Source organism: Schistocerca nitens, chromosome 1, assembly GCF_023898315.1.
Source record: "Schistocerca nitens isolate TAMUIC-IGC-003100 chromosome 1, iqSchNite1.1, whole genome shotgun sequence".
NCBI lineage: Eukaryota > Metazoa > Arthropoda > Insecta > Orthoptera > Acrididae > Schistocerca > Schistocerca nitens.
Window position 1 is genome coordinate 915,562,573 of NC_064614.1, and position 72,089 is coordinate 915,634,661.

The following is a 72,089-nucleotide window of genomic DNA, read 5'->3' on the forward strand; positions in this document are numbered from 1 at the left end:
TAGAACTACTTAAACCTAACTAACCTAAAGACATCACACACAACCATGCCCGAGGCAGGACTCGAACCTGCGACCGTAGCAGTCGCGCGGTTCCGGACTGAAGCGCCTAGAACCGCTGGGCCGCAGCGGCCGGCGATACTCTTAGTGCCTCGCACTACGTCACACACAACACATCGTGGACAACTGCGAGTTCATCGAGCTAGTTTAATGGCAGAGAGACATTTTTACTTCATAATCAAACATAATATTATAAAAAAATAAAAACTTTCTATAAAGCTTTTTGTGACTTTCCACCAATTTAGTATATATCGTCTCAATCACATTTATCACTTTTTTTTTTTTTTTTTTTACGAAAGCCGGAGATCAGTTTAACCAAAATTTTTGCGAAGAACCTAACGGTGTTCAGAAAGGTAAATACAGTTGATGGTGGAGTGTTTGTTGCTGTTAGTAGAAGTGTAGACCCGATGAAGCTTGAGTTCAAAGAAATAGTATCGACAGAAATCGAGAGATTTATACGAAATAAATTAACAAACGGCGGTGCTGTTCCCCCTTGGTACACAAAACGAGTCAGAACACTGTTGCGGAAACGAAGCTGGCGATCTTTTACAGATGCTCGAAATGTAGGGCCGACTTCAGTGCGAGATGCTTATTGAAGTTTCCAAAACGAAAGTTTGTCTCGAAACCTGGCAGAAACTCCAAAGAGATTTTAGTCGTATGTTCAAATGGTTCAAATGGCTCTGAGCACTATGGGACTCAACTGCTGTGGTCATTAGTCCCCTAGAACTTAGAACTACTTAAGCCTAACTAATCTAAGGACATCACACACATCCATGCCCGAGGCAGGATTCGAACCTGCGACCGTAGCAGTCGCACGGTTCCGGACTGCGCGCCTAGAACCGCGAGACCACCGCGGCCGGCTAGTCGTACGTGAAGTATGTTACCAGAAAGACACAATACCTTCTCTACGCGATAACAATGGAAATACTATCGATGACAGTGCTACTAAAGCTTAGCTATAAACACAGCCTTCGTGTATTCCTTCGCCAGAGAAGATGAAGTAAATATTCCACAAATCGAATCAATAACAGCTGTTAACATGAGTAAGTTAGAAGTAGATATCCTCGAACTAGTGAAGCAACTTAAATCATTCAATAAAAGCAGCTCAGTATATCAATTAGGTCCATTCAGAGTATTCTGATGAAATAGCTCCATACTTCACAACCGTATACAACCGCTCAAGAAAGCTCTATTGACACGTAGTCAGAAAGGATCTAGAAAACATCGTTCCTCTGAAACACAACTAGAGCTCTTTACTCACTCGAAGTGTTGAGAGCTATTTACAAGGGATTTCAAACCGGTTCCGTATTTCTTTTGACACCGTACCACACGAGCGGCTTGTAGTGAAACTGCGTGGTCACAGAATATCGTCTCAGTTATAGACTGGATTCATGATTTCCTGTCAGAGAGGTCACAGTCCGTAGTAACTGGCGGAATGGCATAGAGCAAAACAGAAATTATTTCTTGTGATCCCCAAGGTGGTGTTACAGCCGCTCTGTTGTTCCTTACCTAGTAAAATCATCAGAATATAAAAACAAATAGCAAAACGATTTAGAAAAGATATCTGTATGGTGCGAAAATTAGCAATTGATCCTTAAATAATGAAAATTGTGAGGTCTTCCACACGAGAGCTAAAAGGAATCCGTTAAACTTCCGTTACACGATAATCAGTCAAATCTGAAGGCCGTAAATCCAACTAAATACCTAGAAATTACAATTACGAACAACTTAAATAGGAAAGAATACTTGTAAAATGTGGGGAAGGCATACCAAGGACTCCGTTTTATTGGCAGAATACTTAGCAAAAATAATACATCTACTAAAGAGACTGCCTAAATATGATTGTCAATTCTCTTTTGGAGTACTGCTGCGCGGTTTTGGTTCCTTACCAGATAGGACTAACGGACTACATCGAGAAAGCTCAAAGAAGAGCAGCACATTTTGTATTATCTCGAAATCGGGGAGAGAGTGTCACTGACATGATACAGGATTTGGGAAGAACATTGCGCCGGAATATTCTCACGAAATTTCAGTCATCAATTTTCTCCTCTGAATGGCGCCGACCTACATAGGAAAAAACTACCATAATTCTAAAATATGGGAAATCAGAGGTCGCACAGAAAGATATAGGTGTTCGTTTCCCCTCGTGCTGTTCGAGAGTGGAATAATAGAAAAATATTATTGTGAAGGAGGTTCGATGAACCCTCTGCCAGGTACTTAAGTGTGATTTGCAGAGTAGACATGTAGATGTAGACATAGACGTGAGGACCAGCTTCAGCAGTTCATCTCAGTCACACGTACTACTATAAATGCAACTAGCACATTCTTAATTTAAGTCTTCAGGCAACATCTGTTATATTCAGCACTTGAAACAAACAGCCAGTATAGCGTTGTAAAAATTCTATACATTCAAGCGTCTACGTAATTGTTTTCGTTACGGTAAGCAGAGGTTTGCCATGTAAGCTTCTTGACTTCAAGTACAGCTTACATGGCAAACCTCTGGTTTTCAAGTGCAGCTTACAGGGCAAATGTATGTCTGCAATCAATGACTGTAGGAAAAATAATTACGTATGCATTTGAATGTATAAAATTCTTATGACGCTATACTGGCTCTTTGTTTCAGTAGCCACCTAAGATAGCGGGACTGATTATAACAGTGTTTATCTAGAGATTTAAAATAAGAATATCATGGACGATGCAGTGGTGTTGTGCACTATATGTAATCTGCATGTAATCTGAAGATGACAATTAAACAAGTGAAACTGCTCATCATTTTGTAAACAGAAACTTTTTTTAACGGTGAACGCGATTGAGACAATATACAGATACTATTTAACACATTTTAGAAAGTTTTTAAAATTTTAATAATTTTATATTTTATTATCTGCTTACAATTGCTTTCTCCTTTTCTGAAAATGTCAGAAATAATCTGCTTTTTGCCTCAAATGAGCGTTCCTGTCATATCCCTGAATACTGACCGTTCCCCCCTCGGACCATGTATGAAATACAGTGATAATGCTGATGGCAGAGACTTTCCTTCCCTTACCAGAGATTCTGAGCAATGCAAACTTTTCTCAAACACCAAGCATTTCCGAGGACGGATTCAAAAATGGCTCTGAGTACTACGGGACTTAACTTCTGAGGTCATCAGTCCCCTAGAACTTAAACCTAACTAACAAGGCCGGTGTGTCCTAAGAGTTCTAGGCGCTACAGTCTGGAACCGCGCGACCGCTACCGTCGCAGGTTCGAATCCTACCTCGGGCATGGATGTGTGTGATGTCCTTAGGTTAGTTAGGTTTAAGTAGTTCTAAGTTCTAGGGGACTGATGGCTAAAAAATGGTTCAAATGGCTCTGAGCACTATGGGACTTAACATCTGTGGTCATCAGTCCCCTAGAACTTAGAACTACTTAAACCTAACTAACCTAAGGACATCACACACATCCATGCCCGAGGCAGGATTCGAACCTGCGACCGTAGCAGTCGCGCGGTTCCGGACTGAGCGCCTAGAACCGCTAGACCACCGCGGCCGGCAGGGGACTGATGACCTCAGAAGTTAAGTCCCATAGTGCTCAGAGCCATTTGAACCATTTGACATCACACATATCCACGCCCGAGGCAGGGTTCGAACCTGCGACCATAGTGGTCGCGCGGTTCCAGACTGTAGCGCCTAGAACCGCTCGGCCACCAAGGCCGGCCCGAGGACGGAGTTCAATAATTTTCGCGCAAGAGCGAAGGAGAACGCCGCTCTGTTATTATAGTAGCCAGTGCGTGCTCTACGCAACTTGGTAAAATTTTTACTTTGGAAAAATTTCCATGTGCCCAAATGAGGACACTAATAACCTCGCTGTCGCGCAACTTAAATCCACAGTAATGCAGACGCATACACACACGCACGCACACACATACACACACACACATACACACACACACACACACAAGCGTCCAAATAAATTTCAGTCCACTAAGAAGCAAGAGGAACGTGACTCTTGTGCCGTTCCTAGCTTCTGCATTCCTCTTTTGCAATTCCGCTCGCCGTTTTTCTGGGCCGACGGAAGGAAGGAGCGGAGACCTGTCAGGGAAGGAATATTAAATGCCGATACGGCGTCGCGGCCGACACAGGAACCGTGCCGAGTGCCGGCTGGGCTGCGCACGGGAAGGGGAGGAGAGCGGAAAGAAGTCGGCGCAGTGGCGCGCGGCGTCGTCACCCGATACCAGCCGGGCTGCGCCAGTCCGCCAAGCCCACAGGACCGGCCCTGGCCCGGCGGACGCTCGAGTTGCGGCTGGTCTCGTCCGGGAAAGAAGACACCTGCTGCTCGATCAGGCGGGCTCGCGTTACAGGAAGCCGCCACAACCTCTGTGGAGTGCCTGCACCACTGCAGGTATTCCGGCGCGCCACTACTGTTACACTCCGAAATCCGAGGTCCCGAAGCCACTCCGCCGCTACAGCTGTCACACGCGCTATCGCTCTTCGTGCGGAAGTTGAGAGACCCTTACGTCTCCGCGCCGAGCAGTGCTGCTGGGGGATTAGGAACGCCGCGATTTTTCTAAAGCTGAAAGTATCTACTTACAATCTTCCCCCTCGTCTTCCCCAGCGTAAACTTGGCCAGTCACTCGTTCTGACGAACGTGGATAAAAAAGACTAAGAGTCAGCTTTACTAGCTACGTTAGTGAACCTGCGAAAAACGATGTAAACTTGGCAAGTACTACACTACTGGCCATTAAAATTGCTACACCAAGAAGAAATGCAGATGATAAACGGCTATTCATTGGTCAAATATATTATACTAGAACTAGCATGTGATTACATTTTCACGCAATTTGGGTGCATAGATCCTGAGAAATCAGTACCCAGAACAACCACCTCTGGCCGTAATGACGGCCTTGATACGCCTGGGCATTGAGTCACACAGAGCTTGTAGAAAGCTGCCCATGCAGCTTCAACACGATACCACAGTTCATCAAAAATAGTGACTGGCGTATTGTGACGAGCCAGTTGCTCGGCCACCATTCACAAGACGTTTTCAATTGGTGAGAGATCTGGAGAATGTTCTGGCCAGGGCAGCAGTCGAACATTTTCTGTATCCAGAAACGCCCGTACCGGACCTGCAACATGCGGTCGTGCATTATCAAAAAAATGGCTCTGAGCACTATGGGACTTAACATCTACGGTCATCAGTCCCCTAGAACTTTGAACTGCTTAAACCTAACTAACCTAAGGACATCACACAACACCAGGTCGTGCATTATCCTGCTGAAATGTAGGGTTTCGCAGGGATCGAATGAAGGGTAGAGCCACGGGTCGTACCACATCTGAAATGTAACGTCCGCTGTTCAAAGTTCTCTCAATGCGAACAAGAGGTGACCGAGACGTGTAACCAAGGGTACCCCATACCATCTGTAAGTAGGCTGTTTAGATTTTTATGTTGGTAACGCCACACAGCGCTCTGTATGAAAATCACTGACTGTGCTGTGTGCAATCTGAGGCTGGTCGGCATGGTTGCGATATTTGCCACTGTAGTGTTGGGCAGTTGGCTTTTAACAGCGCGTAGCGTTGCGCAGTTGGAGGTGAGCCGCCAGCAGTGCTGGATGTAGGGAGAGAAATGGCAGAGTTTTGAGAGTGGTTGATCTGGACGTGTGTCCATCAGAGACAGTAAATTTGTAAAACTGGATGTCATGAACTGCTATATATATTATGACTTTTGAACACTATTAAGGTAAATACATTGTTTGTTCTCTATCAAAATCTTTCATTTGCTAACTATGCCTATCAGTAGCTAGAGCCTTCAGTAGTTAGAATCTTTTATTTAGCTGGCAGTAGTGGCGCTCGCTGTATGCAGTAGTTCGAGTAACGAAGATTTTTGTGAGGTAAGTGATTGATGAAAGGTATAGATTATTGTTAGTCGGGGCCATTCTTTTGTAGGGATTTTTGAAAGTCAGATTGCGTTGCGCTAAAAATATTGTGTGTCAGTTTGGTGTTGATCAGAATAGGCAAAGAGCGAAATGTCTGAGTGCGTTCAGTTCTGCTCAGCTGTTTGAAAATCAAATAATGTAAGAGGTTTTCAGCACAGTAATTCATAAATTTTTCTAAGGGGACGTATCACATCACGCCGGGAGATACGCCAAGATGGCGATGACGAATACACGCTTCCAATGTGCCGGCCGAGCAGTTCTAGGCGCTACAGTCTGGAACTGCGTGACCGCTACGGTCGCAGGTTCGAATCCTGCCTCGGACATCGATGCGTGTGATGTCCTTAGGTTAGTTAGGTTTAAATAGTTCTAAGTTCTAGGAGACTGATGAATGGTTCAAATGGCTCTGAGCACTATGGGACTTAACTGCTGTGGTCATCAGTCCCCTAGAACTTAGAACAACTTAAACCTATCTAACCTAAGGACATCACACACATCCATGCCCGAGGCAGGATTCGAACCTGCGACCGTAGCGGTCGCGCGGTTCCAGACTGAAGCACCTAGAACCGCTCGGCCACTTCGGCCGGGTGGGACTGATGACCTCAGAAGTCCCATAGTGCTCAGAGCCATTTGAACAATTTTTTGTGTTCACCGTGATGTCGCCAAACACGGATGCGACCATCATGATGCTGTAAACAGAACCTGGATTCATCCAAGAAAATGACGTTTTGCCATTCGTGCACCCAGGTTGAGTACAGCATGGCAGACGCTCCTGTCTGTGATGCAGTGTCAAGGGTAACCGCAGCCATGGTCTCCGAGCTGATAGTCCATGCTGCTGCAAACGTCGAACTGTTCGTACAGATGGTTGTTGTCTTGCAAACGTCCCCATTTGTTGACTCAGGGATCGAGACGTGGCTGCACGATCCGTTACAGCCATGCGGATCATACCTGTCATCTCGACTGCTAGTGATACGAGGCCGTTGGGATCCAGCACGGCGTTCCGTATTACCCTCCTGAACCCACCGATTCCATGTTCTGCTAACAGTCATTGGATCTCGACCAACGCGAGCAGCAATGTCGCTATACGATAAACCGCAATCGCGATGAGCTACAATCCGACCTTTATCAAAATCGGAAACGTGATGGTACGTGCCCGACCGCCCGCGAAAGTCAAAGGTCCCGAGTTCGAGTTTCGATCGGGCACACAGTTTTAATCTGCCAGCAAGTTTCATATCAGCGCACACTCCGCTGCAGAGTGAAAATCTCATTCTGTGTGATGGTACGTATTTCTCCTCCTTACACGAGGCATCACAACAACGTTTCATCAGGCAACGCCGGACAACTGTTGTTTGTGTGTGAGAAATCGGTTGCAAACTTTCCTCATCTCAGCACGTTGTAGGTGTTGCCAACGGCGCCAACCTTGTGTGAATGCTCTGAAAAGCTAATTATTTACATATCACAGCATCTTCTTCCTGTCAGTTAAATTTCGCGTCTGTAGCAAGTCATCTTAGTGGTGTAGCAATTTTAATTGACATTAGTGTACTTAACCACTATATTATTGCGCTTGGAATTTATTGTGAACACCGTTATCGGGAACACGCATTTGTGTTACAGTAAACGACTACAGTGGTGATTACGGAAAACTGATCACAATGCAACTCTTTTAAGTCACTTGTGCGCGTACTACCAACTTCGATTACGCGAGGACTCACGGTAAGCCGATCGAAGAGCTCTCACGCCCAGACACAATAATATTGTGGTCGATCAATATTACTCGTACGTCGTGTCATCGGAGTCCTTCCGAAACACATAAAACGCAGACACGTCAGATTACGAGAATTCACTACGTCGGGAAGAAGGATCGAATTACCACTATCATGATCAGTCCCTTGTAAATAATAGAAGCATTTATTGAAAATAAAGTGATCTGTGCACCATAAAAGCAGCTCTACCACTATAGTGCACCGCATGTTACAAAGTAAAAACTTAAAAAGAAATTAATCGTAAACAAATAGCTCCAATGGAGACTGTGATGTCAAGTTCCGAACGTATTTATGAAGACATAAAGGAATTACAGACGTTGGCTGCGAGCGGATATTGATTGTAACTAATGGTGAAAGTTGAAAATTTGTGTCGGACAGGGATTCGAACCCGAATCTCCTACTTACTAGGCAAATGCTATGACCACATTTTTTCCCTCGATCTCGTGTTATTCGTTGCATTTGTTCGGGGCGGTTCTTACATGACAACAGTTCAAGTTCATCGTTGATCCACTCACTCATCTTTCTTATTATTATGATTATTATTACAGTGGGCGGATAACCATCTCACTGAATACGCTGAGCTACAGTGCTGGATAATTTTTTTAACCACCAGGATTCGATTCAGCTTACGCCAACCACTCAGCCATCTGGACACAGTGGTCATTACAGCTGCACGGACTATTCTAGCACGACTCCCGTCAGACCCAAATTCTCAACGTATCCGTACGCTACTAAAGTAACCCCCCTTGCCCTTTAACCTAAATACTCGCGGCATTTTGCCTATTCCCGTAAGAGTACGACCTGGTGTGGGTCTGCACTGAAGATGTCGTTGGCTGGTTCCCTTCACTTATATCTAAAAGTGGTCTATGTTCATTCGGACATGCCGAAAATAACACACACGCACACACACATTTTGTCTGTTTGAACACGCTAATCTCCAAAATTACTTGACGAATTTTCATGGGGAGTTTACAGGTGACTTTACAGTAGCTTGGGCAACTTAAAGGCTTTATTTCATCAAAATCGGATCACGAAAACGCAGATATCGTGACTTAAAGTTCGATCCGAAACCGTCTGCTCAGCTGAGTAGTTCGGATGTTTAATCCCCACAGCTTAGTACACCAAAGAACGAGTAGATGGAGCTGTTAGTTTCGAAGTACACCAGACAACAAGTAGACAGTGCTGTTAGATTTTTGTAACTGAGTGACGAATATATTTTCGGAAGCTTACGTCACTGGCAGAATTAAGCGCCGCAATACTAACTTTAAGAATACAAAGTAACATCAAATTTAGTTAGTTAGGATTTTACTGATTTCGCCGGCCGCGGTGGTCTAGCGGTTCTAGGCGCTCAGTCCGGAGCCGCGCGACTGCTACGGTCGCAGGTTCGAATCCTGCCTCGAGCATGGATGTGTGTGATGTCCTTAGGTTAGTTAGGTTTAAGTAGTTCTAAGTTCTAGGGGACTGATGACCATAGATGTTTAGTCCCATAGTGCTCAGAGCAATTTGAACCATTTTTGTTTTTACAGATTTCGCTTTGCGGGCTGAAGACTTAACGGCATTGTTTTGCTTCTTTCAGTAGATTTTGGTTATATTCCTTTTTTAGGAAAAACCAATTTATTAAGTTTGCTTTTTAATTTGATGTCTACTAATAAAAATGCCAAGAAAACGGTCGAGTCTTTCTGAATACACCAGAATGCCTAAAAGACTGCGGACTACGCTGTCTCAAGAATCCAGTGAAGGTCGTGAAGCGAGACTTGTTACAACTCCAGAATGTCAGGCACCAACTCGCTCATTGGAAACTCTTCCAAAAGCGGGGCGCGACGTAACTTTTATAGAGGGCGTCATCCATTATCTCACTTCTCAGATACTTCACTCACGCAGGATTATAGTTACTTCTCAAGAATATAATATCATAGAAACGGAAATTTTAATGGTAAGTTAGTCGGGGGAGAGAGTTTTTATACCTCAGATCCCTCTTATTCCTAACGATCTGTCATTTCCCTTTAAATGTGTACATTTTCCCATGAACATAAATAAAGCACATGGTCAGACACTGCGGACTATAGCTTCCGTTGCTTTTTGCACATCAAGCTCTATGTAACTCTCTCTCGTGTCAGCTTTTCTTTCATGTCCACAGTCATAGTACCTCAAACATTGTCTGATGAGAAGCTTTACAAGTCAAAAGTAAATTGCACGCGTGCAAGGTCTCCTGCACAGAGAACGTTGGCTTTCACAGATAGTGTTGAGTAAATTAACAAGAACAACTTCAACTTTTTGTCGATATGAAGACGAAATGATTCTCGTAAAAAAAGGCTTTACAGCTGTAGTCGGGACCACGATAAACAGTCGAATTACAAACAAATTAAGGAAAAAAGCCCGATAAATCGACTAAGTATCATAATTCTCTTCAGAATACAACAGAGGGTATTTCAGTTCTCATATACAACAGAGACTGTAAATATATTCCTGGCGTTGAGGCAGAATGGGGACGATATGGAATGTAGTAAATTCAGAACAAAACTTCAAAACGCCAAAATCTCTAGTAAAGAATTTACTTCCATAACTGACTTCGGTTGGACTATGTTACCATCTTCGGATCTTAAGCTCTACCTGATTCACATAATCTCCTTCATCAGTGCTATGTATCGTCTTAAATCACGAATGTACACGTGGAGCTCGTGGAAATCATTGGATATCGGCAAGCCAAATTTGAACTTTTGTAACCAGTGCTCTCCTAGGAACTTAAATAATTCATCAGACTCACAAATAAACACAGAATATTGTTCGACAAACCTAAAATCTTGTCGTACTCTTCTACATACAGGGAACCTGTTGTTAAAGAAGTATGATAAATCAAAATATGTGAGAACGTTTCAACCGAGACAGTGGTTGTAATGCTAGTAGTGCGTGTCAGCTCTCTCTCTCTCTCTCTCTCTATCTATCTCTCTCTCTCTCTCTCTCTGAGGAAACACAGAGGAACGCGCTGAATTGTTTATTGTTTACGTCCCCACGAGAGCGCTGGCGTCACCACTGCAGACATGGACACAATCCTTGGCTGCATGACTTAATTGTAACTTACGGCGACCAATCGCAAGCTGTCTATGGACAATAAATGGTCACAAATGGTCGCAACAGCAGCGGTCATGACAATGAGTGGTCGCTGATGAAGACGATGGGCGATTTCGTAGAAATATTGAGAGTTTAACCAGATTTGACGCGCGTAATATACCGACAATGTTTCATTGAAGGGTGTCGTCGTGAGAAACTTCGATACCATATCTGACCGTGTCGAGTGCTTCATACGCCCAGTTAGGTTTGAGACACGACCCCTCCCGTCGGAGGTTCGAGTCCTCCCTCGTGCATGGGTGTGTGTGTTGTTCTTAGCGTAGATTAGTTTAAGTAGTATGTAAGTCTAAGGACCGGCGGCCTCAGCAGCTTGGTCCCTTAGGAATTCACAAGTACACACACACACACACACACACACACACACACACACATTTAGGTTGGTAGCAACAAGACAAGTTACGTGACTACTCTATTCTCTGGCTGCTTCATCGGTTCTTCACTGTGCATCGACACCAGAACCTCATATAAGAGATTCAATAGCCCACTTGACTTCTCATCATAATTGAATTGCTGTGCCCATTTATAAATCAAAAACATTCGCAAACTCCTTCCTTGTTTCTGCCGTCCACCCCTGAAACAAACTGACCTTCACTCTCAGCTCAGTTCAGTGCACCATTGCTTTTAAGAACAAAGTGAAGCACTGCCATCTGCTCTCGACATAACGTTTTCTATTTTCAAAAATTGACGCGTATTAGCTTCTCCCTTCCATTTTCTTCTAGTTACGCCGGCCAGTGTGGCCGTGCGGTTCTAGGCGCGTCAGTCTGGAACTGCGTGACCGCTACGGCCGCAGGTTCGAATCCTGCCTCGGGCATGGATGTGTGTGATGTCCTTCGGTTAGTTAGGTTTAAGTATTTCTAAGTTCTAGGGGACTGATGACCACAGATGTTGAGTCTCATAGTGGTCAGAGCCATTAGAACCATTTTTTTTCTTCCTTATTTCTCTTTTATTTGCCAATAAGTCATGGCGCTTCCTTCATTAATTGTCTTTTATCACTTGCCTCTTTCTGTCCCTCTTCCAGGGGATTTTCTCCGCTCAGGGACTGGGTGTTGTGCTGTCATCATCATTTCCCCAATGTGGCGTCGAATGTAATAAGACCTGTACTAAGGCGGCCGGACCTGCCCCGCAAGGGGCCTCCCAGCCAATGACACCAAACGCTCATTTCCATTTACTCATGCAGACTGCAGCTAGTGCTCACTGTTAAACCTGCATTGCCATAATTTGTGTTTATCGGTGCACTTCGCATCAATGAATATATTTTTCCGCATTGCTGTAATTTTTTTCTTAAGAAAATAATAAACGGCCAATCAGTTGCAAAATGGAAGGCTTATTTAAACTGCTTGGTCAGGTTTTCAACATTTATAAAAATGTTTTCTCCAGAAGGAAATGTTGACAACTGGTCACATTTTGTGGCAGAGGTACCTAAAATATAGCCAAAGGTTTCAGTAAAATATCAGATTTCAGCTTCATATATTTAAAACACACACAACATGATGGCTGTCATTTAGTATTACCTCACCAAAGTACAGCCAGTGCACAAACTGTACATTGGTGAGGTAATACTAGTGACAACCACTATGGTACACATGTTTTAATTATGGTTCTTTTTGCCAATATTTTAATGCACCCCTGCCACAACGTAAAAACAGTTGTCAATATTTTCTTCTGAAGAAGACCTTTTTATAAATGTTGAAACTATGATCAAGTAGTTTAGATATGCCTTCCATTTTGCAACAGTGGATGTTTGTTACTTCCTCAAGAAAAAATACATAAAAAAGTCTATGTGTTTATTTGTGCATGTCAGGTATATTCTCCCAATCTCCTGGACCAATTTCAGTGAAACCTGGCAGAGAAACACCAGCCTCATGAGTATCTGCAGTATGAGGTTTACAACCTACTAGCTCCAATAGGAGCAGAGATATGGGAGAAAACGTGATTTTTCATCCCCTTGCATATAGGTGACCCTGCATAACAGAACTGTTTTGTGGAAACAGTATCAGCCTGCCAATTCACCCTGATTAGCAGGGCAGCCTTCATTTCAGGGGAAAGAAACGATTATCCAGGCCCCAATATGTAGCCTGTCCTGTATGACAGGCATATTGTGGAAGTAAAATTGGCCTGCTTTATTGAACTATATTTCAAGGATTACAGGTGATAATGAGTGTGGCTGGAAACAGGTTAGACGGATAGAGGAGGGTAGTGAAGCAGCAGAGGAATTGTACAAAGAGAGAGGAGGAGGGGGAGATGCATGTGGCATGTGGAAGAAGTAGAGGGGTGGTGGGCAGGTTGGAAAGGAAGAGGGGGTGGTTGAGGATGAAAAGAGAGTGAGGAAGGAGGGTATGGTCAGAAGGAGAGGGTAGAGAAAATGGACAAAGAGAGGGGAGGAGGAGATGTAAATGGAGAAAGTGTGGAGGAAGAGATAAAAGTGGCAGGACAAAGTGGATAGACAGAGGGAGAAAGAGGTAAACACAGAAATATGTAGGAGGGGGAAAGCCTATACCTATAACAGATGTAATTTATAACATGACTATCGTAATGAAAGACAACTGCCTCAATTCCAAAAGTACAATCCGCAAACAGCCTCACAGAGATTGTGCGTCATCCACTGAGGCTATACTTCGAGCTGTAAGACACGGCACAATCCAAAGACACTGTGGTGTGAAACCAGCAATGTTCATAATTACAGAGAATTTGCATTCAGTATTTTGCAATGTATATTTTTGCCGCTGACAAAACTTCGTCGACGACTATTGCTGCGCTTGGTGGCAAGGAATAATGATGAATTCATACCTGTAATAGTGTTGATGATTAAATACTGAAGAACATTGTATTATTGGCAGGCATCCTGAATCCTGGTTTGGTTATTCTGGCCTACTAACATTTTTAAAAGAAAGGCGTTTAACATCCCGACGGTGATATGATTATTAGCGATGGAGCTCAGATTGGATAATAAATGGCAAGGGAAAAGGATAGGCCCTCTTCTTAGAAATCGTCCCAAGCATTTTCCTCAACGTGATTAGCGAAACTACGGGAAAACTAAATCTGGATGACTTGCTGGTGGGCTTAAAACCTGATTCTTGCAAATAAAAACCACTCCACCAAATCACTTAGAGCGACTTCTCCATATTGTACAAAACGTTAAACCTAATATAAATTTATCAACTGAATCTGCCATTAAAGTTGACTGCTATGCGCTGGATCACACTTATTTTGTTATAGAGTCAGAAAGGTTGGCTATTACAGAGATCGCTAGCATTTTGCTCGAAGGGATGAGTAGATATTTAAACTTTCTGATCTGTTAAAAAATTATTACTAATGCCAAAGTGAATCTCATTTTTACAAATGGAGATTATTCAAATATAAAAAATGTCATTTCCTATGAATGTATGTATGAATTTAGTGAACTGTATCACATGAAAAAATCCACAAAATGTAAATACCACACCTTGCAAATTTAGATATTTAAAAGATTATACTGAACATGAAAATGAATACATAAAAAAATGCTACACTGTTATAAAGGAAGAGTCAGTTATCTGGAGTGAATATTTAGCGTCGAAAAACAGTATCGTTAGGCAAGCATGAAAAACCAGGTACCCCAAAAAAAGCCATACTAGCGTTGGGATTTAGCGGAAATCATGAAATATCTCCTGGCACATGAATTTTTAATTAAATAACAAGAAAAACTTTTTTCAGTTTTTGAACATCTCTTGGTCTTCAGATTTTGGGCATATGTATCGAATGGGCAGGAATGGTCAAACCACGTAATAATCTGTACAGAAAATAACTTAACAAATATGAACAATGAAGTTAAAAACGTGATTTTAGAAGACGGAACAAGAAAAGCAGAAGCGTCACGAAAACAGATGTTTTCAAAGGACAGCCTGTCCAAGAGAATTCTTACACCGTAGTCAGAAGAACCATAAAATGAAGAGACAGCGATATCATGAGAATAGATGACCGTTGACTGCCAGAACTGGAACAGGCTTGTGATCGTTAGCTCGTCCCACAGAACGAAAGTGGAGTTACGTCTCTTTGGTGTTTAAATTATTTGTGATATACTATAAGTGAAAATGTATATAGACGGATGTATATTCCACCTTCAGCCTTAAATAGCTTGTATAATGTATGCCCCAGAAATTGTAGAAGCATCTTTAGGTACTCTGGTTACTACAGCATGTATTCACTTCCTTTGCGTCATTACTGGAGTTTTGCCTATTTACCACTAATGGATTTACCACTGTCTCCTGAATTCTGTTACGTTACTATACTGACACAACAAATCGTACAAAAGTATGCGTGCACCTTTCATAGAAACTAGAGCATCTAAATATGATTGCAGTATGTCACTGGACGTGATTTAAAATTAAGTCATTCGTGACTGAAAGCTGCATATACATTCATTCACTGTTATTACTACAGAACAGTTCTCTCAAACGTAATGAATGATATAAGCTAAACTGATGTGAAAAGCTACTGTGTTGTGGTACCACGTCATTCCTACAGAATATTATGATCTGTCGCTTCCATCTTCTTGCTGAGGGTTCCTAGCCGAGCTGGCAACGCGTTGTATTCTGTAGTTAGTTAATTATTTCCATGTTCCATGCATCGTTTGAACAATTACAGTAGAGTCCCGTTAATCCGAACTATTGGAACCGGACCGTGTTCGGGTTACCGATTTGTTCGGATTAGCCGGAATTACGGTGACGAGTTAATAGAATGAAGTATACCAAGCAGATAAGTAGGTACACCTTGGCAACAAATGGGAACAAGTGTTGGAACAATGGCTCACTCTCCCTCCCTGCCCTTGTTGTTGCGCATTGTTGAGACCTTTGCAGTGTCTGAGGTCAGTGAACTGCCAGTTGGCTCGCAAAGCGCTTGGTTACGTTAGTTATCGATCGCTGGCACGTGCAACAGCTCTATTGTATTCGTTTGGTTGTAGTGACGTGCGTGTTTTCGTCATGAGTAAACGGAAACATACAATTGAAATGATAATTAAATGAACACCCTAGCTGCAAGCAGGCGTTGATACACTTCGTTGGGGACATGTTGAAAATGTGTGCCCCGACCGGGACTCGAACCCGGGATCTCCTGCTTACATGGCAGACGCTCTATCCGTCTGAGCCACCGCGGGCTCAGAGGATAGTGTGTCTGCAGGGACTTATCCCTTGCACGCTCCCCGTGAGATCCACATTCCCAACATGTCCACAACACTACATTCGTAGTGCGCCTATTAGATGTTTGCCCATCGTACTCATTACTCGTGGCAGATTAATCTACCAAGTCCCGTACGAGTTCGGGCATAGCGTGTGCGTTCGCACACAAGAAGGTCAAAGGCCGGGAACCCATATTTATTTTAACTATATATGACCATGCAGCTTTGCTAGAATTGAAATGATAATTAAATGAACACCCTAGCTGCAAGCAGGCGTTGATACACTTCGTTGGGGACATGTTGAAAATGTGTGCCCCGACCGGGACTCGAACCCGGGATCTCCTGCTTACATGGCAGACGCTCTATCCGTCTGAGCCACCGCGGGCTCAGAGGATAGTGTGTCTGCAGGGACTTATCCCTTGCACGCTCCCCGTGAGATCCACATTCCCAACATGTCCACAACACTACATTCGTAGTGCGCCTATTAGATGTTTGCCCATCATACTCATTACTCGTGGCAGATTAATCTACCAAGTCCCGTACGAGTTCGGGCATAGCGTGTGCGTTCGCACACAAGAAGGTCAAAGGCCGGGAACCCATATTTATTTTAACTATATATGACCATGCAGCTTTGCTAGAATTGAAATGATAATTAAATGAACACCCTAGCTGCAAGCAGGCGTTGATACACTTCGTTGGGGACATGTTGAAAATGTGTGCCCCGACCGGGACTCGAACCCGGGATCTCCTGCTTACATGGCAGACGCTCTATCCGTCTGAGCCACCGCGGGCTCAGAGGATAGTGTGTCTGCAGGGACTTATCCCTTGCACGCTCCCCGTGAGATCCACATTCCCAACATGTCCACAACACTACATTCGTAGTGCGCCTATTAGATGTTTGCCCATCATACTCATTACTCGTGGCAGATTAATCTACCAAGTCCCGTACGAGTTCGGGCATAGCGTGTGCGTTCGCACACAAGAAGGTCAAAGGCCGGGAACCCATATTTATTTTAACTATATATGACCATGCAGCTTTGCTAGAATTGAAATGATAATTAAATGAACACCCTAGCTGCAAGCAGGCGTTGATACACTTCGTTGGGGACATGTTGAAAATGTGTGCCCCGACCGGGACTCGAACCCGGGATCTCCTGCTTACATGGCAGACGCTCTATCCGTCTGAGCCACCGCGGGCTCAGAGGATAGTGTGTCTGCAGGGACTTATCCCTTGCACGCTCCCCGTGAGATCCACATTCCCAACATGTCCACAACACTACATTCGTAGTGCGCCTATTAGATGTTTGCCCATCATACTCATTACTCGTGGCAGATTAATCTACCAAGTCCCGTACGAGTTCGGGCATAGCGTGTGCGTTCGCACACAAGAAGGTCAAAGGCCGGGAACCCATATTTATTTTAACTATATATGACCATGCAGCTTTGCTAGAATTGAAATGATAATTAAATGAACACCCTAGCTGCAAGCAGGCGTTGATACACTTCGTTGGGGACATGTTGAAAATGTGTGCCCCGACCGGGACTCGAACCCGGGATCTCCTGCTTACATGGCAGACGCTCTATCCGTCTGAGCCACCGCGGGCTCAGAGGATAGTGTGTCTGCAGGGACTTATCCCTTGCACGCTCCCCGTGAGATCCACATTCCCAACATGTCCACAACACTACATTCGTAGTGCGCCTATTAGATGTTTGCCCATCATACTCATTACTCGTGGCAGATTAATCTACCAAGTCCCGTACGAGTTCGGGCATAGCGTGTGCGTTCGCACACAAGAAGGTCAAAGGCCGGGAACCCATATTTATTTTAACTATATATGACCATGCAGCTTTGCTAGAATTGAAATGATAATTAAATGAACACCCTAGCTGCAAGCAGGCGTTGATACACTTCGTTGGGGACATGTTGAAAATGTGTGCCCCGACCGGGACTCGAACCCGGGATCTCCTGCTTACATGGCAGACGCTCTATCCGTCTGAGCCACCGCGGGCTCAGAGGATAGTGTGTCTGCAGGGACTTATCCCTTGCACGCTCCCCGTGAGATCCACATTCCCAACATGTCCACAACACTACATTCGTAGTGCGCCTATTAGATGTTTGCCCATCATACTCATTACTCGTGGCAGATTAATCTACCAAGTCCCGTACGAGTTCGGGCATAGCGTGTGCGTTCGCACACAAGAAGGTCAAAGGCCGGGAACCCATATTTATTTTAACTATATATGACCATGCAGCTTTGCTAGAATTGAAATGATAATTAAATGAACACCCTAGCTGCAAGCAGGCGTTGATACACTTCGTTGGGGACATGTTGAAAATGTGTGCCCCGACCGGGACTCGAACCCGGGATCTCCTGCTTACATGGCAGACGCTCTATCCGTCTGAGCCACCGCGGGCTCAGAGGATAGTGTGTCTGCAGGGACTTATCCCTTGCACGCTCCCCGTGAGATCCACATTCCCAACATGTCCACAACACTACATTCGTAGTGCGCCTATTAGATGTTTGCCCATCATACTCATTACTCGTGGCAGATTAATCTACCAAGTCCCGTACGAGTTCGGGCATAGCGTGTGCGTTCGCACACAAGAAGGTCAAAGGCCGGGAACCCATATTTATTTTAGCTATATATGACCATGCAGCTTTGCTAGAATTGAAATGATAATTAAATGAACACCCTAGCTGCAAGCAGGCGTTGATACACTTCGTTGGGGCATGTTGAAAATGTGTGCCCCGACCGGGACTCGAACCCGGGATCTCCTGCTTACATGGCAGACGCTCTATCCGTCTGAGCCACCGCGGGCTCAGAGGATAGTGTGTCTGCAGGGACTTATCCCTTGCACGCTCCCCGTGAGATCCACATTCCCAACATGTCCACAACACTACATTCGTAGTGCGCCTATTAGATGTTTGCCCATCATACTCATTACTCGTGGCAGATTAATCTACCAAGTCCCGTACGAGTTCGGGCATAGCGTGTGCGTTCGCACACAAGAAGGTCAAAGGCCGGGAACCCATATTTATTTTAACTATATATGACCATGCAGCTTTGCTAGAATTGAAATGATAATTAAATGAACACCCTAGCTGCAAGCAGGCGTTGATACACTTCGTTGGGGACATGTTGAAAATGTGTGCCCCGACCGGGACTCGAACCCGGGATCTCCTGCTTACATGGCAGACGCTCTATCCGTCTGAGCCACCGCGGGCTCAGAGGATAGTGTGTCTGCAGGGACTTATCCCTTGCACGCTCCCCGTGAGATCCACATTCCCAACATGTCCACAACACTACATTCGTAGTGCGCCTATTAGATGTTTGCCCATCATACTCATTACTCGTGGCAGATTAATCTACCAAGTCCCGTACGAGTTCGGGCATAGCGTGTGCGTTCGCACACAAGAAGGTCAAAGGCCGGGAACCCATATTTATTTTAACTATATATGACCATGCAGCTTTGCTAGAATTGAAATGATAATTAAATGAACACCCTAGCTGCAAGCAGGCGTTGATACACTTCGTTGGGGACATGTTGAAAATGTGTGCCCCGACCGGGACTCGAACCCGGGATCTCCTGCTTACATGGCAGACGCTCTATCCGTCTGAGCCACCGCGGGCTCAGAGGATAGTGTGTCTGCAGGGACTTATCCCTTGCACGCTCCCCGTGAGATCCACATTCCCAACATGTCCACAACACTACATTCGTAGTGCGCCTATTAGATGTTTGCCCATCATACTCATTACTCGTGGCAGATTAATCTACCAAGTCCCGTACGAGTTCGGGCATAGCGTGTGCGTTCGCTTGCAGCTAGGGTGTTCATTTAATTATCATTTCAATTCTAGCAAAAATGCATGGTCATATATAGTTAAAATAAATATGGGTTCCCGGCCTTTGACCTTCTTGTGTGCGAACGCACACGCTATGCCCGAACTCGTACGGGACTTGGTAGATTAATCTGCCACGAGTAATGAGTATGATGGGCAAACATCTAATAGGCGCACTACGATTGTAGTGTTGTGGACATGTTGGGAATGTGGATCTCACGGGGAGCGTGCAAGGGATAAGTCCCTGCAGACACACTATCCTCTGAGCCCGCGGTGGCTCAGACGGATAGAGCGTCTGCCATGTAAGCAGGAGATCCCGGGTTCGAGTCCCGGTCGGGGCACACATTTTCAACATGTCCCCAACGAAGTGTATCAACGCCTGCTTGCAGCTAGGGTGTTCATTTAATTATCATTTCAATTCTAGCAAAGCTGCATGGTCATATATAGTTAAAATAAATATGGGTTCCCGGCCTTTGACCTTCTTGTGTGCGAACGCACACGCTATGCCCGAACTCGTACGGGACTTGGTAGATTAATCTGCCACGAGTAATGTGTATGATGGGCAAACATCTAATAGGCGCACTACGAATGTAGTGTTGTGGACATGTTGGGAATGTGGATCTCACGGGGAGCGTGCAAGGGATAAGTCCCTGCAGACACACTATCCTCTGAGCCCGCGGTGGCTCAGACGGATAGAGCGTCTGCCATGTAAGCAGGAGATCCCGGGTTCGAGTCCCGGTCGGGGCACACATTTTCAACATGTCCCCAACGAAGTGTATCAACGCCTGCTTGCAGCTAGGGTGTTCATTTAATTATCATTTCAATTCTAGCAAAGCTGCATGGTCATATATAGTTAAAATAAATATGGGTTCCCGGCCTTTGACCTTCTTGTGTGCGAACGCACACGCTATGCCCGAACTCGTACGGGACTTGGTAGATTAATCTGCCACGAGTAATGAGTATGATGGGCAAACATCTAATAGGCGCACTACGAATGTAGTGTTGTGGACATGTTGGGAATGTGGATCTCACGGGGAGCGTGCAAGGGATAAGTCCCTGCAGACACACTATCCTCTGAGCCCGCGGTGGCTCAGACGGATAGAGCGTCTGCCATGTAAGCAGGAGATCCCGGGTTCGAGTCCCGGTCGGGGCACACATTTTCAACATGTCCCCAACGAAGTGTATCAACGCCTGCTTGCAGCTAGGGTGTTCATTTAATTATCATTTCAATTCTAGCAAAGCTGCATGGTCATATATAGTTAAAATAAATATGGGTTCCCGGCCTTTGACCTTCTTGTGTGCGAACGCACACGCTATGCCCGAACTCGTACGGGACTTGGTAGATTAATCTGCCACGAGTAATGAGTATGATGGGCAAACATCTAATAGGCGCACTACGAATGTAGTGTTGTGGACATGTTGGGAATGTGGATCTCACGGGGAGCGTGCAAGGGATAAGTCCCTGCAGACACACTATCCTCTGAGCCCGCGGTGGCTCAGACGGATAGAGCGTCTGCCATGTAAGCAGGAGATCCCGGGTTCGAGTCCCGGTCGGGGCACACATTTTCAACATGTCCCCAACGAAGTGTATCAACGCCTGCTTGCAGCTAGGGTGTTCATTTAATTATCATTTCAATTCTAGCAAAGCTGCATGGTCATATATAGTTAAAATAAATATGGGTTCCCGGCCTTTGACCTTCTTGTGTGCGAACGCACACGCTATGCCCGAACTCGTACGGGACTTGGTAGATTAATCTGCCACGAGTAATGAGTACGATGGGCAAACATCTAATAGGCGCACTACGAATGTAGTGTTGTGGACATGTTGGGAATGTGGATCTCACGGGGAGCGTGCAAGGGATAAGTCCCTGCAGACACACTATCCTCTGAGCCCGCGGTGGCTCAGACGGATAGAGCGTCTGCCATGTAAGCAGGAGATCCCGGGTTCGAGTCCCGGTCGGGGCACACATTTTCAACATGTCCCCAACGAAGTGTATCAACGCCTGCTTGCAGCTAGGGTGTTCATTTAATTATCATTTCAATTCTAGCAAAGCTGCATGGTCATATATAGTTAAAATAAATATGGGTTCCCGGCCTTTGACCTTCTTGTGTGCGAACGCACACGCTATGCCCGAACTCGTACGGGACTTGGTAGATTAATCTGCCACGAGTAATGAGTATGATGGGCAAACATCTAATAGGCGCACTACGAATGTAGTGTTGTGGACATGTTGGGAATGTGGATCTCACGGGGAGCGTGCAAGGGATAAGTCCCTGCAGACACACTATCCTCTGAGCCCGCGGTGGCTCAGACGGATAGAGCGTCTGCCATGTAAGCAGGAGATCCCGGGTTCGAGTCCCGGTCGGGGCACACATTTTCAACATGTCCCCAACGAAGTGTATCAACGCCTGCTTGCAGCTAGGGTGTTCATTTAATTATCATTTCAATTCTAGCAAAGCTGCATGGTCATATATAGTTAAAAAAAAAAAAAAAAAAAAAAAAGGAAACATACAACGTTAACTGTCAAAGAAAAACTGAATGCTTTGAAGCGGATAGACAATGATGTGAATGTATCTAAACTGCCAACAAGGAACTTGGTATTGGTAAACCAACCACTTGTGATTGGAAGAAGGCCTGAGTGAAGCTTGAACAGTCCTGTGCAACGTCTTCGGGAAAAACAGTGGAAATTCGGCAGACTTTGAAACAGTCCCAGTGCGATAAAGTGGATGAAGCTCTTTTCCTTTGGTTTACGCAGAAAGAGAAAGGGGAACTCCTTTGAGTGGAGCACTGGTTCAGGAGAAGGCTGTTTACCTGAACAAGTTAATGAATGGTGATGAGTCTTTTAGTGCGAGTACGGGTTGGATGGTGAAAGGTCTCTGTTGGATTCCTTTCATGTTAATTTCTTTAAATCTGTTGTCATTTACGGCATAAATTCCTCTTCTAAATTTACTGTGGTGTTTCTGACTATCTGGGAGGAGACTGAGCAGTGAAACGTGTTACTTTTACACATAAACAAGAACGATCTGTCACACTACTATACTTTAAAACACAGTTTATATGTAATTCATGTCACACAGTCTCATACGGCACCTACATCCGCTTTCTTTTATATACGGTATATGATAAGATACTGTCATCCCCCTTCCCATCTGTGTGAGAGGATGAATGAGCAAATGTGTTCCTAGTTGCATGCTTGAGGGTAGCAGACAAGCCTGTCTGCTAGAGAACAGTAGGACCAACGTTGGAACAGGTAGCTACGCTTTCTAAAGGCAAAGAGGTTTGTATGGTCCTGTCCGTCCCTTGTCATGTTGGTATAGGAAGCTGCCTCTCTGGTCACTTCCGTTTTGTATACGGAAGCACCCTTGGTAGGAGCCCAGGTCAGTCTGTACGCGGCGAGTGTCTGAAGTGGTAAGATCTCCGGCTAAGGGCGTGTCTGCTAAGTCCGTAGGACAATGGATTTCTTAAGTTCAGCCTAACTGAAAATTTAATCACCTTTATATCAGGTTTAGTTCTAAAATATCTAATGTTATCTTAAATTGCAACGCAGTGTAATTCGAGTGTGAAGTTCAGAATATATTTCGGTAGTTGCTTTGTCACTACTTTGTGAGTAAAGTGGAACCACGTGTTGATCAGTAACTCTAACTAAGATTATCAATCTTAAATGCGAATGTGCGTGAGATTATAACGTCTCGTCTTGACAATATTTTTCAATATAGCAACTTTTCTTTATGTTCAACCCACGTGGGGTGTACTTTGTGAGACCAGTACCACGTGCTTATACAATGGTTTGACCCATCAGGTTAATAGTAAGACGATAGTAACCAGTTCGGGTTTTTCTTTTGTAAATTGCTTTTCGATCTAATTTATTTTAATTATCAAAATTATTGTGGAGTTACACTCTTTGTGTAAACCAAGTTGACCACGTGAAGCATGTGGTGTAATCATCAAAGTAGCCCTCAGCTATTCTTTTCGGGAAGATTTCACAGAGAGTTGGTATGGTTCAAATGGCTCTGAGCACTATGGGACTCAACATCTTAGGTCTTAAGTCCCCTAGAACTTAGAACTACTTAAACCTAACTAACCTAAGGACATCACACACACCCATGCCCGAGGCAGGATTCGAACCTGCGACCGTAGCAGTCCCGCGGTTCCGGACTGCAGCGCCAGAACCGCACGGCCACCGCGGCCGGTAGAGTTGGTATGAATTTAGTATACCAGTGTGTGGTAATTACATGACGGACAGGATTGTGCTACGAACGTAACTTCTTTGGGTGAAAATCGGTTGGTTGTGGTTAATTTCCTCTTGCATATGTTTCAACGTTCTTCGTGTGTTATTTTATGAATGCAGTGTTGTATGCAGTCTCCCAATCTTGGCTCCATATTTGATGTGTTCCATAAGATTACAATCTCACATTTTCACAATCCTAAATAAGGCACCAGTTTAGTTATGAATCAAGTTTAATATGCTGAAATTTCAATGATTAATGTTAAAATAAATTTCCAAATATAAACTGAGTTATTTCTTTTTATTTAAATTCTCTTTTATATATATATATATATATATATATATATATATATATATATATATATATATATATATATATATATGAAACAATTGCGGAGTAATGCAAGGTTAACTTCCCCAGACAGCTCGCAGCTTTTAACCTGCTTTTATTGTCTCTCAGCACCGCTTTCATAGCAAATTAAAGCAACAACGTTACAATGGACAGGTTCAAAGAACGTCATGTAATCCGTCAGCTAACAATTACTGAAGAGAAGCTTTCTTCTGATCGTGATGCAGCGAAGGAATACTTGGATGAGTTTGAAAAAACGATAAGAGAGGGAAAGTATTCTCCCCAGAAAATTTCTAACGCTGACGAAACTGGCGTCAATTTTAGAGCATTGACAACAAAAAGCCTGGCATCAAAAGCTGAAGACTATGCTCCTGGTTTTAAAGTGTGCAAGAATCGTGTGATTTTATTAGCGTGCAGTAACGCTGCTGGTAATCACAAGCTGCCTTTAATGCTGATCGGAAAATGTGCTAGGCCCAGAGCTTTTAGAAACTGCAACATGAAGTCTCTGTCCGTATATTATCGCAACCAGAAAAAAGCATGGATGGATGGTAAGCTGTTCAAAGAATGGTTTCACGGCCAGTTTGTTCCCTCTGTTCGACGGTTTTCTAAGGAAAATCATTTCTCTCCTCGTGCAATCCTGATAAAGCGCCATCTCACTCCAGCACTGAGGAATTATGTCATGGAGAAATTGCGGCAAAGTTTTTGCCGCCGAGTGTTACACTACTTATACAGCCGATGGACCAGGGCGTACTGCAAACATTAAAACTGATTTACAGAAGACAGTTTTTAAGATTGCTGATGCAAGATGATAGCATTCCTTTGGTGGAGAAAATTAAAAAGACGAATGTGAAGGATGTTGTTTATTGGGCATTTCAGAATATTTCAGGAAATACTCTGAGAAAATCGTGGAGAAAACTGAGGATATCTCTTGAATTTCAGGACAACCTAGTTGAAACTGTAGAGGAAAATCTACTACAAATGATACAGACAATCCCTGGATGTGAAGAAGCTAGTGAAGGAGACGCAGATGAGTGGATGGCAGCGGGTGGGGCATGCGTGGAGAATCTTACTGACGCTGATTTAGTTGCTGCTGTGCCTCAAGACGAGGAAGAATTGGACTGCAGTGACGGAACTGACAAAGAGCCTGAAAGCGACAAAGGAGAGCTGGTGCCACACAGTGACGCAGCAGAAGCCCTTGACCTCGCGCTACATTATATTTAGCAACAGCCCTACACCTGCTGATTTGATGTTTATGAGACGATGGCGCAACTATGCGTCATATAACAGACTGTCTTCATTACGCCAAAAATCAATGACTGAGCTTTCGTCATCTAAAATGTATTTTAGTAAGTTCGACAGCTTTTCTTTCATTGTTCTGCATTGTTTAAACCTAATGTTTTCTTGCCAATTTTTCTAGTGCATGTTTACTGTACTATGTAAATTAAAACAGAGTATATGCACAGCAGTTTACCGCGCAGTTTTCCATACTTAGCCTAACATTTTTCATGTTCGGTTTAACCGAACGTTCGGATTACCGGGGTTCGGATTAGCGGGACTCTGCTGTATTGTTATCGAAATGATATAGAACCAATCAGTTTACGGGATATGGATAAATGGTTTTTTCCGTCATTAATAAACACAGGAATTACTTTTCAGCCCTACCCACGCAACTACTGTTAAAAACTATTTTTCATTGTTTTTAAATAAAAAACCGCGTATGGAAAAGGAGTAGTCCAAAAGAAACGATTATAGGTTTGATTTAAAACTTGTTTTACTACGTGTCAGGCGTGTTATGTTACTGGGCAGATGATCCAAGACGTTTGTTGATACATATTGAACATTCTTTTTTGAGCCTCTGATACCTTTAATCGTGGTTATTAACAGTCTATATCCGTCTATTGTTGTAGGTATGGACATCACTGTATTCTCATATTGTGCTGAATTATTTACGACGCGTTTCATTAGCGAATACATATATTGTGAAGGTGGAGTTAAAAATGGATATCTTCTTGAGGAGGTACCTACAAAATGCATCAATACCACGTATTACTCTTATTGCTATTTTTTATTCAATCATTAATTTCATGCCAATTGACGAGTTACCCAAGAAAACTATTCCGCAAGACGTTGCTGAATGGAAATATGCAAAATGAGATTGATTTGTTTATTTCCAAGATCAACAATTATACGAAGAGCAAAAATTTAATCTGAGAGTGGCAGCAGCTCACTAATACGCTTCTTCCAAGCGAAAAATTTGTAGCATGATACATGTTAACTGACTTCTGTTCGTGGGCTACCTCAGTTGTTGGTGCGTCTATTTGTTAGACAGAGCTGAGTAAGGTGCGTTTTCTCAAAATTTAGGGGCAGTCTATTTACAGAGACCCATTTAAAGATTCTTTGAAAAAATATCATTAACGACATCTTCTGCTGCCTTGTCTCCAATCGGATTTATTATAACACTAGAATCGTTAGCAGAAAGTACAAATTCTGCCTAATGACTTAAATGGAAGGGCGTTCATATAGATAAAAAATGGTTCAAATGGCTCTGAGCACTGTGGGACTTAACATCTGATGTCATCAGTCCGCTAGAACTTAGAACTACTTAAACCTAACTAACCTAAGGACATCACACACACCCATGCCCGAGGCAGGATTCGAACATGCGACCATAGCGGTCGCGCGGTTCCAGACTGAAGCGCCTAGAACATATAGATAAAGAAGAGGGGTGGACCCAAAATTGAAGCCTGCAGGTCTCATTTCCTGACTGCTAATTAATTGTAGTCACGCTGCTCTTCTGCACCCTGTGAGACAAAGGCTGTTGGTACGTTCGATGCTTTTACTAGATCACTCCAGGCAAATGCCGGGATGGTTCCTTTGAACTTCCTTCCCCATCCTTCCCTAATCCGAGCTTGTGCTCCGTCTCTAATGACCTCGTTGTTGACGGGACGTTAAACACCTATATCTTCCTCCTCCTCCTCCTCCTCCTCCTCCTCCTCCTCCTGGTACGTTCGATCTGTATTCATAAATGTGTATAAAACCGACGGTTTACAATTTGGGTACCGTGACATGATCACGCTGCAAATTCTCGACACTTTTATGCTCGTTGCACTTCCACACAACAACACGCGCCGGAACAGATAGGAGAGATGGCGGCTCTGCGGTGGAACAAATATAATATTTAGGACCAGCAGCAATGGATCCGATGGTCGATAGTACCCAACATCCCGCCCACCATTACGGCGGCCGTAAAAACCAAAGGGCCGTCGCAAATACGATTAGGCCGTATGAAAATTGATCGGCGAGAATAAAACTGTTACGAGTACGGCCGCTCCAGAGAGGCCGTTGCAAGTTACAGCGACATTGAAAGACAGGCTCATCGAGAAGGCCTGGGAATGGATGAGTGGGCGGAGAATGATAACCTGCGGTGAGGGCTGTGGCGAGCCAGATCTCCTGTCGTGACAGGAATGGAAGCACCGGGTCACGGACACGCCCCTTCGGAAAAGTATACTCCCGCCAGAATTACCCGTTCCTCCCAGTGTGGTGGTTTCCAATAACGAAGTCTCTTTCCCCGGAAAGGCTATCATCTCTTAGAAGCCAGCAACAAAAAATTTAATGACATTCGATAGAAATAATTTGTCGGGCGATCGTTTTAAACACTCCCCCCTTAGGGCTCTAAAGGACATTTCAGTTACTTTTAAGTCCGTTCCCGTATTTTTAGCGATGTTGAAAAGAAAATCTCTTTTGAAGACTGCTTCAGTCTGGAACCGCGCCACAGCTACGGTCTCAGGTTCGAGTCCTGCCTCGGGCATGGACGTGTGTGCTGTCCTAATATTAGTTAGGTTTAAGTAGTTCTAAGCTCTAGGGGACTGATGACCTCATATGTTAAGTCCCACAGTGCTCAGAGCCAGTCTTTTGAAGACTATGATGAAACCCAAGCCTCGCAAACAGTGCACTCATTTCTATAGTCGTCTCAGTGTACTGATTTCATTTATGCAGACGTCTGACCTTCTCCTCAAATAACTTTTGATCCAACAAAGATATTTCTAATCGCTCTTCATCCAGACGAGTAGGCCATGAAAGAAAAACCAAGGCATTTTAGCAACTTTGCCCGAACTACGGATGTCAACTTCTTTCTATTAACTGCAACAATTGCAATTTTCTTGCACCAGAATCTGACATAAATGTTTTGTAAATGTGATAAGAAATTACAGAGTAGAAACACATTAAAAACAGGGGTCTTTTTCCTGTTGTCAGAGTCTTTTGTAAGGCCTGTGGCGCAGGGGGTTGCTTTCTGACGAGAGTAGCTCCGAAGTAACAGTGATTTCAGATGTGCTGCAGGGGAATTTCGTAGCACCGTTGCTATTCACAATATGTATAAATGACCCTGAGGGTAACATCGGAAGTTCAGTGAGGCTTTTTGCGGAAGATACTGTTGTATGTCGAGAGGTGGTAACAATGGATAACTGTACTGAAATACAGGAGGATCAGCAACGAATTGACGCATGGTGGAGGGAATGGCAATTGAACCTCAATGTAGACAAGTGTAATGTGTTGCGAATACACAGAAAGAAAGATCCTTTACCATTTAGCTACAACACAGCAGGTCAGCAACTGGAAGCAGTTAATTCCATAAATTGTCTGGGAGTAGGCATTAGGAGTGATTTAAAATGGAATGACCATATAAAATTAATCGTCGTTAAAGCAGATGCCAGACTGAGATTCATTGGAGGAATCCTAAGGAAATGCAGTCCGAAAACAAAGGAAGTAGGTTACAGTACACTTGTTCGCCCACTGCTTGAATACTGCTCACCGGTGTGGGATCCGTACCAGATAGGGTTGATAGGAGAGAGAGAGAAGATCCAACGGAGAGCAGCGCGCTTCGTTACAGGATCATTTAGTAATCGCGAAAGCGTTACTGAGATGATAGATAGACTCCATTGGAAGACTGCAGGAGACACGCTCAGTAGCTCCGTACGAGCTTTTGTTGAAGTTTCGAGAACATACCTTCACCGAGAAGTCAAGCAGTATATTGCTCCCTCCAACGTATATCTCGCGAAGAGACCATGAGGACAAAATCAGAGAGATTAGAGCCCACACAGAGGCATACCGACAATCTTTTTTTCCACGAACGAGACTGGAGTAGAAGGGAGAATCGATGTACTCAAGGTACCCTCCGCCTCACACCGTCAGGTGGCTTGTGGAGTATGGATGTAGATGTAGATGTAAATGAAAATCACATATCGCTTGCCTTGCTGGCGGTATTTTCCACTAAGAGTGATGCGAATTTCCGGGCGTCGCACCACTGAAACAGCCGTAACGACAGCACAAAAATCTTTTTATCAGTGTGTTTTTACGCCGTAATATTATGTTAGATCTCCATCGGAATTACATCATTTAATATGTCTCATATTGATCTGCTAGCCGCCGCAATATAATACTATCGTTCCATTAACATAGAAAGTTAAGAGCTTTACCAGCGTGTTTAATTAAGATGGCCCACAACCTTGGTCCATAAATTCTGCATTAGTATGGCCATAGTGGCCATAGTTGCTGTATAGCTACTTGAGTCATTTAAATGCATACAAATGTAAAACATAGAGCTGCAAGGTACTGCATAAAAAAGTAAGTCCACCTAACCGTAATTCCAATAACTCTGGGAGGGTAAAGGAATTATTTTTTCACGGGACAGCTACAGCATTCAAATTGGATATGGCTGAATAGCAGTACAGATGAAGATATAAGTGCATAACGTCAACTGAAGATTGGTGAAAACTCTAAACACATTCAACACATCTTGGCATAAATAAAGTTGTTATTTATTGCTGCGTTTCTTCTTATAATTTGACCATAGCCATAGAATTCAATCTATGTTGCAATGAATAAATTAATTTTCCGGTCAGTCTTTGTAACTACTAAAGGTGCGTATTTATTATTATATGCTTTCCGTTTTATTTATCAAACACCGTCAGCGGTCGGAAATCAAACATATTTACGATGTTGGGTTTGCTTTTTTGTTCTCTAATGTGATTTTTGCTTACTGCATTTTCGTCTTATTTCTGCTTACGTCTGGAAGTCCCTCCCCTGCAGACGAAACTTGCGGACATAAGCCAGAATCATGTGCAACTGAAGTGCCTCTGTTTCACAATTCAACAACTCGAAAATGACCTGGAATAAAAACCATATAGGTCAACGTGTTTGATACCAGACGATTTATGATGTTTCTAATTAATGAACTGAAACGGATATGATAGAACTGATAAACATTTGCACTAGTTGCAAAGACGAATTTTTAAATAATTTGACCCTGATCACTATTGTTCTAGGTGGAGAAAGACTAGAAATATCTGTGACGACTCAAAAACTATTTAAGGAGGAAGAAACTGGTGCTTCATGCCGTAGACTGTATCCTTCGCTTTTTGATTGCATTCTCAGTTAGGGCTGCCTACTGCACTGTCTGTAGTTTACACCATCTCGAAAGTGTAACGGCCATCTCTTTTTGATATTATGTTAAAGCTAGAAAATGAGCTTCAAGCAAACCAAATTTTCATCTCCATACTTCGCTGGTCTCATAAGAATTTACAGAGTGAAAAATACATACGTAGTTTTGATTTTCTGTTGTCAGTGGAATAGATTTAGTGAACCACCATCCGCAAATCTCAACCCCGATGTTTTCTAGTCCTGTTTTCATTTTGATGTACAAAATTCAAACACCCCTAAGCTGAGAGTTTTTATACCAGCAGCCGTATTGGAAATAAAACCGTTACGAAGGAAGCAGCAGAGAAGGGAATCTAGCAACTGCTGCAGTAAACCGACACACCAGCTATTGTTAAAGAAATTTCTTACGAACATACATTATTAATTCTTTACAATAGTTCTCACTAACCTGATGTTCTTCTCTGTCTCTCTCTCTCTTTCCTGCTACTATCACTGCCACTACTACTACTACTACGATTACTTTTCATTGTAAATCTGCACATAAGAAACTGATTTTGAAAGAGGAACTAATTATGCAGTTGCAGACGCGTGGGAAAGGTTTAAGAAGACGAATAAAAATAAGAGTACTTCTTCATATATTAATGAACATTTATTGCGGGCACTACTGTGTTGACTGTACTCTCGACAAGCATGTAATTTCTTCCGATTGACATCGCCATCAACGACCGATAGCCATCTCCATAACTTTTCTCTTAAATTAGAGCACCTACACTTTTCAAAAGCCGATTATGATATGCAGACATCAACAGCTGAACCCCTTTGAAACAACGAAACTGATCCTGCATCTTTGTCATGTAACGTAGTATCCTAATTCCGAAACACAACGTTGAATGTGCGTTTCTCGTATTTTTACCTACAGAAGGCATTATCGCTATAACTGCGAAACATACAAAGAAAATGGCTCAAATGGCTCTGAGCACTATGGGACTCAACATCTTAGGTCATAAGTCCCCTAGAACTTAGAACTACTTAAACCTAACTAACCTAAGGACATCACACACACCCATGCCCGAGGCAGGATTCGAACCTGCGACCGTAGCAGTCCGGCGGTTCCGGACTGCAGCGCCAGAACCGCTAGACCACCGCGGCCGGCAAACATACAAAGAAATCGTTGTTAAAACTGGATCATTCTTTGTGACAATAGATATCAATTATGTAGGCAAAGGAACAAAAACATCCAGTTTTGAGTGAAGTTGAAACCAAAATCCCGGAAGGCACAATAGAGAGGATTCGCGTAATTGCTGTTGACTGGAACGTAGTTGTTGATGATGAGAATGAAATTTCAGTACACTGTACGTATCCCAATTAAAGCTCAGCCTTTGTATCTATGACGCAACTTGTTGAGAAGCCTCCACAAAGCAAAATTAGGTCTTTTGTTGGGACAGTTCTCCCGGACTGCATACGTACCATTAGGCCACAGCGGAAGCTTCTGAAGTTCCGGCGTTATGCAAACATGGAAGCAGTTTCAAAATCATGCTATGAATACGGTAACCATAATAAATGTAGTAAAGGAGTTTTGCTATTTGGGGAGCAAAATAACTGATGATGGTAGAAGTAGAGAGGATATAAAATGTAGACTGGCAATGGCAAGGAAAGCGTTTCTGAAGAAGAGAAATTTGTTAACATCGAATATAGATTTAAGTGTCAGGAAATCATTTCTGAAAGTATTTGTATGGAGTGTAGCCATGTATGGAAGTGAAACATGGACGGTAAATAGTTTGGACAAGAAGAGAATAGAAGCTTTCGAAATGTGGTGCTACAGAAGAATGCTGAAGATAAGGTGGGTAGATCACATAACTAAAGAGGAGGTACTGAATAGAATTGGGGAGAAGAGGAGTTTGTGGCACAACTTGACGAGAAGAAGGGATCGGTTGGTAGGACATGTTCTGAGGCATCAAGGGATCACCAATTTAGTATTGGAGGGCAGCGTGGAGGGTAAAAATCGTAGGGGGAGACCAAGAGATGAATACACTAAGCAGATTCAGAAGGATGTAGGTTGCAGTAGGTACTGGGAGATGAAGAAGCCTGCACAGGATAGAGTAGCATTTGAGAGCTGCATCAAACCAGTCTCAGGACTGAAGACCACAACAACAACAACAATAAATGTAGCGCAATAAAGAAACATTACCTCAGTTTTAGCCAATAGCCTTTCTGCTGTCGCTACTCCGGCTATTGTCAGATCTCTGAAGTTAAGCGCTGTCGGGCTTGGCTAACGCTTGGATGGGTGACCGTTCGGGTCTGCCGAGCGATGTTCGCACGTCGGATGTACTCAGCCATTGTGAGGCCAACTACTTGACTGAGAAGTAGCGGTCTGGTCACGAAACGCGACAACGAACGGGAGACCGGCGTCCTGACCACATGCCCCTCCGTATCCGCATCCATTGACGCCTATCGGCCGACGAAGACACGGTGATCGGTAGGTAGCGTTGGGCCTTCTTAGGCCTGTTCGGATGGAGATTGCATTCGAGAATATAGAAACGAACAGTAAGGCACTACAAAGTTATCCAAAGCTCTAGTGTTACAACAACTGGTGAACAGATGTACGAGGTCTGTTTGGTAAGTACGGTCCGATAGTTGGCAGAATAGAAACGACAGTGAAAATCAAAAACGTTTTGTTTTCAATAGTTAGCTACACCTTCCAGCTACTCCTCTACATTGTCGCCGCTCCGACTGAGACATTTGTCGTAACAAAAAAATGTTCGAATGTGTGTGAAATCTTATGGGACTTAACTGCTAAGGTCATCAGTTCCTAAGCTTACAAGGACAAACACACACACACACACCCATGCCCGAGGGAGAAATCGAACCTCCGCCAGGACCAGCCGCACAGTCCATGGCTGCAGCGCCTTAGAACGCTCGGCTAATCCCGCGCGGCTTGTCGTAACTCTATACCAACATTTGCAGCACCCTCGTCATATAAGGCAGCCGCCTGTGCTTTCTGCCAATTGTCTACGCTGATGTGCAGCTTGTTGTCTGTGTCAAAATGTTGTCTTCATAGCCAGAGGTTCGTGTGAGCAGAAGAATCCGAGGGAGCCAAGTCCGGGCTGTATGGTGGTCGTTACCCTGCTGCAGGGTATCATTATTGGTAATGGTAAAGCTAAGAACTCCGCCACAGAACGCTGACGGACCATGCAGGACGACTTGCGCACCTACATAGTTCTCAGTATTAATAGCAATACTGTCTATTGCTTTTGCCCATGACCCATAGAAAATGTTGCAGTGGCGCCGTCATTGCCCCTGCAGTGTGCGGACGATAATTGTAATGTAGAAGAAAATGCAGGCAGGCTGTATAAAATCACGCGAAATCTCTCACAGGCTCTTACACTTGTCGGGAGACACTATTTTCTAGGCATCTTTGCGTGGCCACTGTGGTCTCAGAATTGAAAAGAGCGACGTGATGCGATCGACGGGCACACTAGAGACACTGTCCAACACATCTATGAAAAGCTTCATCGTAGTCCACTGTGGTTTCCACGTCGACAGGTCAGAGAGATACAGCACACCAACATCGCAAGGCAGTGACAAAGAGGAGGGAGAAGGACAGCTATTTATCATTACACGTACGAGGGCAGTTCAATAAGTAATGCAACACATTTTTTTTCTGAAACAGGGGTTGTTTTATTCAGCATTGAAATACACCAGGTTATTCCCCAATCTTTTAGCTACACAACACTATTTTTCAACGTAATCTCCATTCAATGCTACGGCCTTACGCCACCTTGAAATGAGGGCCTGTATGCCTGCACGGTACCATTCCACTGGTCGATGTCGGAGCCAACGTCGTACTGCATCAATAACTTCTTCATCATCCGTGTAGTGCCTCCCACGGATTGCGTCCTTCATTGGGCCAAACATATGGAAATCCGACGGTGCGAGGTCGGGGCTGTAGGGTGCATGAGGAAGAACAGTCCACTGAAGTTTTGTGAGCTCCTCTTGGGTGCGAAGACTTGTGTGAGGTCTTGTGTTGTCATGAAGAAGGAGAAGTTCGTTCAGATTTTTGAGCCTACGAACACGCTGAAGTCGTTTCATCAATTTCTGAAGAGTAGCACAATACACTTCAGAGTTGATCGTTTGACCATGGGGAAGGACATCGAACAGAATAACCCCTTCAGCGTCCCAGAAGACTGTAACCATGACTTTACCGGCTGAGGGTATGGCTTTAAACTTTTTCTTGGTAGGGGAGTGGGTGTGGCGCCACTGCATTGATTGCCGTTTTGTTTCAGGTTCGAAGTGATGAACCCATGTTTCATCGCCTGTAACAATCTTTGACAACAAATTGTCACCCTCAGCCACATGACGAGCAAGCAATTCCGCACAGATGGTTCTCCTTTGCTCTTTATGGTGTTCGGTTAGACAACGAGGGACCCAGCGGGAACAAACCTTTGAATATCCCAACTGGTGAACAATTGTGACAGCACTACCAACAGAGATGTCAAGTTGAGCACTGAGTTGTTTGATGGTGATCCGTCGATCATCTCGAACGAGTGTGTTCGCACGCTCCGCCATTGCAGGAGTCACAGCTGTGCACGGCCGGCCCGCACGCGGGAGATCAGACAGTCTTGCTTGACCTTGCGGCGATGATGACACACGCTTTGCCCAACGACTCACCGTGCTTTTGTCCACTGCCAGATCACCGTAGACATTCTGCAAGCGCCTATGAATATCTGAGATGCCCTGGTTTTCCGCCAAAAGAAACTCGATCACTGCCCGTTGTTTGCAACGCACATCCGTTACAGACGCCATTTTAACAGCTCCGTACAGGGCTGCCACCTGTCGGAAGTCAATGAAACTATACGAGAAGAAGCGGGAATGTTTGAAAATATTCCACAAGAAATTTCCGGTTTTTTCAACCAAAATTGGCCGAGAAAAAAAATGTGTTGCATTACTTATTGAACTGCCCTCGTATATAGAACATACATCAAAATAATGTGTCTCTTTAATCTGTATTAGATAGCGGACATGTACAACGGTTACGACACCAAACAAATGAGGGGAAACGGAGAAGCGCAACTGAGATCGTTATTTTTTGTGAGTGCATACTTCCATGTCCTGCCATAGAGTCACGGAAGGTGCCTAAGAGAAACAAAAAAGAACAGGGGTCTGTGCAGTCCCTTCCCACGGATGCTTTTTTAATGGGACGCATATTCTGAGCAGCCTCCCGTGTCGTCTACAGAGCGAGAAATGATACCCTAATCGTTTTCGCGTAACAACAGCTGTCGCTGGAGTCCTACTCGGGAACAGCAACCGTCTGCCTGACGGCGCTGGGACCAAAGAAATATGAAACGAGCGTCCGAGACCGGAATTCAGACTGCTTCGTGGTCGGTGCGATAGGAAAAGCGTTTTTACTGACTTTCACTTAAGGCTCAGTCTCACTAAGCAGCCTGATGTCAGTGCCAGAGCTTGAATATTCAAGTCATTACATCCGCACCTATGCGTAAAGAGACGCTGGTAAGAAAAGTCCCTCAGAATATATTCAGGACAGGCAAATTCACTATATGATCAGAAGTATCCGGACACGTGTTAGTGGGCATTAAAATGGGGTGTGTCCACCGTTCATCTCTGTGAAGGCTGAGCTTTGCTGGAGACACTTGCAATAAGGTCTCCGAATTTCTGTGGAGCAATGGCAGCCCATTACTCTACAAGAGCCCAAACCAAGGAAGGTGATTATGTTGGACGATGGGGACTGGCTGGTCGACGTTCTAAATTATTCCAGGGTATGCCATTGGGTTCAAGTCGTGGCTCTGAACAGGCCAGATATTTCAGGAATGTTACTTTGCACAAACCACTGCTTCGCAGAGGCTGCATTATAAGAGGGAGCATTGTCATGCTGACAAAACCGTTGTCTTCGAACTGTTCCCTTAGTGCGCGCAGTACAGAATGTTGCACCAATACGCTCGCATTCTTTCACATTTAGCGCGTTTCTAAGCGCAATAAAGAAACCGCAGCATAACCACGAAAAAAACCCTAAACCACACCACCAACTGCATACTTAACTGCTGGAACAGTACATTATAGCATGTACGTTCTCCTTTCACCAAACGTAAAAACTGCCACCGAATTGTCACACGGTGTGACGTGATAAATCAGTCCACATCGCTCGCCTCTGGCATCCAGCGGCCCCACTCCTCATACCGTCTCAACCGTCACTTACCGCTGACTACAAAAATGTCTGGCTTCAGAGCAGCTTCTCTACCATGTTACCCTATTCTTTTTAACTCCCTGCTAGCTGGATTGTTGGCAGCAATTTGAAACTCGTTAGGTGCACAGATCACTTGTGCGAGCCATCCTAGAATATTGCTCAGTTGTGGAGGACTAACATCGAATATAAGTGGCAGGGGATATTGGACGTATACAGAGAAGGGCTGCACGAACGGACACAGGTTTGACTGACCAGCAAAAGAGTGTCATTGAGATGTTGGAAAAACTGAACTGGAAGGCTCTTGAAGATAGACGGAAACTATCCCAAGAAAGTCTACTAACAAAGGATTTTCTGCAACCACACTGCGCAGTTCTCGACGGTCCCTGTCTGTCGGTGCACGAGCTCTACGTGGTCTGGGTTTGGCTGGGATTATTCCTTCACGTTCGCACTTCATACTAACAGTATGGTCAATCTGGGCGGCATTAGAAGGAGTGAAATGTCCCTGATGGATTTGTTACTCAAGTGACATCCAGTGACGAATCCATGTACGAAATCACTAATACTCCACATGCCTTCCGCTCGTGAGTCTAGCTTCATTTCATTATTACGTAGGTGTGTTCGGTATATATCGAGGTACTAGCGGCTGCTGCGGTAAATTTTATGACGTACGTAATTTTCAGCATTTTTTGCTGTAAATGCCTCCAGTGCTGGAGACATCTTCAGAAGCTGTAACGACTGAGAAAATAGTTACAATCTGAAATGGGCTCAGCAAGTCGAACTGTTTACACGCACCGACGCAACGGTCGGTTCGTACTGTCGTCAGCGACTTGCCTCAGATCTCTAAGTCTCACCGACGTGTGTTACTGAGCTTTAAGTGGTGAAGAATTGGAGCTGTTTGATTTATTTAGCACCAAGCAGCACAGCTTGCTTAATCTGAATCCTTCTTCTTTTTTGTTAAAATTATTTCTGTGCTTTTGGATTTCTATAGGCTCTCTGGAGATTGTAGCGGAGTAGTGATGGGATCTTGAGAAACGAATTTGGTGCATCTCTGGTTCCAGTGCACGATCTCCTACTGTCTCCAGCACAGCAAGAGGAATAAGCACTGGAGCATGGCCTAACGCCACAACACAGAAAAACACTAAATACGCAAATACAGACTCAGAAATTCTGCAGTGTATGATTACAAACATAAACTATGTAATCAAAAGTATCCGGAAACCTGGCTGGACATGACTTCACAAGTTCGTGGCGCACTCCATCGGTAATTCCGGAATTTAGTATGGTGTTGGCCCGCCCTTAGTCTTGATGACAGCACACACTATCACAGGCACACGTGCAATCAGGTGCTGGAAGGTTTCTTGGGGATGGTAGCTCATTCTACACGGAGTGTTGCACTGAGGAGAGGTGGGGCCCTGCGCGAAGTCGGCGTTCCAAAACATCCCAAAGATGCTCTGTAGGATTCAGGTCAGGACTCCGTGCAGACCAGTCCATTACAGGTATGTTATTGTTGTGTAACCACTCCGCCACAGGCCGTGCGTTATGAACAGGTGGTCCATCGTGTTGAAAGATGCAATAGCCATCCCTGAATTGATCATCAGCGGTGGGAAGCAAGAAGGTGCTTAAAACATCAATGTAGGCCTGTCCTGTGATAGTGCCAAGATGAAGAACAAGGGGTGCAAGCCCCCACCGAGAAAAACACGGCCACACCACAACACCACAGCCTCCGAATTTTACTGTTGGCACTACACACGCTGGCAGATCACGTTCACCGGGCATTCGCCATACCCATACCCTGCCATCGGATCACCGCATTGTGTACCGTGATTCGTCACTCCACACAATGTTTTTCCGCACTTCAGTCGTCCAATGTTTACGCTCTTTACACCAAGCGAGGCGTCGTTTGGCATTTACCGGCGTGATGTGTGGCTTACGAGCAGCCGCTCGACCATGAAGTCCAAGTTTTCTCACCTCCCGCCTAACTGTCATAATACTTGCAGCGGTTCCTGACGCAGTTTGGAATTCCTGTGTGATGGTCTGCAGTTTGGAATTCCTGTGTGATGGTCTGGATAGATGTCTGCCTATTACACATTACGACCACCTGTCGGCGATCTCTGACAGTCAACAGACGAGGCTGGCCTGTACGCTTCTGTGCTGTACGTGTCCCTTCACGTTTCCACTTCACTATCACATCGGAAACAAGGGATCTATGGATGTTTAAGAGTGTGGAAGTCTCGTGTACAGACGTATGGCACAAGTGACACCCAATTACCTGACCGCGTTCAAAGTCCGTGAGTTTCGCGGAGCGCACCATTCTGCTCTCTCACGAAGTCTAATGACTACTGAGGTCGCTGACACAGAGCAGCTGGCAGTAGGTGGCAGCACAATGCACCTAATATGAAAAACGTATATTTTTGTGGTGTCCTGATACTTATGATCACATAGTGTAAATTTGCGACTCTAACGTTGCTATTGAATCATTTGTTTTGTAGACACAAGCCTTTTAAATTCACATGTTGTCTTTTTGGTTTGTAGGCCTCCTTTTTTCCATAGTCGTATTATTTACTTAAAATGTTCTTTCGAACAAGCTTCTTCTTCGTGTCTATTCTGTACTTTTCATTCCTTCGCTCTCTGTTGTTTTCAATCTTGGATGAAGACTCCTCCACATCCCTTATCATTTTATGGTAAACCCCTGAAGTTTTTTATCTTGGTTCTCAATTTTTTCTCTGTTTTTAATGTCTTCCTAAGTTATGATCATCTATTGTAAGTCTTTTTGAGTATTTTTTATCCATTAGATTTTGTTGATTTTGTTATTGAAACATTGAATCTTTCTTTTAGTTAATGAATCGTTGATCCCTCGATTAAAAAAGGTGCCCAGTAGTCGGAAAAAAGCAGAGGTCACACTCGTTTACAAGAAAGGCGGCAGAAGTGATTCACGAAACTACCGTGCAATATCCTTGACGTCGATTTGTCATAGGATCTTGAAACAAATTGCGGGTTCAAACATAATGAGATATCTCGAACAGAATGATTTCTTCCGTGCCAGCCAGCATGGATTCCGAAAACATCGATCATGAAAAACTAGCGCTATTATCACATGACACTCTGAAAGCTTTGGATCAAGCAGCCTGGTAGATGTATTTCTACTCAGCACCACATGTACGCTTACTATCAAGGGTACTACCGTAAAGGATATCAAGTGAATCTGTGACTGGATTGATGATTTTTTGGTAGGGAAGACGCAGCTAGTTATTTTGGATGGAGAGTCGTTGGCAGATGTAGAAGTAACTTCGGGTATGCCGCATGGAAGTGTTTTGGGACCCTTGCTGTTCATGTCATGCATTAATGGCCTTATGGACAACATTAATACAACCTCAGACTTTTTGCCGATGTTGCAGTTATTTGTAATGAAGTACTGCCTGCCAGAATTAGCGTAAATAGTCAGTCACAAACAGACAAGATTTCGAAGTGGTGCTAAGATTTGCAGCTTGCATTAAAAGTATAGGAATTGAAGCCTGTATACTACGAAAAAACGTAGCATCTAATGAGCAGTATCATGAAGTCACAGTTGGAATCTCTCAACTCATTCAAATTTATGGATGTAACACTTTGTGGGGATATGAAATGGAATGATCACATCGGGCCTGTCGTGCTTAATTCGTCGAATACGGAAAATGCAGTCAGTCTACAAAGGAGATTGCTTTCATATGAAATGGAATGATGTTATAGCCTAAGTTAATTCAGTTAATTGGTAGAATACTGAATTCAGGCAGTCTACAAAGGAGACTGTGTGGGCCCTGTACCAGGCAGGACTAACAAGGGATATTGAAACCAGCACGAATGGTCATGGGTTTGTCTGACACGCGGGGGAGTGTCACAATGATTCTGCAATGGCAGACTTCTGAAGACAGACGTAAACTATCCCGAGACAGTTCACCATCTTCAATTGATGACTCTAGAAACGCACTACAATCCTATGCGTATCAATCATATACGAACATTCAGGTCAAGGTCAGACTGATCACAGCACAGCATTTAAACAACCATTCAGCTGCGCTCCATACGTGAATGTGGGATGTATTCTTTCACGTACTTTACAGTGCTTAGCAGAATATACATGTACACACATCAAAAAGAGGTTTGCATCTCCTCGGTACCGGAACCTGTCCAGAAAACTGAAATAGTGATCAACATAAACATCATTTCCGCCCTTTCTATTGCTTATGAAAAGCATACATTGAACATTGCGCCACAATAAAGAGAGGCCTACAGTGATGGTCTAGATTACTGTACACACTGGTATATCCAATACCCAGTAGCTCGTCCTCTTGCACTGATGCATGCCTGTATTCGTCGTGGCATACTGTCCACAAGTTCATCAAGGCACAAATTCATTAAGACACAAATTCATCAAGGCACTGTTGATCCAGATTGTCACACCGCGATTCGGCGTAGATCCCTCAGAGTGGTTCCTGGATCACGCCGTCCACAAATAGTCCTTCCCAATCTATCCCAGGCATAATCGTTAGGGTTCATGTCTGGAGAACATGCTGGCCGCTCTAGTCGAGCGATGTCGTAATCCTGAAGGAAGTCCACGACAGAATGTGCACTATGGGAGCGCAAATTGTCGTCCATGAAGACGAATGCCTCGCCAATATGCGTCGATATGGTTGCACTATCGGTCGGAGAATGGCATTCACGTATCGTACAGCATTTACGGCGCCTTCAGTGACCACCAGCGGCGTACATCGGCCTCACAAAATGCCACCCCGAGACAGCAGGGAACCTCCACCTTGCTTCACTCGCTATACAGGGTGTCTAAAGCGTTCAGCCTGACTGGGTTGCCTCCAAACACGTCTCTGACGATTGTCTGCTTGAAGGCATATACGACACTCATCGGTGAACGTGATGTCAGTCCTGAGCGGTCCATTCGGCAAGTTTTTGGGCCCATCTGTACCGCGCTGCACGGAGTCGTGGTTGCAAAGATGGACCTCGCCATGGACGTCGGGAGTGAAGCTGCGCATCATCAAGCATATTGCTCACAGTTTGAGTAGTAAGACGAGGTCTTGTGGCTGCGCGAAAAGCATTATTCAACATGGTGGCGTTGCTGTCAGGGTTCCTCCGAGCCATAATCCATAGGTAGCAATCATCCACTGCAGTCGTAGCCCTTGGGCGGCCTGAGCGAGGCATGCCATCGACAGTTCCTGTCTCCGTGTATCTCCTCCAAGTCCGAACAACATCGCTGAGACGCCTGGACACTTTCCTTGTTGAGAGTCCTTGCTGGCACAAGGTAACAATGCGGATGCGTTCGAACCGCGATATTGACCGTCTATGCGTGGTTGAACCACAGACAAGACGAGCCGCGCACCTCATTCCTGGTGGAATCACTGGAAGTGATCGGCTGTTGGGCATCTTCCATCTAATAGGCGCTGCTCATGCATGATTGTTTACATCATTGGGCGGGTTTAGTGACATCTCTGAACAGTCAGAACGACTGTGTCTGTGATACAATATCCACAGTCAACGTCTGTCTTCAAGAGTTCTGGGAACCGGGATGATGCAAAACTTTTTTCGATGTTTGTAAATGCCGATTTGTTGTGGGTCCAAACAAAAGTGACACGCATTTATTTATCGGTGTTTCATTTTTCAGATAGTTTCAGAATCGTAGTTGCATTCTCAAGCGGTCATTCATGTACACAAACATGATGTGAAGCTATCTGGATCGATTATGCCTGGGATAGATTGGAAAGGACTATTTGTGGACGGCGTGATCCAGGAACCACTCTGAGGGATCTACGCCGAATCGCGGTGGGACAATCTGGATCAACAGTGCCTTGATGAATTTGTGCCTTGATGAATTTGTGCCTTGATGACCTTGTGGATAGTATGCCACGACGAATACAGGCATGCATCAGTGCAAGAGGACGAGCTACTGGGTATTGGTGATACCACTGTGTACAGTAATCTAGACCATCACTGTAGGCCTCTCTTTATTGTGGCGCAATGTTCAATGTATGCTTTTCATAAGTAATAGAAAGGGCGCAAATGATGTTTATGTTGATCACTATTTCAGTTTTCTGGACAGGTTCCGGTACCGAGGAGATGCAAACCTCTTTTTGATGTGTGTACATGTATATTCTGCTAAGCACTGTAAAGTACGTGAAAGAATACATCCCACATTCACGTATGGAGCGCAGCTGAATGGTTGTTTAAATGCTGTGCTGTGATCAGTCTGACCTTGACCTGAATGTTCGTATACGATTGATACGCATAGGATTGTAGTGCGTTTCTAGAGTCATCAATTGAAGGTGGTGAACTGTCTCGGGATAGTTTACGTCTGTCTTCAGAAGTCTGCCAGTTCAAAATTTTGCCTCTGTGCATGATTGAGCGCTTCAGAGTGGGGCAGCGACCCGGAAACAAGTAAAAGAATCCGAATAAGGGACCTTAACATTTGAACAGACAGACAGACAGACAGACAGACAACAAAGGGTTCTGTTTTTACCATTTGATGCTCAGAACCGTACAAACGAAAGAAAATTCGTATCTCTGGAACGTCTGCTTCCAAAAACAAGTACTTTATCAAATACGGACCCGAAAATACAATTCTCCTTCAAAAATAATAGGGACTAGCACAAAAAAGACGCACGAGAACTGTTTTACGATGAGCACGACGAACGAGTAGAGATCACGTGGGGGAGAAGCAGTTGGTTTGACGAGTAGGGCGCTACAGTCACGTCGTACAGCTTTGGAAAGGAAATTGCGGACTCGGCGGCCTGAGGCGCGGTGCGTGTTGCGTGTTCCTCGGAGCAGAAGCAGGTGTCAGCTGCGGCGATATTTCCGGGCTGCAGCCAGCAGCGCGAGAAGGCGAGGCCCACGTGCAGCGCGGCACAGCGCGGACCACGCCAGGCCGGCGTAGCCGCAGCAGAGAGCGGACTCCCTTGTAGCCGCCGCTGCCCCCGCCTGTGTGAAATTCCGCGGCGCTCTCTTTGGCCGCGCCGCGTGCAAAACCGTCCTCAAAGGCTAATGCTCCCTTTGATAAGCGGCCGTGGCGGCCGCGGCGGCCAGAGGGCAGCCGCGTCACGGCAGGCTGCCAGCGCGAGCGCCGCCGGGACAGGGCTGCCACCATTACGGCAGCTGCGCACGTCCGTCTGCCACGTGCACCAACACAGGCCGTGTTCGGAGAGCGCGCAGAACACGAGCCTGGGCGCAAAACTTCCCCAGTCTACAGTTAAACACAGGGCCAGTTCACGCATTAATTAGCAGAGGGAGGATTGCCAACATAAATGTTACGAAATTACAGTTGCCAGTTTTCAAGTACGGATCGACAGACAGCATAACAACGTCTGTAATAAACTGCCCGACCACTGCCACCGAGTACATTGATTCTGGTGAAATATTTTACACCTCTGTGCGGATGTACTAGGTGTGTGAGAAAAGTATACCGTCTGAAAACACGGCGAGCGATCTGGGAACGCTGTGTTGTTCTACTGCCGGCCGGAGTGGCCGTGCGGTTCTAGGCGCTACAGTCTGGAACCGAGCGACCGCTACGGTCGCAGGTTCGAATCCCGCCGTGGGCATGGATGTGTGTGATGTCCTTAGGTTAGTTAGGTTTAAGTAGTTCTAAGTTCTAGGGGACTAATGACCTCAGATGTTAAGTCGCATAACTCTCAGAGCCATTTGAACCATTTTGACCACCACTTTGGCAACATAGCGTTACTGGTTTTCCCCCTACCCTGACAAATCCGCAGCAATTACTGCTTTATGCTTGAAATTGAAAATTCGGTGTTAGCATAACGATTTTCGCCTGCTTATGGCCACAAGAGATCGATAATAACAACATGCGTTATTTTTTTAAATCACTGTTAATCTGTTAAAGAATTTTTAAATACGTTTTATGCTCGAGTACAATGAGCGTTCCGGAGCCCAAATATCTTCTTTGCAGAAATCAACATTTATAACGATCGTGTGAAACACATTCCACTTTGCTCGTTCACGAGTCACAGAAACCATGAACCAAAGAAATATTCCTGTTGTTCCTTTCCTAGAGTTTAAATAATGTAAAAGATGAAACATTCTGGCAGATTAAATCTGTGTGCCGGACCGAAACTAGAAGAGCTTCTGTGAAGTTTGGAATGTAGGAGACGAGTACTGGCAGGATTAAAGCTGTGAAAACGGGTCCTCAGTCGTGCGTGGGTAGCTCAGTCGGTAGAGAACTCACCCGCGAAAGGCAAGGTCCCGAGTTCTATTCTCGGTCTGGGGCACAGTTTCAAACAGCCAGAATGTTTCATCTAAGTGCACACTCCGCTGCAAAGTGAAAAATCTCCATCTAATGTGTTGTAATTCAGCCGTCAATGAAACTTTTGATTGAAGCGACGTACTAAAGCATAGTACATAATACTCGTATATTATTTGCGTCTAGCAGTAGCTAGAGCGAAAGTGCAAACTGCAGAGGCGCAGTCAACGCCTTCTGCTGCTGCTGCTACCACTACTGCGTGAGCTGCTTTCAGATAAGGCGACTACAGCGTTTACTCCGGCTACGACCCGAACGTTAATGCGTCCTTTGGTAGGTGGCAGGAGAGCAAAGGCACCGTCCTGTGTGTGCGTGCGTGAATGCGTGCACTTGCTCCTTTGCTCCTGACGCTAGCGCTCCTTAAATACAGTTTCCCTTCTGCTCTTGGTGTGGTCGGCGCGGCGATATGAAGGGGAAGTGCGCGTCCATTTAGCGTTCGCCTTGCTGCTTTTGAAGCGCCGAGAGCAAAAGTGCACACGGACCGCTCTCTGAGGAACACTCTTGCGCTTACTAGGGTCTCACACGCAGTGGTGACTACGTGATAGACGGTCATCTGCTTACATTTCAGAAGGTCACAGCTTTCGTTTAGCAATCAGTGACTACTCTTTTCTTTCAACTCCTTCTAGAAATGTAATTTAATATTTTCAAATAACTTCCGGGAATTTAGCCAGGTAACACTTTCAGCAACCGCCGATATTTCGGCGGGAGAACACCCCGCCATTTTCAAGGCAAACTGCAACGGACAGGCGGTGTACATGCAAATTTAATACCTCGGTTCTCGGACAGAAGCAGGAAAGATAACACACACACACACACACACTGAACACTAGTGCCACCAAAGATGACCAAAGTCTGAGCTATCGATAGTGAGACTCTGAATTCGCAGGTGAGGCAGCATTGACTCTGTCCCTCTGTTTTTTGACAAGGGAGAGAGCCGGACTCCAAACAGAGTTTAAACAGAAACCTCCATCCCTGTTAACGAGGTTGCTCGCTAATTTAATCTCAACTGCCTCCCTAACAACATTGTCCCAATAGCAGGACGTGCATGCCAATATCTCGGTGTTATTATATAACATGGGGTGACCAGTATCCAAGCAATGTTCGGCAATAGCAGATCTATTTGGCTGCTGTAATCGTGTGTGCCGTTTATGCTCAGTACATCGGTCCTCCACGGTCAAATTTGAATGTCTTTCTAGAACATCTGAACTCGATCCACCCGAACATTCGTTTTACGATGGAGGTGGAAGAGGATGGTTGCCTTCCCTTTCTCGACGTGTTGGTTAGGAGGAAGGATGATGGATCATTGGGACATGCAGTCTACAGGAAACGTACTCACCGCTAATAGTTGTCACCATCCGGCTCAGCGTGAAGGGGTACTTCGTACCTTGGTACACAGGGCACATGTCGTTTCTGACGCTGAGACTTTGCCAGCTGAGCTGTCCCATCTTGAAGTTACATTTCGTCAAAATGGTTATAGTGATAGACAGATTGAACGTGCGTTGCGCTATCGACCCTGTACATCGGGTGATTGATGATAATTCTGAGTCAACACCTAAGTCTACTGCCTTTTTGCCTTACGTAGGAAACGCGTCCAATAAGATCGGTCGTATTTTACGGAAATACGATGTGAAATGTGTTTTCCGACCTCCATCTAAAATTAGAGCACTTTTGAGTTCCGTTAAGGATGATCTTGGACTGCCTAAGGCGGGTGTATACCGTATTCCTTGTAACTGCGTCATGGCATATATTGGTGAAACTATCAGGACCGTGGAGGACCGATGTACCGAGCATAAATGGCACACACGATTACAGCAGCCAAATAGATCTGCTATTGCCGGACATTGCTTGGATACTGGTCACCCCATGTTATATAATAATACCGAGATATTGGCATGCACGTCCAGCTATTGGGACAGTGTTATTAGGGAGGCAGTTGAGATTAAATTAGCGAGCAACCTCGTTAACGGGGATGGAGGTTTCTGTTTAAACTCTGTTTGGAATCCGGCTCTCTCCCTTGTCAAAAAACAGAGGGACAGAGTCAATGCTGCCTCACCTGCGAATTCATAGTCTCACTATCGATAGCTCTGACTTTGGTCATCTTTGGTGGCACTAGTGTTCAGTGTGTGTGTGTGTGTGTGTGTGTGTGTTATCTTTCCTGCTTCTGTCCGAGAACCGAGGTATTAAATTTGCATGTACGCCGCCTGTCCGTTGCAGTTTGCCTTGAAAATGGCAGGGGTGTTCTCCCGCCGAAATATCGGCGGTCGCTGAAAGTGTTACCTGACTAAATTCCCGGAAGTTATTTGAAAGTTGTATACGCCAGGAGAAACTCAGGTCTCACATTGTAATTTAATAGTTTGTGCTTTCATGTTTCAGGCGCTTCAGGACAAAGTATTGCCGAAATAGCCTGGTTGGGAGGGTTCGCTAAGTGCCGGAAACAGATGGAGTTCTTTAAACAGATAACGAACAAGAATATGAAAATTCAATTCTTGATTATTTTCTTCTAGAGGAGCTGTCGTTTCGAGAAGATACTGAAAAAGATGCAGACCTTAACGAAGCCTTCTTGTCTGAGGCACGGACTAAAGACCTGCGATCCAGAACTGTGTTGGGAGTAGTGTTGGCATACGTCCCGTATTTCCGGCATAATTTTAGATGTCAAGCACTGTAATGTATTTCAGCATTGACTGGCGACTCCATGGCTTGTTGTGTGCACCACGACCAAATAGTGGATAGAATTGGATGGAAAATCAGCATTGGCTGCATTTTGTTGTTTTATTGTCAGCAAAATCGATTTTCGGTCAGTTGGTGACCATCCTCAGTGCTAGAAGTTAAAAATTTTCATATAACGATGAGACAGTATAAAACCGAAAATCACTACACCTGCGTATGAACATAACACTTGGTAGGAACATACCTGTAATAAACAATTAAAATTGGTAGGCACTGGTATCAAGGTATAACCACAAGCTTAGAGCGATCACATAAACTGAGGCCGCTGTTTACATGATCTTGTACAGCAACCCTATCACACCAAAGTCAGGTTACAGGATCATGTAAACAGCGGCCTCAGTTTATGTGATCGCTCTAAGCTTGTGGTTATACCTTGATACCAGTGTCTACCAATTTTAATTGTATATTACAGGTATGTTCCTACCAAGTGTTATGTTCATACGCAGGTGTAGTTGTGATTTTCTGTTTTATACTCTCTGATCGTTATGTGAAAAGTTTTAACTTCTAGCACTGAGGATGGTCACTAAGTGACCGAAAATCGATTTTGCTGGCAATAAAACAAAAAAATACGGCCAATGCTGATTTTCCTTCCGATTCTATTTCAGCATTGTTCGATTATTATTGCTAAATCTTTCGTGCTACGGCAGGCAAGTAGCTATTATCAACGCACGAACTGCATGAAGACACAACTAGCTCGACTATCAGTTCATTGCGCCAGGCTGAGACGGTGTCCACCGATTACAACTCTCTCGTCCGGCGCCGAGCGTCTCTTTTCGCCTCCGCCTGTTTGTTTTACATTCTGCTATTTGTTTATTACCCACCTCACTTTCTTTCTAGTATCTTGTGTTTAACATTTTCGTTCGTTTGCTAACTCATTTAAATGCTATGTCAACGCGTTTTATCAACGTGGAAGGATTTATTAAATCTATTTTTGAGTGTAATTCCAGTTTTAAACTTCGTTCACTGTTTTGCGTCAACTGCTGAGTGTTGAACATGTTACGCTTGTGAATTATTTCTAAAACTATAGACAAAATGAATGCCTTAAGTGACGTGACACAGATAATCCGTCTAGAAGTGGTTGAATAACTTTTAAGAAAGCCAAAATGCTTACTAAATATAATCCGAAATGGGAAAATAGTTATTTCTGGGCAAGATCAGTAAAAAAAAAACTCATACAAGGCGTACTGTCACCTGTGCAATAATTTCTCGTGTGCCCATCGAGGTGTTACTGATGTAAAGCAACATGCGCCTACTAAATCTCACGTGGCAGTTGTTAGCAATAGAGCGTCAAGTACCTTATTCAAATATTTCTCGAAGCCTGAACCATCTTCCTCGGAGACGGACAAGATTACCGCTGGAGAACTCGCACCTGTTTATCACACGGTAAAACATTCTCTTAGTTACAATAGAATGCATTGTTCACCCAAGTTATTACCATATATCCGCAGTGATCCCAAAATCGCTCAAAGTTTTAGTTGCGGAAGAACAAAAGGGAAAGCTACTGTTTGCGAAGTATTGGGCAAAGACTCTTTTTAAAATATTTTAAAGACCATCGAAGTAAGAAATCTCCACGTTTCTATAGCGACAGGCGCAAGTAATTAAAAAAAAAACAAACAGGAAAACGTTTCCAATATTCTTACGATTCATTGATTATGATATTGTGGTTTTAAACCGTCTACTGGGATTTATAGACTGTACTGATGAATGTGCGCATTAAGTTTCGAAGATATTAACAGACGTGCTGGAGAAGAATGGATTGTCTTTAAATAAAGTTTCGGCATTCACCGCTGACAAACTAATAAGAACTTCGGCAGAAACCATTCTATTTTTACGCTTCTCTTAGCTGAAGAAGGGTGTAACGTCCCGTCGACATCGAGCCCATTAGAGACAGTGCACAAACTCGGAGTGTGTGAAGTATAGGCAACCACTCCGGCATTTGCCTGGAGCGATTTAGGGAAATGACGGGAAACCTAAATCTGAATGGCGGGACGCGGGTTTGAACAGTCGTCCTCCCGAATCCGAGTCCAGTCTGCTAACCACTGCACCATCTCGCTCAGTTGTCAAAACTTGTTGCTCTCTGCACATTTTCCACAGTGCTGCAGAATACAGTACTGATAAGCTGCAAGTGGATGTAGAGAGTTTGGTACGGTACCGAAAATATGCAGTCACTTCAGTAGATCTGCGAACTATATGCGCATATCTTTGCAACTTCAGTTTGACGCGAATGAGATGCAACGGGAAGAAATAATAAATCTTGATGCCATGAGATTTTTATCCATTGGTCCTGCTCTTGAAAGAGTATTAAATAAGGCCTGTACTAAAATCTCATTTTCTGGAATTTCGCAATGAATTTCCTTGTCTATTAGAAAAGATAATAATATGTGAAGAAGAGAAAAAAACTTTGGCGTATTTGTCGTTTCTGCATAACATTATGTTTTCGTAGAAACAACAATGAAGAATATTGGATCAGATTCTTTGCCATTTGTTGATATGCTCGATGAAATACACGGGATTCGCGAAAACATTGAGCAAAGAATAAAACACAACTTTTTAGGAAGTAAGACAGGAGAAATAAGGGGTGAATTAAGCACTAATGCAAACGAATCTATCCGGAACGATTTTCTATAATTCTACGCCAATTACGTAGGGTATTTGTTACCACGATAAGATTTCTCAGAGAACAACATCCTTTCCTAGATGCTGCTTTTAAACTTCAAATCACTAATAAACTACGACCGTATTCAAAAATCTGTGGAACTTTTAAGGATCGATACACTGAACATGGGCTCCTGATACGAAAAATTTCAAATAATTAAAAGAAACCTGGACATGACACACTCTTTTGGTAACAAAAATAAGGGTAGAATTGAGAAACGGAAGAAAATCATCCAAGGGTTTACTAAGAATGAAATCCCTAACATGTTTCTCGTCTAATCGTTCCTCTTTAGTATCCGTTGTTTCAACTGCTTCGTAAAAAAGGTTTTCTTTTACAGATGGCATTAAAATGGATTGATTTACGAAATAAATGTAGCCCGAATTTGATAAAAAGTGAATTAATAACAATTTCCAATTATGACTGTAACTGCATTGATTTTGTGAAATATGTAAAATCAAACAAAAGCGTATTAAAACGTACATATTTTCATTAAAATATGATAAAGACCACTGTATCACAAAAATTATTGTGTTTTTCATTTGTCCCGGGTGAAAAACTTAAATCCCGTTCTTTTTTGCCCAACTCAACATTTGTCCGCTAAAGGGGGAAAAAAAAAATCTGGCAATCTCAGGCGGAATCTTTCAACCGCGTTGATACCTGGGAGTGAGAATTTGTGGAGATATGAAACGAAACGATCAGAAACGTACAATTATAGGTTGACTAGCTGACAAACCTGGGATTGCTTGGGTATTCATTTTGTCAGTTTTTATTAGAAATGAAAATAAAAAATGAAACGTGTTTTTCGTGTAATATCGAAAAAATTTCATTCCCATGTGTTCGTGAAAATACCTTTGAAATTATTAAACAGTTGTACAAAAACATTATCATAACGTACAAATAGGTAAGCACAGCTGCTTCACGTGTTTACAAAGTGATTGTGTAAACGTCTCCATGGCAACGTCTCTTCATACTCTGCAGACTGTTACTGTTTTCGCCTGCAGCCGTTTGCGCGTCGTAGTTTAAAGCTGTCGAAAGCGCTGTTGGTAGGTGCCAGACATTTCCTTAAGTCGAGTCCACTGTAGGAGTGTCTTAGTAGTTAAGAATAAATATATTACAACTTCTTGCATGATGCGGCATTTTTGACGCATCTGAGCGTCTCTGGCGTCATATCTCTTGGACTGTGTGTCGTACAACGATTTATTTGTGTAGTTACCTTCATCGAGATATGCGGAAACTGCCTGCGAAATTTATTGCAAATAGAGTAAGTAGCATAGCAATAATAAATTTAAATGACAAGCATGATGAGGCAGTCTTTCACATATCTCATTTTTTAATGACGTGATATGACAGGTAAGTGGTTCTTACACATATACAGCGATTATTGCTTGACAATAAGGGATATGTGTAGCAAGTTTTGTTGAAATCGGTCCGGTGGTTTAGGAGGGTATGTGGAACGTACGTGCATACAGGCACACACACACACACACACACACACACACACACACACACACACACACACACACACACACACATACATACATCCATATATCCATTTTCGTTAGATGTATAGGTAAGGTTCATTCGTAGGTTACAAGGGAAATGCAGTCATTCTACAAAGCAGGTTACTTACGAAACACCTATCTTAAAATAATGCTCATTTGTGTAGTACTCTTCCAGATAGGACTATCAGGGATAAACTGAAAGTAAACAAAGAATGGCAGCACCAGTCATTGCAAATTTGTTTGAGCCATTGGGGAGCGTCACTAAGTTACTGAAAAACCTGAACTGCAGACGCTTGAAAATAGTGGCCAATTATTATGCGAAACCCTACTACTGAGTTTAAAGAATTAACTTTAATGGCGGAATATAGGAATATACTACAAACCCCTATGTATCGTTTCCGTAGCAATCACAAAGGCAGGATTAAACAACCCACGGGGCGCAGAGGTGCATTTCACTAGACATTCTTCCCGCGTTACTCGAACAGGGAGAAACACTAAAACGTGATACTATGGAAAGTACTCTCTTCCATGCAGTTCACGGTGTTTTGCGTGGTATAGGTGGAGATGGAGATGAACCTTTATCGAAGATTTAATCTCAGTGCCTCATTCGGACCTCTGCTTTTCGCGGTTAAAGCTTATACAAAACGAATCACCCAGTGACATTATGAGCCAACCCTACGCTTCTACTTGCCAGTAGCTAATCCACCTCTTCCAAATTGCTCAGAACCTCCAGGGGTACCTTGTTACATTCATAGAAAATAATATTGCGGAAATTTTCATTGCACAGATTCTCCTCTATAGTCTTTTATTTCACCTTGCTACTATTATTGTTGACACACTTTTCATAGCACCATAATAGAAAGAGGAGGAGAGGGAAGGAAGGAAACTCCATCCCATACAGAGACTCTCACATGATAAGGGTCCCGTACATGTATGGTAACTAAGAGTGCAACACAAATAGAACTCAATGAGCATTTTGCATCGTATAGGTTTTCAGTGGAACAATAGGCGAGCTATGAAAGTTGTGAGTGTGTTCAGAGCTGAAACTACTATAAACATTGACAGGTTATGTGATCCATAACGAGGCAAAAAGAAGCATTACATCTACGAGCGGATACTTCTGCATCGTTATGAGGTCGCAAACATTGACAACGGCTGAAGGAGAGATATTGTTGCTTAAAGTCGACGGAGCCAATAACTCACAGAAAAACGAGCAAATAAAAAATTGGAGAGCTTCGGAGAAGGTAAGAAGAGTAGAAGGGAAGAAGCAATGGTATGAGTTTCGGTAAAATAAAAATAAAAATGTGACTGGTGGTGAAATTTTACTCAAAACCAATATTACAGTTGCGGAACCAGTTCTAAGATGCTCCGTATCCTGAACAATAAGTTAATGGTTCGATTATTTAAATAACGACATCACAAAATCACCAGAAGCTGCTGTAATGCATATTTCATCACACAATCTTAACATCACGTATGAATATCACATCAGGTGACTCCGCATTTCGTCCGGGACTTGAAGATGGTTGGTAGACCGAAACTGGTTCTCCGTGAATAGACTGGAACCAAAGTTGCTTCTGCTGATTTGGTGATACTGTTCTTTTAAAACAGAGAATTTGTGCATCACTGAGCCAAAAAATAACAAGTGAGGCTGTATGGAGTAAGAAAATAGTTCAGTGGATAATACGGCTGTCAGTGAAAGGGCTTCGAATTTGAAGCAGTTTTACCCAGCTTGGATACGTGATAACAGCGTACCCTCCACCGATGAGGAGTAAGTAAGCGTGTTTCAGATGTGCCTCAGGGGACTGTCGTAGAACCGTTGCTATTCACAATATATATAAATGACCCTGTGGGTAACATAGGAAGTTCACAGAGGCTTTTTGTGGATGATGCTGTAGTATATCGAGAGTTTGGGACAATGGAAAATTGTACTGAAATGCAGGAGGATCTGCAACGAATTGAAGCATGATGCAGGGAATGGCAATTGAATCTCAATGAAGACAAGTGTAATGTGCTGCGAATACATAGAAAGAAAGATCCTTTATGATTTAGCTACAATATAGCAGGTCAGCAACTGGAAGCAGTTAATTCCATAAATTATCTGGGAGTAGGCATTAGGAGTGATTCAAAATGGGATGACTATATAAAATTAATCGTCGGTAAAGCAGATGCCCGACTGAGATTCATTGAAAGAATCCTAAGGGAATGCAGTCCGAAAACAAAAGAAGTAGGTTTCAGTACACTGGTTCATCCACTGCTTGAATACTGCTCACCGGTGTGCGATCCGTACCAGATAGGGTTGATAGAAGAGATAGAGAAGGCCCAACGGAGAGCAGTGCGCTTCATTACAGGAACATATAGTAATCGCGGAAGCGTTACGGAGATGATAAACTACAGTGGAAGACTCTGCAGGAGAGACGCTCAGTAGCTCGGTTCGGGCGTGAAGTTTCGAGAACATACCTTCACCGAGGAGTGAAGCAGTATATCGCTCCCTCTTGCGAAGAGACCATGAGGATAAAATCAGAGAGATTAGAGCCCACACAGAGGCATACCGACAATCTTTCTTCCCACGAACAATACGAGACTGGAATAGAAGGGAGAACCGATAGAAGTACTCAGGGTACCCTCCGCCACACACCGTCAGGTGGTTTGCGGAGTATAGATGTAGATGTAAATGAGTGAGTGAACATTTCTTTGTATGTCTGGATCTTTTTTTTTTGCCATTGCCAACCTGTAAATTTCATTATTTGAGGACTGTGTGACGTTTCTGTTATGCCGTAAGTCCGAGCGAAGGTCTGATGTAGCTCAGTACACTAGTCAATCTTGCACAAAAAGTTCTTCATCGCAGTATAGCTACTGCACATTACATCCATTTGTGCCTTCTTACTCTAATTAAGTCTTGTTCATCCTGTACTATTCTAGCCCATGCCTTCATTTCTCCCCCCCCCCCCCCCCCCCATATATATATATTTCCTATCATTCCTGGAAGCAACAGATGTGACTTCTCAATTGGACCTTTCTTATAGTCAAGTGGTCTCATACACTTTTAAGTAGTTATCTGATTGCTCTATGGGACTGAACATCTGAGGTCTGAACATCTGAGGTCATCAGTCCCCTAAACTTAGAACTACTTAAACCTAACTAACCTAAAGACAGCACACACACCCATGCCCGACGCAGGACAAGGAGTTAAGAACAAGTTTATGTTCAATGTTAACCAATTTCGTTTTACAGAAACATTTTCTTTCCAGTCTACATTCTACATCATCTCCCCTTCGACCATCGTGACTTATTTTGCTGTCCACGTAGCAAAACTGATCTACTATTTCCAAGTTCTTTGCCGCCTCTGTCAGAATTACAGTGTCATCATTCATAAGCAAATCTCCAAACTTTAATTTCTCCTCCCTGAACTTTCAATTCCCATTCCAAATATTCCTTGGTTTCCTTTGCTGTTTACTCAGATTGAATAACAGTGAGGGTAGGCTACAAACATCGCCCACTCCTTCACCAACATCTTTACGTGTGTAGCCCGGTGTCTAGACAAGTTCTAGATAACCTTTATCTCCCCGTAATTTTCCTTATTGACTTAAGAATTTCAGTAAGTGCATTCTAGCAAAATTTTCAAAGGCTTCCTCTAAATCTACAGATCCTGTAAACGTAAGTTTACCTTCCATAAACTAAAGAGCTTTAGAAACTGGTACACCTGCCTAATATCGTGTAGGAAACTCGAGAGCACGCAGAAGCGCCGCAACACGACTTGTCATGGGCTCGACTAATGTCTGAAGCAGTGCTGGAGGAAACTAACACCATGAGTCCTACATGGTTGTCCAAAAATCCGTAAGAGTGCGAGAGAGTGAGGTCAATTCTGAACAGCACGTTGCAAGGCACTCGAGGTATGCTCAATAATGTTCATGTCTGGAGAGTTTGATGGCCCGCAGAGGTGTTTAAACTCAGAAGAGAGTTCCTGGAGCCACTCTGTTGCAAATCTGGACGTGCGGGTTGTCGCATTGTCCATCTGGATGTGCCCAATACGCAATGTACATGAATGGATGCAGGTGGTCTGAAAGGATGCTTACTTAGTGTCACCTGTCAGAGCTGTATCTACACGTATCAGGGATCCCATATCACTCCAGCTGCACACGACCCACACCATTACAGAGCCTCCACTAACTTGAACAGTCCCCTGCTGACATGCAGGGTCCATTGATTCATGAGCTTGTCTCCATACCCATACACGTCCATCCGTTTGATACAATTTGAAAGGAGACTCGTCCGATCAGGCAACCTGTTTCCACTCATCAGCAGTTCAATGTCGGTGTTGACGGACCCAGCCGAGGCGTAAAACTTTGCGTCGCGCAATCATCAAAGGTACACGAGTGGGCCTTCGGCTCCTAAAGCCCACAAAGATGATGTTTCATAGAAAAATTGGCCCAGCATTGAAATCTGCAGCAATTTGGGGAGGGGTTTTTTTCTGTCACGTTGAACGATTCTCTTCAGTCGTCATTGTTCCCGTTCTTGCAGGATATTTTTCCGGCCGCAGCGATGTCAGAGATTTGATGTTTTACCGGACATTCGCGGTACAACAGTGAAATGGTCGTACGGGAAAATCCTCACTTCATCGCTACACCGGAGATGCTGTGTCCCATCGCTCGTGCGCCTATAGCCCCACGTTCAAACTCACTTAGTTCTTGAACGTACCATTGTAGCAGCAGTAACCGATCTAATAACTGAGCATGACCTTTGTCGCCTTACATCGTCGTTGTCGACCGCAGTGCCGTATTCTGCCTGTTTATATATCCCTGTATTCGAATACGCAAGACTACACCAGTTTCGTAATCGCTTCGCGGTATAAGTTGTTTCGCCGGAACCTAAATGGTCCTCTCCTACGTCGGCTTCCACCCGTCTTACCATTCCAAAGATAATTCGTTTCAATGGTTCATGTATTGTGTGCTCTAAATGTATAAACACAATAACGTATGAGTGGGTTAACGATACGTTTACCGCCAGGACGACTAGGAGAGGTGGCTTCGCACATCAAAGCCATTTCTGGCAGCGACGAGCCAGCTTCTAGCAACAGAACATCAGAGAGGGTTCCACGATACTCAAAGTATTCAGTTGTTTGTGTAAATGCAGGCGTTTTCTGTCAGTAAGAGCCGCTCACCTAAGCCTTATATCACTCATAAACGCATTCAGTTTCTAAATTAGTACAGCCTGACGTCAACGGACAGACGGTAGCGGCTGGCATCGTGGTGCCGTCTCCACCGTCTCCCCCTGCAGCTAACTCGCTCCACAAACAAATACGGCGGGCGATGAGAGAGAAGCGAACTGCAAGGAGCCGGCAGCGGCGCCGTGGAACGCACTATTACCGTACGCACCAATTTATGTGCCTGTTTGCCGGCGCGAGTTGATTTATTAACGCTTCGGAAATAAAATTGTCACGCTGCGATGATGAACGGCAACGGCGAGTCCGAAAAGCGCTCTCTTTTACGATTTCAACCCGTTATCGCAGAGGCCGTAATAAATTATCGCAACACTTGTATCATTGTGAGTCGACGTAGGAGCGAACCAGGCTGTGTCGCCGCTCTCGCACAGTGATTTACGGCGAATGTAGAGGCGATGGCTTACTAACACTGCACTCCCTGCGTGTCACAATGTTGCCATACCGGATACGTTTTCCGTTTGAACATAGCACGGTTTTTGTTGTTGTTATCTTCAGTCCGAAGTCTGGTTTGATACAGCTCTCTACGCTCCATCTTACGCAAGACTCTTCATTTCCGAAAAATTCCAGCAACCCACACCCAAATGAACTGTTAACTGTACTCATACCTTGGTCTCCCTCTTCCTCACACTTCCCTCCAATATTTTCGATCCCTTCTTTTAGCAAAACCTATGCAAAAAATTCCTTTTATCTCCAGTTCTAGTTAGTACCTCTTCATTGGTTACGCGATCTATCCGTTTAACTTAGGCATTCCTCTGTAGCACACATTTAAAAATCTTCTACTCTCTTCTCGTTTACACTGTCTATCGTACACTGCTGGCCATTAAAATTGCTACACCAAGAAGAAATGCAGATGATAAATGGGTATTCATTGGACAAATATATTATACTAGAACTGACATGTGATTACATTTTCACGCAATTTGGGTGCATAGATCCTGAGAAATCAGTACCCAGAACAACCACCTCTGACTGTAATAACGGCCTTGATACACCTGGGAATTGAGTCAAACAGAGCTTGGATGGCGTGTACAGGTACAGTTGCCCATGCAGCTTCAACATGATACCCCAGTTAATCAACAGTAGTGACTGGCGTATTGTGACGGGCCAGTTGCTCGGCCATCATTGACCAGACGTTTTCAATTGGTGAGAGATCTGGAGAACGTGCTGGCCAGGGCAGCAGTCGAACATTTTCTGTATTCAGAAAGGCCCGTACAGGACCTGCAACATGCGGTCGTGCATTATCCTGCTGAAACGTAGGGTTTCGCAGGGATCGAATGAAGGGTAGGGCCACGGATCGTAACACATCTGAAATGTAACGTCCTCTGTTCAAAGAGTCGACAATGCGAACAAGAGGTGACCGAGACGTGTAACCAATGGCACCCCATACCATCACGCCGGGTGATACGCCAGTATGGCGATGACAAATACACGCTTCCAATGTGCGTTCACCGCGATATCGCCAAACACGGAAGCGACCATTATGATGCTGTAAACAGAACCTGGATTCATCCGAAAAAATGACGTTTAACCATTCGTGCACCCAGGTTCGTCGTTGAGTACACCATCGCTGCCGATCCTGTCTGTAATGCAGCGTCAAGGGTAACTGCAGCCATGGTCTCCGAGTTGATAGTCCATGCAGCTGCAAACGTCGTCGAACTGTTCATGCAGATGGTTGTTGTCTTGCAAACGTCCCCATCTGTTGACTCAGGGATCGAGACGTGGCTGCACGATCCGTTACAGTCATGCGGATAAGATGCCTCTCATCTCGACTGCTAGTGATACGAGGCCGTTGGGATCCAGCACGGCGTTCCGTATTACCCTCCTGAACCCACCGAATCCATATTCTGCTAACAGTCATCGGAACTCGATCAACGCAAGCAGCAATGTCGCGATACGATAAACCGCAATCGCGATAGGCTACAAACCGACCTTTATCAAAGAAGGAAACGTGATTGTACGCATTTCTCCTGTTTAAGAAAGGTATCACAACAACATTTCACCAGGCAACGCTGGTCAACTGCTGTTTGTGTATGAGAAATCGGTTGGAAACTTTCCTCATGTCAGTACGTTGTAGGTGTCGCCATCGGTGCCAACTTAGTGTGACTGCTCTGTAAAGCTAATCGTTTGCATATCACAGCATCCTCTACCTGTCGGTTAAATTTCGCATCTGTATCATGTCATCCTCGTGGTGTAGCAATCTTAATGACCAGTAGTGTACATGTTTCTCATCCATACAATCCTAATCTCCATATAAGTATTTTCAGAAACGACTTCCTAACACTTATATCTATATTCGATGTTAACAATATTCTGTACTTCACAAAAGGTCTTCTTACAACGGAAAAACCATCTCTTCTCTCCTTGTTTAATCTGTCAATCGTACATGTTTCTCATCCATACAATCCTAAAAACTAAACTAAAAATCTAAACTCCTCCTGAACAGGCCATGAAGGCCCGAAAGTACCGACCGGCCGCCGTGTCAGCGCAGGTGGATAAGCCCTAGAAATGAGAAGATATTCGGCGAATTCCGGCCTGCTCCTTCCCTCAACTAAAATGTCGTCAGACACGCGTGGGATGCGTTCGCGAGACGTAGTATAGCAGCACGTCCACCTGTATCAACGGCAACCGTGCAGTTAGCAACTGCGCTGGTGGAGTTTTGGAACGCCCTACCACGAGAACTTCCGTTCAACTTTGTGACCAGCGTGGAAGGATGTTGCAGAGAGAGTATGCACTGCTGCACATGGTGGTCACACATGGGCGGCATCACGAATCGCGGTGACTTTAGTGTAATTACTGTCTTTGAATGAAAGTGCCATTTCTGTTCGTCTCAATGTGTGTTTCTTTCAGTTCCCTTCTGCACTGAACTCTAGCAGTTCTTCCAAAGTTTGGTCCAAGTTCCACAGACATATCTTACACATCATGCGAAAGTTACTTTCCTCCTTAAGTTTGAACACCAATGTGCGCACGTTCAGGGTCTTGCAAACTATTGTGATTTCTACAACGGAAAATAAAAAAAAGTTCAGAATGAAGTGGTACATTCGTGACTCAGATTCCCACAGAATGAGTTTTAAATATACGAGTGGCGTTCAATAAGTAATGCAACACTTTTTTTTCTCTGCTATATTCGGCTGAAAAAATTTGGAATTTGTTGTGGGCCGTTGTTGACTATTGCCGCTTGCCCGCCCGGTTAGCCGATCGGTCTAACGCACGGCTTTCCGGAGCGGAAAGAAGCGCCTGCTCCCCGGCAAAGATCCGCCCGGCGGACTTGTGTCGAGGTCCGGTGAGCCGGCCAGACTGTGGATGGTTTTTAGGCGGTTTTCCATCTGCCTCGGCGAATACGGGCTGGTTCCCCTTACTCCGCCTCAGCTACACTATGTCGGCGATTGCTGCGCAAACAAGTTCTCTACGTATGCGTACACCACCATTACTCTAGCACGCAAACATCGGGGTTACACTCGTCTGGTGTGAGACGTTCCCCGGGGGGGCGGTGGGAGGGGGGGGTGGAGGGAGTTGGAGGGGGGGTGTCTACCGGGGCCGAACCACACAATAACCCTGGGTTTGGTGTGGGGCGGCGGAGGGCTGAAGTGGACTGCGGCAGGCGTCGTGGGATTGTGGACCACTGTGGCTGCGGCGGGGACGGAGCCTCTCCGTCGTTTCTAGGTCCCCGGTTGACGTAACGTAACATAACATTTCCGCTTCATCCCATACAGCTTTATGAATTTCCGATCATGGCGGCGCTATAGATAGACTTCTAAATGGCGTCTGTAACGGAAACGCGTTTCAAGCGGACGAACATAAGAACATCGCAGTTATTCTGCGGAGACCTGGCATAGAAGAAAAAAACGTTGAATCATTGGGTGACCATCTGTCATCATCGCAACAAGCTCGCGCAGTCCTGTCCGATCTTCCGAGTACAGGTTGCACGCACACAGTTGTGACACCTGCAGTGTGTTCGCCGCAAACGAAATTCTCCTTCTCCACAACACGAGCCCTCACAGAAGTGTGAACCCCCGAGAGGAGCTCAGAAAACTTCGTTGACCTGTTAATCCTCACCCACCCTACAGCCCGGATCTCGCACCTTCCGACTTCCTCTGTTAGGCTTCCGCCGGCCGCAGTGGCCGAGCGGTTCTAGGCGCTTCAGGCTGGAACCGCGCGACCGCTACGGTCGCAGGTTCGAATCCTGCCTCGAGCGTGGAGGTTTGTGATGTCCTTAGGTTAGTTAGGTTTAAGTAGTTCTAAGTTCTAGGGGACTGATGACCTCAGATGTTGAGTCCCATAGTGCTCAGAGCTATTTGAACCATTTGTTAGGCTTCTTCGTCTTCGTTAAAATCTCTTGGCTCAAACTCGTCTAGGGGTTGAACCGCACGTGTCGCATTACACGCGGTAAATTAGACACTTGTGACCTTTTAGTTAAATAGTCTGGCTGATGGCAAGTTTGCAAAATACGAAGTTAATATAACATATAATAACAGTAATAATGATATCGGGAAAAAATTAATGAGCCAATAATGATGTAGGCCACACAGTTCCGATTTGGTTAGAATAGTGTTTATTCAGGAAGAAAACTAATAGCGAAAGTGGTCGTATTTAGAATTACTATTACACTCGAGCGCATATCCATTTGACACAGTTGGATCATTCACCATCTCATCGTGAATTAAAAGTTCAACTACTCTACGTCATTAACTATGCGAAACGTTAGAGTTCACACCAGGTGCGCGGCTGCTCACCGCACAAAGTCCCGCGATATTACACAACGCCAAAGTTTCAAAGTCGTTTCCCTTCTTAGCTGCCTAAAGACCGACTATCCGCTTTCGTGTCTCAATCCGAACTGTACCTTTTGGTGTCTCCAGCCGAACTGTACTATCCAGTGTCTAGACCAGAACTGCCCTATGCCCGTCTCGAATCGCATTTCCCGCGCGCCGAACATCTTCGCTCAACTGACTAGTGCAGCTCTCTTTCCTGAGGCCGTCCACCTGATTGGCTACAGCTTGTTCTACATTACTTTACATTTTAACATATTTAAATAATCAAAGCTTGACCAATTTCACGTTCTAAATAAAGTAACAGTAATATCCATTACATAATACACGTTAAATTTTTTTACATAAAACCGATACAATTTCCTTCTCAACTTTGAACATCACGGCCAGTAGCCTCGCACCAGTGTGCTTTCTAATAACAAAAGTAACTATTATGCACTAAACTTTACAACAAATATTCTATTACCTAATGATTCAATAAGCTGTCAGGCTGTCTTTCATCAATGTGTTTTGTGTGGAGGAAATGACGATCTGATGATTCTGAAAATATTGGTAATTTCAATTTACTATATCTTTTAAACAAATAAAGTTACAGAGTTGATATTTAAAGTGGTTGTCATTTTAATGAAGCGCTTCTATATGATATGTCGATCGTTATGATCGACCAAAGCGTTCAGATTTTAGCATTCAGGTCTTTATTACAAAACTTCTGAATTTCACTTTAACAGTAAATTCTAAATTATTATAAATATGACCTATATTCAAGTTTTATTGGGATCACCATGAAAATTTATGAAGGATGGTAGATTAAAATAACCGTGGCTTAATTCCCTGAATTACTACAGAATTAAGTAGTTTTCATAAATGTTTCCCTTTATGGCCAACCTTAGGTCCGCCATATTTAACACTGCTGTTCTTCCCTGGGTTTTCCTATGTAGGTTCTTGTCTGTCTCATTTGCACACTATAGCTCTGAGGCCTCAATAGACAACACACGCCTGTGAGTTTCCTCAACTCGAGGTGAATTTGCGCCCTTTTTGGCAAACGGTTCTGGGCGACAGGGTTTGTTACATAATTTCTGAAGGCTGTCTCTTTCGGCCATTAAAATTGTTACACCAAGAAGAAATGCAGATGATAAACGGATATTCATTGGACAAATATATTATACTAGAACTGACATGTGATTACATTTTCACGCAATTTGGGTGCATAGATCCCGAGAAATCAGTACCCAGAACAACCACCTCTGGCCGTAATAGTGGCCTTGATTCGCCTGGGCACTGAGTCAAACAGGTTGGATGCAGTGTACAGGTATAGCTGCCCATGCAGCTTCAACACGATACCACAGTTCATCAAGAGTAGTGACTGGCGTATTGTGACGAGCCAGTTGCTCGACCACCATTGACCAGACGTTTTCAGTTGGTGAGAGATCTGGAGAATGTGCTGGCAAGGGCAGCAGTCGAACATTTTCTGTATCCAGAAAGACCCGTACAGGATCTGCAATATTCGGTCGTGCATTATCCTGCTGAAATGTAGGGTTTCGCTAGGATCGAATGAAGGGTAGTGCCATGGGTCGTAACACACTTGAAATGTAACGTCCACTGATCAAAGTGCCGTCAATGCTAACGAGAGGTGACCGAGACGTGTAACCAATGGCACCCCATACCATTCCGACGGGTGATACGACAGTATGGCGATGACGAATACAAGCTTCCAATGTGCGTCCACCACGATTTCGCCAAACACGGAAGCGACCATCATGATGCTGTAAACAGAACCTGCCTTCATCCGAAAAATTGACGTTTTGCAGCTCGTGCACCCAGCTTCGTCGTTGAGTACACCATCGCAGGCGCTACTGTCTGTGATGCAGCGTGAGGATAACTGCAGCCATGGTGTCCGAGCTGATAGTCCATGTTGCTGCAAACGTCGTCGAACTGTTCATGCAGATTGTTGTTGTGTTGCAAACGTCCCCATCTGTTGACTCAGGGATCGAGACGTGGCTGCACGATCCGTTACAGTCATGCGGAAAAGATGCCTGTCATCACGACTGCTTGTGATACGAGGCCGTTGGCATCCAGCACGGCGTTCCGTATTACCCTCCTGAACCCACCGATTCCATATTCTGCTAACAGTCATTGGATCTCGACCAACTCGAGCAGCAAAGTCGCGATACGATAAACCGCAAACGCGATAGGCTACCATCTGACCTTTATCAAAGTCGGAAACCTGATGGTACGCATTTCTCCTCCTTACACGACGCATCACAACAACGTTTCACCAGGCAACACCGGTCAACTGCTGTTTGTGTACGAGAAATCGGTTGGAAACTTTCCTCATGTCAGAACGTTGTAGGTGTCGCCACCGGCGCCAACCTTGTGTGAATGCTCTGAAAATCTAATCATTTGCATATCACAGCATCTTCTTCCTCTCCGTTAAATTTCGTGTCTGTAGCACGTCATCTTCGTGTCGTAGCAATTTTAATGGCCATTAGTGTACTTAAATGAGAGAGAAATGCTCGTTAACTCACAGCATGTTGCCGATATACCACGATGTTGGCTACGACGTCGACCAGTAGTGGCATATGAGGACAAACAGGTCCTCTCACTAATGTGGCATCAAGCCATCGCATTGAACGGAGATTATGTTGAAAATTAGGGCTTTGTTGCAAAAGAATGGGGGTATAATATGGTGAATTGAAAGCGTAAATAAAACCAACCCATTTTCAGAAAAAAATGTTTTGTTTAACTTCCTGAATGCCCCTCATACATGCAGTCATTCTAATTTCAAGTTTAACTGGCATTATAGAATCTGTGGACTGCTTGCATAGCCCATCGTTCTCCATCTGAGCTACTGTCGACAGCCCAGCACTGTGCTGCCGGGATGGACGTCTGTCCGGTTCCCTGTCCTCATTAGAGGTGCCTTCCGGCGGATGCACGGAGCCGCCCCGTCTCGCCGTATCGTGTGTCTGCTTTCGGCGCTGCCCCCTGCCGGCGCCGCACTCCGTCTAGTACTTCCCATTTACGGCCTAAAAGCTTAAATCCCGGCCGCCCGCCTCCCCGCCACCGCTGCCTGGGTAGCTCCGCCCACACGTCTCTCTCTCTCTCTCTCTCTCTCTGTCTCTCTCTCTCTCGCTCTACTCCTCACCCTCCTTTCGTCCCACGTCTGAGGCTCGGGGCTTCCTTGCTCTCCGCCCAATCCATTTAACATGCAAAGAGCCTTTTAGCGCGCGCGCCGGAGGCGACGGCAGACAGCGCTCCGGGCGCATCCCGCTGCTGACGAGGATCGTGCGCACTCCTAGCAATTAGCATTGCTGGCCTCGGCTGCCAGGCTGCCACCGACACCTGCCGCTGCGAACGCGCGGCTACGCACACTGCGGCTCTGCGCAACAGCCGCCGCTCACCAGAGCAGTCGTAACTCGCCAGTCACGGTTGCGCAACTGTTTCGTCCTGTCCGTGGAACGTGTTGGGGCTGGTGATGACTAGTTTCTGTCTGTACCATAACTTGGTCAGCAACGCCATTGCCTAAATTAATTAGGTGGGACTGATTAACGCTAAAATGGCTGATGGCTATCGTCGCAGGTAAAACAAGTTAAACGCGGCATTTTTATGTGCGCTACTTTCTCCTGTTACCTCGTCATTAAATAGATATTAAAGCTTAAAATGAAGAAATACTTGAAACTATTTTCGTCGAAACTATTTTCGTTGAAACAAAGATTTTTCGCAGCTATTCAGTAGTATATATTGAGTGGTCTCTGTGTAAGTTGTTATATTGATGTTTAGGGTCGGTTCGCACTTCTACGTTACTTAATAACATCGCTTGTCTGTGGGCCTATAAGACAGAGAAAGAGAGAGAGAGAGAGAGAGAGAGAGAGAGAGACGACCAGCTAGGTGCCATTATCTGGCAGCCACAGTGGCATTCAGCACGATATTATCACGTCTGAATTGTGTTTCATAGACCGGCACTATGAAATTTCCCTTACAAACTTCAAGGACTTGCAGAGGGGAGTAAGTGTACTACACACATCAAAAAATGTTTTACATCACCGTGGTTCCCAGAACTCCTGAAGATCGACGTTGACTGTGGATACTGTATCACTGAAAGAGTCCCTTTGACTGTTCAGAGATGTCACTAAACGCACTGAAAGATGTAAACAACCTTTCCGCCCTTTTACACTTTAAGTCATCGTTTTATCGCCTGTTTTTCTTGTTTCTTTTCTTCTTCCGTTTTAAAAAAAGTCTGTAGGCTGTAGAGCAGCGTTCTAAGCTGCTGCCAGCCCGCCCCCTTCGGGGGGAACTGAAAATCAATAAAGAAAAAAAAAGTAAACAACCATGCATGAGCAGCGCCTATTAAACGGAAGGGGTCCGACAGCCGATCAGTTCCAGTCATTCCACAAGGAAGAAGGTACACGGCTCGTGTTGTCTGTAGTTCAACCATGCCTAGACGGTCAATACCGCGGTTCGATCGCGTCCGCATTCTACTTCGTGCCAGGAAGGGCACTCAACAAGGGAAGTGTCCCGGCGTCTCGCAGTGAACCAAAGAGACTTGTTCGGACATGGAGAAGAAACAGAGAGACAGGAACTGTCGATGACATGCCTCTCTAAGGCCGCCCAAGGGCCAATACTGCAGTGGACGATCGCTACCTAGGATTATGGCTAGGAAGAACCCTGACAGTAATGTCACCATGTTGAATAATGCTTTTCGTGCAGCCACAGGACGTCGTGTTACGACTCAAGCTCTGCGCAATAGGCTGCATGATGCGCAACTTCAATCCCGACATCCATGGCAAGGTCCATCTTTGAAACCTCGACACCATGCAGCTTGGTACAGATGGGCCCAACAATATGCCGAATGGACCTACATCTACATCTACATCCATACCCCGCAAGCCACCTGACGGTGTGTGGCGGAGGGTACCCTGAGTACCTCTATCGGTTCTCCCTTCTATTCCAGTCTCGTATTGTTCGTGGAAAGAAGGATTGTCGGTATGCTTCTGTGTGGGCTCTAATCTCTCTGATTTTATCCTCATGGTCTCTTCGCGAGATATACGTAGGAGGGAGCAATATACTGCTTGACTCTTCGGTGAAGGTATGTTCTCGAAACTTTAACAAAAGCCCGTACCGAGCTACTGAGCGTCTCTCCTGCAGAGTCTTCCACTGGAGTTTATCTATCATCTCCGTAACGCTTTCGCGGCTACTAAATGATCCTGTAACGAAGCGCGCTCCTCGCCGTTGGATCTTCTCTATCTCTTCTATCAACCCTATCTGGTACGGATCCCACACTGCTGAGCAGTATTCAAGCAGTGGGCGAACAAGCGTACTGTAACCTACTTCCTTTGTTTTCGGATTGCATTTCCTTAGGATTCTTCCAATGAATCTCAGTCTGGCATCTGCTTTACCGACGATCAACTTTATATGATCATTCCATTTTAAATCACTCCTAATGCGTACTCCCAGATAATTTATGGAATTAACTGCTTCCAGTTGCTGATCTGCTATTTTGTAGCTAAATGATAAGGGATCTATCTTTCTATTTATTTGCAGCACATTTCACTTGTCTACATTGAGATTCAATTGCCATTCCCTGCACCATTCGTCAATTCGCTGCAGATCCTCCTGCATTTCAGTAAAATTTTCCATTGTTACAACCTCTCGGTACACCACAGCATCATCTGCAAAAAGCCTCAGTGAACTTCCGATGTCATCCACAAGGTCATTTATGTATATTGTGAATAGAAACGATCCTATGACACTCCCCTGCGGCACACCTGAAATCACTCTTACTTCGGAAGACTTCTCTCCATTGAGAATGACATGCTGCGTTCTGTTATCTAGGAACTCTTCAATCCAATCACACAATTGGTCTGATAGTCCATATGCTCTTAATTTGTTCATTAAACGACTGTGGGGAATTGTATCGAACGCCTTGCGGAAGTCAAGAAACACGGCATCTACCTGTGAACCGTGTCTATGGCCCTCTGAGTCTCGTGGACGAATAACGCGAGCTGGGTTTCACACGACCGTATTTTTCGAAACCCATGGTGATTCCTACAGAGGAGATTTCTAGTCTCCAGAAAAGTCATTATACTCGAACATAATACGTGTTCCAAAATTCTACAACTGATCGACTTTAGAGATATAGGTCTATAGTTCTGCACATCTGTTCGACGTCCCTTTTTGAAAACGGGGTGACCTGTGCCCTTTTCCAATCCTTTGGAACGCTACGCTCTTCTAGAGACCTACGGTACACCGCTGCAGGAAGGGGGGCAAGTTCCTTCGCGTACTCTGTGTAACATCGAACTGGTGTCCCATCAGGTCCAGCGGCCTTTCCTCTTTTGAGCGTTTTTAATTGTTTCTCTATCCCTCTGTCGTCTATTTCAATATCTACCATTTTGTCATCTGTGCGACAATCTAGAGAATGAACTACAGTGCAGTCTTCCTCTGTGAAACAGCTTTGGAAAAAGACATTTAGTATTTCGGCCTTTAGTCTGCCATCCTCTGTTTCAGTACCATTTTGGTCACAGAGTGTCTGGACATTTTGTTTTGATCCACCTACCGCTTTGACATAAGACCAAAATTTCGTAGGATTTTCTGCCAAGCCAGTACATAGAACTTTACTTTGAAATTCATTGAACGCCTCTCGCATAGCCCTCCTCACACTACATTTCGCTTCGCGTAATTTTTGTTTGTCTGCAAGGCTTTGGCTATGTTTATGTTTGCTGTGAAGTTCCATTTGCTTCCGCAGCAGTTTTCTAACTCGGTTGTTGTACCACGGTGGCTCTTTTCCACCTCTTACGATGTTGCTTGGCACATACTCATCTAACGCATATTGTACGATGGTTTTGAACTTTGTCCACTGATCCTCAACACTATCTGTACTTGGGACAAAACTTTTGTGTTGAGCCGTCAGGTACTCTGTAATCTGCTTTTGTCAGAAAAATCTTCCTACCTCTTTTAATATTTCTATTTACGGCTGAAATCATCGATGCAGTAACCGTTTTATGATCGCTGATTCCCTGTTCTGCGTTTACTGTTTGAAATATTTCGGGTCTGTTTGTCACCAGAAGGTCTAATATGTTATCGCCACGAGTCGGTTCTCTGTTTAACTGCTCAAGGTAGTTTTCAGATAAAGCACTTAAAAAAATTTCACTGGATTCTTTTTCCCTGCCACCCGTTATGAACGTTTGAGTCTCCCAGTCTATATCCGGTAAATTAAAATCTCCACCCAGAACTGTACCATGGTGGGGAAATCTACTCGAAATATTTTCCAAATTATCCTTCAGGTGCTCAGCCACAACAGCTGCTGAGCCAATTACCATGTCTGAGCCTGCTTTAACCGTGACCTTCACCCAAATTATTTCACATTTCGGATCTCCGTCAATTTCCTTCGATACTATTGCACTTCTTATCGCTATAAATACGCCTCCCCCTTCACTGTCCAGCCTGTCTCTGCGGTATACATTCCAATCTGAGTTTAGGATTTCATTACTGTTTACGTCTGGTTTCAGCCAACTTTCTGTCCCTAGTACTATATGGGCGTTGTGACCATTTATTAATGAGAGCAGTTCTGGGACCTTTCTACAGACGCTCCTGCAGTTTACTACTAGCACATTAATATTGTTATTCCCTGTTGCATTTTGCCTACTCCTACCTTGTCGCGTCTCAGGAGGCGTCTTGTCGGGCCTAGGGAGGGAATTCTCTAACCTAAAAAACCCCCATGTGCACCGCTCAGGATTGGCATCACGTTCTCTCCACCGATGAATGTCGCATATCCCTTCAACTACACAATGGTCGGAGACGTGTTTGGAGGTATCCCGGTCAGGCTGAACGCCTTAGACACCCTATCCAGCGAGTGCAGCAAGTTGGAGGTTCTCTGATGTTTTGGGGTGGCATTATGTGGGGCTGATGTACGCCGCTGGTGGTCATCGAAAGCGCCGTAACGGCTGTACGGTACGTAAATGCCATCCTCTGACCGATAGTGCAACCATATCGGTAGTATATTGGCGAGGCATTCGTCTTCACGCCCCCATCGTCCACGTCTTGTGAATGACTTCCTTCAGGATAACGACATCGCTCGACTAGAGTGGCCAGCATGTTCTGACATGAACCCTATCGAACATGCCTGGGATGAATTTAAAAGGGCTGTTTATGGACGACGTGACCCACAACACACACTGAGAGATCTACGCGGAATCGTTGTTGAGGAGTGAGACAATCTGGACCAACAGTGCCTTGATGAACATATGGACAGTATGCCACGACGAATACAGGCATGCATCACTGCAAGCCGACGTGCTTCTGGGTATTAGAGGTACCGGTGTGTACAGCAATCTGGATCACCATCTAAGGTCTCGCTGTATGGTGGTACAACATGGAATAACAAGGGTGCAAATAATGTTTATGTTGATCTCTATTCCAATTTTCTGTACAGGTTTCAGAACTCTCGGAAGACTTTTTTTGGTGTGTGTATATTTTGAATGGGAACCCATGTCCAGAAACGTACAGTTTTCGTGCTACAACCGTTTGATCAAAACCAAATGGTTCAGATGGCTCTGAGCACTATGGGACTTAACTTTTGAGGTCATCAGTCGCCTAGAACTGAGAACTTCTTAAACTTAACTAACCCAAGGACATCACACACATCCATGCTCGAGGCAGGATTCGATCCTGCGACCGTAGCGGTCGCGCGGTTCCAGACTGTAGCGCCGAGAACCGCTCGGCCACTCCGGCCGGCTCCATTTATTAATAACCAAAGAAACAAAAAGGAAGTTTAGTCAGTGTTCACAAACACTGTAGTTTAAGTCGAACTTGCTTCTTGGAGCACCACAGCCACGCCTGCTGACGGTGACGGTATCTCTTTCTCGGCGCCGGTGCGAAATTATGGCGAAAAGGGTATGCGCTGGAATCGGAAGCTGTGGATAACGATCTTGATACAGGCGGCGAGCAACTGTTCCATTACCATGAGCTTCGCCATACAGGAGGATCATGTCGATGTGTCCTGCAAACGTGTACTCGACCATGTGGTTCTAACACTCACAGACACGTGAATGAGGCTCGAACAATGTCGGAGAGGTGGAAGAGACGTCAAATGACATCTGATCCGACGTAAGCACCACCATCACTACCGTGTTGCATACCTACGTAACACCGAGGGAGGTGGCGCAGTGGTTAGCAGTCCGCAGCTCGTGGTCGTGCGGTAGCGTTATCGCTTCCTGCGCCCGGGTTCCCGGTTTCGATTCCCGGCGGGGTCAGGGATTTTCTCTGCCTCGTGATGACTGGGTGTTGTGTGATGTCCTTAGGTTAGTTAGGTTTAAGTAGTTCTAAGTTCTAGGGGACTGATGACCATAGATGTTAAGTCCCATAGTGCTCAGAGCCATTTGAGCCAGTGGTTAGCACACTGGACTCGCATTCGGTAGGACTACGGTTCAATCCCGTCTCCGGGCATCCTGATTTAGGTTTTCCGTGATTTCCCTAAATCGCTTCAGGCAAATTCCGGGATGGTTCCTTTGAAAGGGCACGGCCGATTTCGATCCCCATCCTTCCCTCACCCGAGCTTGCGCTCCGTCTCTAATGACCTCGTTGTCGACGGGACGTTGAACACTAATCTCCTCCTCCATACCTACGTAGCAAATGTCTTCAAATGGCTGTAGCATGGGCATGGCTTCTCATTCAAAATATTCCTTCCTCAGTCCGCTCTACAAGTCCCAGAAGTTTGTTAGGGCAGTTTTGGGGGACCCTGTATCAAATTTTTTCCGTATTAACTAAACTATACAAGGTGAATCACCTGAAACTAGCACAGCAAACATTGCGCTACTGATTTACGATTTTCACGGAATGGATTGGTAGTCAGGGGCTTGTATTGTTAGACAATCAACAGGCTGTAT

At 44.6% G+C, this 72,089-nt stretch overlaps 16 non-coding genes across 16 annotated transcripts; 6 read left to right on the forward strand and 10 right to left on the reverse strand.

Moving 5' to 3' along the window:
* Nucleotides 1-15,911: 15,911 nt before the first annotated feature.
* Nucleotides 15,912-15,986, reverse strand: Trnat-ugu (transfer RNA threonine (anticodon UGU)). Its single transcript has one exon. It is a non-coding gene; the product is annotated as a tRNA-Thr (tRNA).
* Nucleotides 15,987-16,317: 331 nt separating this feature from the next.
* Nucleotides 16,318-16,392, reverse strand: Trnat-ugu (transfer RNA threonine (anticodon UGU)). The gene has a single exon. It is a non-coding gene; the product is annotated as a tRNA-Thr (tRNA).
* A 331-nt stretch (nt 16,393-16,723) lies between these two features.
* Nucleotides 16,724-16,798, reverse strand: Trnat-ugu (transfer RNA threonine (anticodon UGU)). Its single transcript has one exon. It is a non-coding gene; the product is annotated as a tRNA-Thr (tRNA).
* Nucleotides 16,799-17,129: 331 nt separating this feature from the next.
* On the reverse strand, nt 17,130-17,204 carry Trnat-ugu (transfer RNA threonine (anticodon UGU)). Its single transcript has one exon. It is a non-coding gene; the product is annotated as a tRNA-Thr (tRNA).
* Nucleotides 17,205-17,535: 331 nt separating this feature from the next.
* Trnat-ugu (transfer RNA threonine (anticodon UGU)) lies at nt 17,536-17,610 on the reverse strand. The gene has a single exon. It is a non-coding gene; the product is annotated as a tRNA-Thr (tRNA).
* Nucleotides 17,611-17,941: 331 nt separating this feature from the next.
* Trnat-ugu (transfer RNA threonine (anticodon UGU)) lies at nt 17,942-18,016 on the reverse strand. Its single transcript has one exon. It is a non-coding gene; the product is annotated as a tRNA-Thr (tRNA).
* Nucleotides 18,017-18,347: 331 nt separating this feature from the next.
* Nucleotides 18,348-18,422, reverse strand: Trnat-ugu (transfer RNA threonine (anticodon UGU)). Its single transcript has one exon. It is a non-coding gene; the product is annotated as a tRNA-Thr (tRNA).
* Nucleotides 18,423-18,752: 330 nt separating this feature from the next.
* On the reverse strand, nt 18,753-18,827 carry Trnat-ugu (transfer RNA threonine (anticodon UGU)). The gene has a single exon. It is a non-coding gene; the product is annotated as a tRNA-Thr (tRNA).
* Nucleotides 18,828-19,158: 331 nt separating this feature from the next.
* Nucleotides 19,159-19,233, reverse strand: Trnat-ugu (transfer RNA threonine (anticodon UGU)). Its single transcript has one exon. It is a non-coding gene; the product is annotated as a tRNA-Thr (tRNA).
* Nucleotides 19,234-19,564: 331 nt separating this feature from the next.
* Trnat-ugu (transfer RNA threonine (anticodon UGU)) lies at nt 19,565-19,639 on the reverse strand. The gene has a single exon. It is a non-coding gene; the product is annotated as a tRNA-Thr (tRNA).
* A 473-nt stretch (nt 19,640-20,112) lies between these two features.
* Nucleotides 20,113-20,187, forward strand: Trnat-ugu (transfer RNA threonine (anticodon UGU)). The gene has a single exon. It is a non-coding gene; the product is annotated as a tRNA-Thr (tRNA).
* Nucleotides 20,188-20,518: 331 nt separating this feature from the next.
* Trnat-ugu (transfer RNA threonine (anticodon UGU)) lies at nt 20,519-20,593 on the forward strand. The gene has a single exon. It is a non-coding gene; the product is annotated as a tRNA-Thr (tRNA).
* Nucleotides 20,594-20,924: 331 nt separating this feature from the next.
* On the forward strand, nt 20,925-20,999 carry Trnat-ugu (transfer RNA threonine (anticodon UGU)). Its single transcript has one exon. It is a non-coding gene; the product is annotated as a tRNA-Thr (tRNA).
* A 331-nt stretch (nt 21,000-21,330) lies between these two features.
* On the forward strand, nt 21,331-21,405 carry Trnat-ugu (transfer RNA threonine (anticodon UGU)). The gene has a single exon. It is a non-coding gene; the product is annotated as a tRNA-Thr (tRNA).
* Nucleotides 21,406-21,736: 331 nt separating this feature from the next.
* On the forward strand, nt 21,737-21,811 carry Trnat-ugu (transfer RNA threonine (anticodon UGU)). Its single transcript has one exon. It is a non-coding gene; the product is annotated as a tRNA-Thr (tRNA).
* A 331-nt stretch (nt 21,812-22,142) lies between these two features.
* On the forward strand, nt 22,143-22,217 carry Trnat-ugu (transfer RNA threonine (anticodon UGU)). The gene has a single exon. It is a non-coding gene; the product is annotated as a tRNA-Thr (tRNA).
* Nucleotides 22,218-72,089: the final 49,872 nt, after the last annotated feature.